This window comes from Sander vitreus, chromosome 10, assembly GCF_031162955.1.
Source record: "Sander vitreus isolate 19-12246 chromosome 10, sanVit1, whole genome shotgun sequence".
In the NCBI taxonomy this organism is placed as follows: domain Eukaryota; kingdom Metazoa; phylum Chordata; class Actinopteri; order Perciformes; family Percidae; genus Sander; species Sander vitreus.
The window spans coordinates 8,313,072-8,385,160 of NC_135864.1; the positions used below are offsets into that span (position 1 = coordinate 8,313,072).

A 72,089-nucleotide genomic window follows, 5' to 3' on the forward strand; every position below is an offset into this window, starting at 1 on the left:
ATTCTCTATTGTATACATTTCCATCTTCAGTCTGCTAGGTGGACACAGAACCCTCCTGGCTGGCGTGTCTCTGGTCTCTGTATGCTAGCCGTGACCCAAAAGGTCTGCCTTGTTTCTAATTTCCTCTGTTTATTACATTTCTTTGTATCAAAGCCTCCACGCTTCCCAAGACCACCAAGGAAGCCACAATCAAATGTGGACAACAAGACAAAATACCCAGCTTTTACAGACAAAACCTCAAGGGGTGAATGAGTGTGTATGAGTGTGTGTGTGTGTGTGTGTGTGTGTGTGTGTGTGTGTGTGTGTGTGTGTGTGTGTGTGTGTGTGTGTGTGTGTGTGTGTGTGTGTGTGTGTGTGTGTGTGTGTGTGTGTGTGTGTGTGTGTGTGTGTGTGTGTGTGTGCAAAAAAGAGAGGTATTCCACAATGTGAAGTGCTGACATCTGCTGCAGGCCCTTGCAGGGCTGGAATGTGATACTCTCTTTTACACAAAGGGCCTTGGCCCTTGCAGCAGGCACAAGAAGACCTCCATATGCCGCTCTCCACAGGGGCAAAACATGTATGAAATAACTGTATCAATGCCCAATGCCTTCTTTTCCCAATTTAACTTTGATTAAAACCATAAAACCTATCTTCATACCTTGATGCTGGGGAGATGGCTGCTCTGCTGCCTCTTTGAGGTGGTAGTTTCCGAGCTATGTGAGACTGGGGGTACATTGCTGCAGCATTGCATCATGTGTCTGGCTCAATGGGTTCAATATGTCTCTAGCTCTCCTTTGATTGTTGTGTCTGTGCTGCAGCAGACTTACCATAGAGTGGGGGGGATGCACTGGTGGATTTTGCCAACAATATAATGGGAGGAACCACATGAAATGCAGTTGAGGAGGTACAACAGTGTGCTGGGGAGAAAGGAAATTGGGAACAGGAGGGACTATTGTTCCAAGAGGCGTTTAAGCTTTAATATGACAAATTGAGAAGCTCTTAAAGATTTCCTTCCACAGAAACATTTAGGCAAAATGCACAACAGCGTGTTGAAGAGTCTTGTGTGGGTACACATTTATCTTTTATCTGTCTATGGGGAAAATGATTCAAGGCTTTAAAGAATCACTCCATGGTTAAACCAAGCTTATTTTTTCTTATGGAAAGTTTCCTTTTGAAAGATGAAGCTCCTGATATGAATATGCACTGTGGACTTCATTGTTTAACCAAAGTATATGATATCAATTTGATGGACCATGATGCCCTTGGCAAAGAAGTGGCCCACAAATATGTAGCCCAATAGAAATAGTAGGGAAAAGATATGTATGAGCACTAACACAGAGGGAGAAAATGACATACACATAGTAGCAAGTGCATTTTTGTCTTACCCAAAATAGACCAAATTGTTAACAACAGAGCTTTGACTGACATTAGACAACTATCCGGAAAACTATTTACATCACATAACATCGTATTTTGTATTGTGTGAGAGAAGAGTGAATTATTCTACAAGGAAAAAACATCTTCTCATATTTAGTCTGTGACAAATTCAGCCACGGATTCTTTCTATTTTCTCACTGTAATTTTTTTTCTTACTTTACTGATTTTAGCAGTTTGGAGAAGGATATTCTGAAAAATTTAGAATGCGACATATAACTCCAATAGTATTAGACTTAAAACATGTTTAATGTCCACTCAGTGTTAAAGTTATTTGTTAATGTGTTAGTTATTTTTCTATTGTGGAGGCAATAGTCAAAAGTTATTTTTAGAATTACCTTGTGTCAAGACTCTTTTCTTCATAACTGTTTCTTCATTTTTAAACTCATGCTGAGCTGCTTTACTCTATGTGAAACTCACTGCAACAAATGGAATTGCATTTAACAATTTCTGACTGAAAGTGGGTAAAACACCTCATTGGAACAGGCAGCAACGGAATAGTTAACATGCCGGGGAGTTTCCTCGGCTGGGAAGTTGTACTTTATGTATAGCACCTGTTGTGCCGTCAGTTGGCAGTCTCCAAAAACCCAACCCCGGCCGCGCCGCGATATTTTATCTCAGTCTCCACCAAGTTATGATTCAAGACCTCACCAGACAACAGAACCCGTCTCGGTGTTGCGAATGGTGTCTGGGTGCAGACTGTATCAGGTTGCTGCACTCTCTCGCTGTCTCTGTGTGTGAGCTGTTGCTCTAATGCGTAAAGATCTGCGAGGATTTATTCAGACGGAGTCAAGAACGCAACGTGGACGCGCGCCTTAGCCAAAATGCATCTGTGCTTTTCTAATGATATCGTACCATAGATGATATGCCTGCATATGGACGCTTTTACAACTAATTCCAGGATTATAATTACTTAAAGCCAAGCTTTAACTCAGTATCCAACTTTTCTCCGAACCAACAGGTGCGCACTTGCTTTACGCAGAAGCGGCACGGTCTGCAAGCTTTGGATGAGGATTTGTCTTGATTTAGGGAGATATACATTTCACTTTTTCCAGAAGGACTGATGATTAAGATTATGTGGATTCTACTCTGCCTGTATCCTCTCCAAATGTGTCCAAAACAGCACTGGTGTCCTGTAAACGACGCATGCATGTTGTGATACAAACCATCCCGTCAACAGCGCTTTGTGATCGCCAACCACCACTCATCCAAATGATCCTTCCATTAATATTCCTTCTTGCATCGCTTCTCCAACAATATGGCTCGGAAGCTGAATCAACTCATGTCAGCAAATTTCACCCTCCAAGTGTAAAGGAGCAAAACGGTGAGTTTCCCTTGTTGTTTCAGAAAAGAATTGAACATGAACATGAGAATTGTTCGCACACATAACGAAATGCTTATTCTTACTGGGCTTAAAGTCATTCTTTTAAAATGCACATCTTGCTTGAGTTTAAACTGCAATGAATGAGAGCGTTTCATTCAGTTCAAACAGCATTATCCAGGATAGGAAGTGCAAAATTACCTTTTACCTTTAAAGTGTACCCGTGTATGTTTAAGGGGGAAAACCCTCTGAAATTGCATGTCCCCCGGGGGAAGTTTTCCCTGTGATCATAAAAACGGCTCCATTCATGCAGCAGTAGCTCCGGGCGATGTAATTTGCTTACCCTCCGAACTGAGATGCACTATCAAATTCAGGAATCCAGTTCTGTCAGTGTTTAATGTTACGTCCACGTTAGGTTAAATGTGATGGTGTATGTCTACTTTGATTTGAATTAAGTAAATAATTAACCTCTGATGATTTCTTGCCATCATTTCGCAATTTGGCAATCACGTTCTTTGCTGTTGTTGTACTGTGTGTTGGCGTGCGTGTGTGGGCGCGAGCTTGTTTAGTAGAGCATAGGGCCATCATTCAAACTTTAATGAAACTATTGATTTTTATTTTCTGGGGATGCAATTGATGCACTGATTTATGCAGATTGTTTTCTCATCCTGTTGGGAGTTTCTTAATCCACTGATTATTTGCTTTCACCCACAAGACATTCACTTGGATACATTAGGATACTCTATTAATGATTAATAAAGCATATATATATATATATATATATATAATACTTATGCTTTTTAGATCAATTAAGAGCCACTTATGGCCTCCTCCAGACACTTGCTGTGTCTTTTACACTCCATCCATTGGACTGTTTGACCACTTTATGGTCGATGTTAATAAGTTGTTAATAAATGGATGTTGGCCAATATGTCTTACAACTCTTTCCTAGAACTTCAATCCATCAGATGGGCCTTCCTGAATAATTAAAGACCTAGCTAAAAAAGGCAAAGCAAGTGCTGTGCAGGAACTTTCTCCAAAAGCTGAAAACTAAAAAGCTGTTGTTATAAATGACTTATAACTGATATATAAAGCATTAATATAGAATTTCTTAACTATTGAAAAAGCAAGTGCAGTAAACAGTTAAACATTTGTATAGGACCGACATATTGACAGCGATGTATACAACAACATAACGAGACAACAGAACCTCACAGGGTACAGTTCAAAGTAACAGCATGCCTGTACTGCAGATGTTGCACTAGTCTAACTTCATTCATTACTCAGCCATTATAGCCAGTGGGTTTGACTGGCCTTGTGTGAGGACATGCAGCGCTGACTTCACTACAGTAACAGTCAGGGCTGGGAAATCAGAGCCTCCCGCTGGGATCTCCAGGTTTAATCAGGACGGCTGAGAAAGGAAAACAACAGTGAGGAGAGAGGGGAGGGAGAGGGCTGAAGGAGGCGGAGGAGGAGGGGGCAGTGTGGGGTGGAGAGATGTTAAACTGTTTCAAAGAGCTCTTTGAAACAGCGGTCACACATTGGCTGAGGGCGAAGCTGGCCAGGCCGTCTGTAACCTTTGACCGGAGTGTCTCAGTGCTCACTGTTCTGGTGTGCTTGATTGCTGATGCTCTGTGAGACAATCTGATATTGATCTGAGGGAGGGGAGGGAGCCAGACCTGTCTGGCATGTTTAGTAGTAGTTGCAGAGAGAGTTATAGTCCCCAGTCGTATTAAACTTGGCAAGCGGCTGCTGATGACTCCATAAGATACCAGAGGGGGCTGTCTCCCAGTGAGGACCAGTGCTGTGTGAAGTAACTATCTGTCACAATAAATGATTTGGACAAAAGTCTCAAAAAGGCTAACAGAATGGGCATGAACTTTGAAATGTAAATGTTGTGTGTTGTGGTTATAAATAATGTGAACATTTCCTTCCTCTACCACTGAGGGTTATGTTACAATAACAAGCATCGCACATTTCATTTCCATGTGTTTGCCACATGGCTATAATGTTTCATGGTTATTAAGAAAAAACATTGCTAGAAATGACATCTGCAGTTGCACTACAAAAATGCTTTGTATGGTTTCAGAAATGAAATAGGGTTGAAAGCAAATGCATGTACCTCTCCACCCTGAACACCACCGCAGGCTCTGGTTGTGTCTACAAGTTTCCCTTGTCTTTCTCTCATAATTATTTTATCCATGATGTTATTTGCATTTGAGGATATCAGGCTATTTTTTTGTCATGATGATTGATCAAAGGCTAATGCAGTCTGCAGTTACAGCACTGTAACTAAAGATTACAGTTAGTCTGGGTTAAATATTGAAAAGGTCAATGGTGACCCAAATGCATTGACCTTTTCAATACTTCAGTCAGGAACACTTGGCATAGATTTAGCCATGTATTGCAACAAAAGGAACTACAGTTATGCTTGTCACTGATGGTTCCGCTCTTGATAATGCTCCCTGGATCAGCTAAGCAGCATGCTAAGCTGAAACAGGGAGCGCTTTGCAGAAACCCCCCTGGGTATAAAAGAGTGAGCCAACAGAAAGACATAGAAAACCATTTTAAACTTTTGAGTCATGTTAGGACTCTGAACTAGAAAGGTGGAGGCTGGGGAGGTGGAGGCAAAGCATTGCCAGCAGCAGTAGTGAGTGAAGCAGCATCAGTGTAGCAGGGATCAGTGAGGAGGGAGTCATATTTAAAAGGACCGCCTTGAGAATGGCTGTGACTGGTGTGTGTCACATACGAATGATAATTCAATCAGCGGGCGTATGACTTCTGTGTCCTGCCTGAATTTACGCTAACCTTAATTTAACCAAAACTACAATCTTTGTCTAACATTAAGAAAATGTTTTAGTTGAATAACAACATGTGATGCAGGACATTAAACCACAGATGGCATTATGCTTCTTCCAAGAGGCATTTTAAAAGCAAATGATATATATAGTATATAAATGTTTTTTGTAGAAGGTAGTTGTGATCTGTTACAGCCTTTATAGTCTGTGTATTTAATAGAGTGGCATTTCTAGAGTAAGTTCAGTCAATGTTGCTCTCTGAGCAAATAGACTCAGGCATATCACAATAAAGCTGTAGCTGCACTTTGTCTTCAGACTTAAAGGCCTATATACTGTAAGTGTGTTTTATTACACTGAGATGCCCTCTGATCATGCTACAGTTTTTACAGTGCATCTTTCCATTAGGCTGTGATTTGCTGCCAGAGGCATAGTATAGCACTGCACATCCAGCAGAAGATGCATCTCAGCTTCCTAAACATAATGGTCATCTCAGGGGTCGCCTCTTCATATCATTATACTTATACTTAAGTTGTCTGGTTTCACTTTCCCGAAGAAGGTCAGGTTTTCACCCCCACCTAGCCCACCCATAAGCACAGGGTCTTATTAGAAAAATCCGGCTGCAAATATTAGTAGAAGATGCGGATTACCTGCAGATATTCCCACATATCCCCCCTGAGCTCCACTGGAGGAAGGTATGCAACACGCTTGACCTGCCAATGATTACAGAGCCTGCTGTTCCGCTAAAGATTACGAGATTAGGGGGAGAACTGGGGTTATAAGGGTCACAGGCCCATGGGGACCATGTGCAGTTTCCACATATACATACATGGAGTGTTGAAGTTACAGAGGTGCATTGTGCATTCATAGATTGTGATGCAGACAAACAAGCAGTTTAAAGTAGGGACTTAAAAACAGGAAAGAGAGTGGGTGGCCTTTTAGGTGTAATGTGAAGTGTACATCACCCATTCATTGTTTTTAGTTACTTAGGCCTCCACAACTAAGAGTCCCATTCATTTATTAAATGGATAATGTTAGGTACCTGACAGTTAAAGCACTTAAAGATTAGCAACTGCATTAGAAAATATCGGTTCATTCATCAAATATCAAAGGTATATCCCTGCATACATACATACATACATACATACATACATACATACATACATACATACATACATACAAACTTCAGGGAAGTCAGAAGAAGTCAAGTACAACTCCCAAGATGCATTATGGTACCATCTAATCACAGAGCTTAAAATTCTGTTGGATGTGCCACTAACGTTGCGCTGAAGCTACATTTTCTGCTTCATAGAAACCTGATAATGCATTCAGCTGTTTAAATTAATTCACTTGTTTTCAATGTTAGAGACAGTTGGTAATTATTGTAATGACAGAGCATTCTGAATGTCTTCCCCTTTGAAATGACAGCTGAAGCTCATGGGTATTGTTCTTTTTAGAGTCATCTTCCACACCTAACTGACAGAAAGGGGGATGGGAATGTACAGTGATCAAAATTAAGTAAGTCCTCCCACTTCTTCCCAAGTCAGGTACCATTATGTTGCCTTAAATCATACAGCATATGCATGTAAAGTTAAGAAAAATCAAAATGTCACTCACCTTCTCAGCCACTTGCTAACAAATCTGATTTATATACTCTAGGTACAAGCTTCTTCTACCAGCAACTACAAGTGTGGCCAGCAGGCATTCCAGTTTCCACTATGTTATTTTGAATGGTTTCCATAGTGCTTAACTCTATGTTTTAATTTGAAATTACAATACGCCTCTTAAACCTGTAAAACAGAAATAGCCGTTCTTGGAATCTGCATGCATTCTTTAATGCAGGTCAGATGTTTCCTGAGCCTGCTTCCCTGGAATAGCTTGTTTCCAGTTAGAAGAGTCTATACTGTGATGGATATGCTTGAATGAATAAATGAATGAATGCAGTACACTGCAGTTTATCATTGTAGTGGGCAGTGCAATAGCAACCGGTATGCTAACTGTTGAATTAAAACCATCAAACAAAGGACGAGTCGAATGTTCAATTAACTCAGCAGGAAGGAAAGAGGGCAGCAATTACACTTAGCAGGCCTTAGTGTTGGGGAAGTTACTTTTAAAAAGTAGTGTTTGCTCGTTACTCATTACTTCTTAAAAAAGTAATCCGTTACTTTACTTAGTTACCCCCTATGGAAAGTAACTTTTTACTTTACTTGTTACTTTTACGTTACTTTTAAAAGCAGGTGTCTCTGGTAGAGACTGAAGTTAATTATACAAAAACTATCTTTGACCATAAAGCCAATCTCTGGTTTATCAGTGAAGTGTCTGAACAACACTGCAGACTAGATTCTCTAGTCTGTATTCTCTAGTCGAGTCCAGCGCGGGTTGAATGCACATCAGCAGGTCATCGGCGTTACACGTGTTAGTGTATACTATGTAATGTCTGTATCGACTTGTATCAGTCGCGCAGCCACGATGGTCCGTGCATTGTCATAGACACATGCAGCCTCTTTTCTGGAAATCCTTGCGTGTCCGTGCAACCGACACAAGTCCACAGCGGTCCACTGTGTGTATGTATGAGGCCATCTCCATAGCATCCATCTGTGAGGTTGTCAGCTTTGTGTCTGCCTGGCTCAGAGCGTGGTCTAGCAAAAAGCCACAAAGCTTTAAACGCTCTCAAAAGTTAGCTTTGGCTGCTTCTCGCTTGTCATGATTACTCTGCTACTGCTAACTGAGCGCGCAGCTGAGAAGGCAGTGTCGCTGTCAAATATGTCCCTGGGAAAAGTAACGTTGCGCCGAATTGAAAAAGGAACTATGTTTCGTTACCAAATTTTCAGTAGTAGCGTTACTGTAACGCGTTAACGCACCCAACACTGGTAGGCCTATATCACTATTGTCAGCTGTAAACCACATAAAAAGAGATTTGTCAGGATAGTTAAAATGATTTCTTGTTTTCTCAAAGAAGCCAATGTATTTTTGTACTTTAACAATGGATTTTGTAACTGGTTTCACTGGCACTGTCACTAAACACATCAGTTCCCATGCAAACCTTTCAAATCTGCATTTATGTGATTTTTTTCATGATAGCGGCAGTAGAAACCCCCGACCTCTGAATACAGACAGGTCTATGTCTACTGCCGGGAGGAGTTTTCCCCCTCAACGTCTCACTCTAGAGTGGGGGATCCTGGATAACAGTGTCTATGTTTTCCCTGTCAGCACTATTTGAATGTCGAGTGCTGTATTTGGCAAGCAAAGCATGCCACCGCCTGCCTGCTGTTTGTCATTTCAGGCGGCAAGAGCACCGTCTCCCCCACCTCCTCAACCAGCCAAGTGACTTTTCAAGGGATCTGGGTCACAGGCTCTACTGGAGAAGAAATGTTCTCCACAGACATCAAGTATGTCTGTGTCTAGCTAACAACTAGTGAAGTTTTCTTCACTTACGCCAATGGTTTGGCCAGTGATCATCTACTGAAGTAAAAAAAACAGTCATACCTTGTTTTCTAAAAAGTAGATAAGCATGATGCTTTGACTCTGCAACAATGAATATATATTTTTAGCATGTGTGGGCAATGGAACAAGCTGTGAACAGAAAAGGCCTTGGTGGAGGTCTGCTTTCTTCAAGTGCCCTTCCAGTTAAGTTTATATGGTGAACATGTTAGCAAAAAGTTCATTGATGGTAGTACTGTGTGCCTGTTTGTGTATTGTAACTTGCAACATTGATAACATTTTCTTTTATACAGTCTTTTTAGTCTTTTTAGTCTAGTTTTATACAGCAGAGGTCAGACAGTCAGGAGAGCACAGATAATGTTAACAGCCGAGGCAACGAGCAATAGTTAATAAAGTTCAAAAGGGCAAATAGTCTATATATATATATATATATATTGGGCTCCACCAACCACCTGTGAACTATCAACATGAAGTCCCCATAGGAAGTACAACATGTATCTAGTAGAGTGTGTAGTCAATCTAGTGTACAATATATTCAGCTAACATCAACAGTTACAGTAGACAACAGTTATATAGAATGTTATATTACTGGAGCAATATGACAGCTATATGAATAAGTATAATGGATAGGCTAAGTTGGTTGGCAGTAAACTGATCACCTAAAATGTAGATTAACAAATCACATAACAGTTGCAACAAAAGAGTACCTACTGATAATGCTCCAAAAAGGACCTTTGGATAGATAAATATTCAAAATAGTCAATATTTGCTTGGTCACAGATCTGACAAAATGGTGGATGTAACAATGTCAGGTCAACTCTTGTAGAACTGTGACAGCAGGGGTTGCTACTGGCAAAATAATACCCCACTGAAGCAACTGCTGGTGACAGAATATTATTTTAATATATAATCATTATTTTATTTGTAAAATAAATCGTAAAATATTTGGCCATTATGCTATGAGGCACACCCTTGTCTCATTATTAGCTATTACTGAAGTGTCCTTAAGCAAGGCATTAACTCTAAGCTATGAGTGGCCAGCATCAGAAGGTCATTGGGTTTACTTGCAGCTCCCAGGTGTGTCTGAAACGGTCTGAATAAAAATCAGGGTGTTGATGAGGAAATGGATTCATGCTCAGCAAACACTGACAGGATAAATAATGTCTTTAAATAATATCTTTGATGTGGTTTTCCGAGTTTCTCCTCTTTCAGTTTCTTATCGGTTCAGTTCTGTAGTAGCCTCATTGTCCTGCCTCCATCGACTGCCCTCCAACAATAAACCCACTTTCTGAAATATTACCAGTTTGCAGATAAGGATTGTCAGCGGGTTACACCATCAGCTTGGCAATATCATTTCAAATGTTTGGCTTTGTAACATGGCAAGTTTGATTGGCAGTTGTAAAGATTTGATATGACCACTTTCTCTCATAAGCAAAATAAATACAGATAACACTTCTATCATGTTTTGTTCCTTATCTATGAGATGAAATGACTTTCAGCGGAAGGACTTGGTGAATGTTATCAGCTGTTTCTTCCCAATGACTCAAGTAGCTACAGTCTGACCAACTGGCACCAAGCAAAGCAGCTCCACATGAAGCAGACTGAATAAAACAAATGAAAAAGAAAATGAGCAATTGCGAGTCAAGTGCTGGCCTCTGAGAGCTCCCAGAGCATTGTTTCCTCAGCTCCCTTGTTTTTTTAGGTTTTTTTTCTGCTGTTTTACTGCCCTCAGTGGCATATAGTTGTACTGTTGTATACTGTTGTGGGTCAACCAAACTGCAACCCCTCCCCACCACGACTACGCCTCGATATCCTGTCTATGAATATCACAAACAGGATTGGTGACAAAGCAGCCCTGAGGCCTGTACTACGACGTGAGATTTGGCGTTAACGAGCTAACTTCAGGTTCAACCCAGGGTTTTCTGTACTACGAAGGTGGATCACTTGTGATCGGGTTCAATCGCCGTGGTAACTTATGCTGAACGCCTAACCTGGTCGGGAGCAGGTTAAGTTGGAGATTAGAGATCAACTGGTGTAAAAGCACTGCCTACTGACCAATCAATACTCGATTGATAACGGCGTCACCGTTCTTAGAAGATCAGGCGGAGCTCGGTGCGCAGAGAGAGAGAGAGAGGGAGAGAGAGGGAGGGAGAGAGGGAGAAAGGGGTGCGCACATAAAAGTTAAAACATTTAGAGACCGACAACCCTGTTAGCATTCCCTGATGTGTATATTTATGAAATATATAGATTGTAATGGGAGGGAATTACATATCGGCTCGGCTTCTTGAGCCGTGTGTTGCCAATGCCAATCAGTTTGAATTTTATATATAATAATATATTTCATTTGCTCTCACGATGGCTTCTCATTGCCAGGGTTGCAACTGAAATACTAAAGCAACGACAGTTTATGGAAAGTGCATAAGTGTAATTATGGTCAGATCTTGGTGCTGACTGATGGGGAAGTGATATTGATAAGCGTTGTGATTTACGCATCTACAGCGTCGGCTATTTTTTTTGCCAGCTTTCCTTCCTGTTTTAGGAAGCAGCGACTGTATTGCGTTTTGCCTGCAAAACCGTGTCTGTGTTATTCATATACATTTTATGTGAACGCACGCGCCGCTGGATTGGGAAACCCTGGGTTGATTGAACTAGTTGATAACCAGCGTCGTGATACAGCTTATGCGGGACTGCTAGGTTAGGTGAAGCCGGGTAACTGAAAGAAATCCAGGACATGTTGATCTGATTCGTAGTACAGGCCTCTGGTGGAGGCCAACCCTCACCTGAAATGAGCCCAACTTATTGCCGAGAACCCGGACACAGCTCTCGCTTTGAGTGTACAGTGATTGGATGGCCCTAAGAAGGGACCCCCTCACCCCATACTCCCGCAGCACCTCCTGGGGGACCCCATCATACGCCTTCTCCAGATCCACAAAACACATGTAGACAGGATGGGCATACTCCCAGGCCCCCTCCAGGATCCTTGCGAGAAGGAAGAGCTGGTCCGTTGTGGTCTCATCGTTGCTATTTGCAGATTATGTGGTCCTGATGGCAATATCGGTCCGTGATCTTCAGCACTCACTGGATCGGTTCACAGCCAAGTGTGAAGCAGCTGGGATGAGGACCAGCACCTCTAAATCTGAGGCCATGGTTCTCAGCAGGAAACCGCTGGAGTGCCTACTCTGGGTAGGGAATGAGTCCTTACCCCAAGTGAAGGAGTTTAAGTACTTTGGGGTCTTGTCCAAACTTTCTCATTTTACAGCTAAACAGTAAACGGAAATATGTATCTGAAAAGAAATAGATACAAATATGAAATAAGAAATAGGCAATGCAGTAACAGCATCTTAATTTATATTTGATCAGCGTTGCCTAGTTTTACAGTTTGACCGCAGTTTACGAACTGTAATTGACACAAGGTTAGAGACTCTTCAGTTTGTGATTGGTTGTTTTTCTTATGCCATTAGCACTGGGAGAAGGCAAAGGAACTTGATTTTTTTTTTTCTTCATATTTGACAAAAACATATTTGTTATGAAAGTTACCAACTGTAGCTTTTAAAAAACGGAAATGTTATACAGTAGAGTCACCCTAACCTGACTAACAAATCCCTCAAAAACATATTCAGAATAATTTATCACATTTCCATGGTTTTATAAGGATGCATTATAACTTGAGTTACACAATGGTAATTTTTGTGCATTTTGCATAAAAAACTGAGCATGTCAAGGCAAGCAAAGCTATTTATCTTTAAGGTAAGTAGTATACAAACTATATTAAAAAAAGAGGATCTCTGAAAGATTGTTTAATCTCCTGTAAATGCTGGCAAGAATGATCATCATTCTTGTTGTTGCAAAACTGATTCCCCTTTAAAACAAAGACTTCCATTGATAACGCATTTGGATCAACTTAAGGCTGTAAGGGTTTGAAAAGCTGCCAGTATGGCACTGTTTTTATACGGACCTCAGTCGTCCTGCGAGGATTGGTTGTCTTATGGCAACTGGAATTCCCCTGGACCCAAAATCTTGGCAGCGAGATGAGTTGACCTTGGTTATCATCTCCGTAGCGCATATCTGCACAGCTTGTCATCACCTCCTATCAGAGAGGTATTTGAAAGTGTCCTGTAATGACTCTACTCAATGGGCTTCATGGGCATCACCTTGCAGCTGACTGACAGGGAGTTTGACCCAGATCAAGTGCTGAAGAATCTCACAGCTGTCTTGTATGCTTTTATGGTAGAATAAGAGTTTCTTGGTAACACTTTACAATGAGGTAAAGTTCCTTAATCAAGTACTATATAAGTTAATTGAGAACAAACTGCTAGATACTGTGTTAATGAACCAGTGTCTAATGATCTATATACTGTCCACTTTCTTAATGAATCATTCCTGATAAGGTGGTAAATGAAACGTAACCAACAACCAATCATTAAGTCCTTATTGTGTGCATATTAGTCACTATTTGTCACTATATATTCTGTTCCTGTTAGTGAAAAATAGCTACCCTGTAACTTGTTTTACACCATTTGTTCATGAATGACAGCACCAATAATTGATCTACTTAATAATTATACTAATAAAGTCTCTTAAAATGCTCCAGACATTCAGTCATTCATTCTGAAACTGCATTATGGCAATACATTGTGCAAAGAAAACATTTATTTTACATTATTATGACCATGAAATTACCCAAATGTATTTGTCTGTCCCCTTCAGGACAGACATTTTCTAATAAAATGAGGTGTTAATGTTGCATTTCTCCGAGAATTCCACAAAAACATTGTAGACAATGTAGCCACATTGCTTGATAGAAAAAACCGCACTGCCTCAGAGGACATAGTATGCAAACTCATCAATGTGGCAGAAACAAACTCAACTGCTCTCACTTTTCCATGCCTCCCTTCCTCTTCATTATGATACAGAAGGCTCCTCGTGTGAAACTAAGCTACCAGATTCCTCCGATGCAGACATTTCACGGTTATCAAGCACCATCATTTATGATGCTAATTTTAGAAAGCAGCAATGAGAGTCACTGATGCTTGAGGAGCCTCGTACAGTTTAGAATACACATTGGACACATCAGTGCTGCTATAGTATGCATGTCTAGTTTGAGCAGTTGAAAGGAGGAATAAAATGAAGATGTGACTGTAGTTACAGAGTTTTACTGTGCTGTATTTAAAGAATGCATTAGGGTCCATTTAATGTTCCTTGGAATGGGCTCATAAGCCAAGGTAGTAGTTAGTATTAACAGTATAATCAATAACACAATTAATGCCAAAACATATATTTTTTTTTAAAACAACTTGTATTATAAACAGTTACTGAATGACTTACAGTGTACTGCTGCTCAGTTTGTGCTGGATCAGATTTAAACACAGTAAGGATTTACAAGGTAGTACAGATGGTGACTTGCTTGTCAGGTCATATTTTGCGTTATTTCTCACTACATATATTAACATATAATGTTTTAAACTAGTGCAATTCCTTGAACACCTTATGTGTGATTTGATACTTGTTACATGACAGGTTGCTGTAGAATACATTTCTAGTAAATGTCAATAATAGTAACTTGTAAGCTCACCAGTACGCTCATCTTTCCAGTTGATGACATTTCAGGTTTAGATTCATAGCACCCTTCAACCAATAAGGTCTTATTATACACAGCTGGCAGTATTTTATATTGTTTAAGTCAGAACTGGTTTGTTATTTACTTTTGTTGTTGTTGCTCATTTAGAGCCGAATAGGCTACTTTGACAAACAATAACCTTCCGATAAACAGTCAGATTCCTTTTTTTATTACCTTATCTGTAAGTCTCGTACACTCAACACTAAAGTAAATTACTTCTTACATGTGTTTATTTTCTGCAGTGCACTTTCCATTACCTAAAATACTTATAATACTAACTCATAAGTCATGCATGTCTGTGTTTTCTTTATAACATCGGAGGAAAGTAAGAAAAGAACCAGAAGCTATTAAATGGAGATATCTCAGCTCTAATGCATTTAAGGGGGGGAAATAAAAAACACACCTGTCCCAGTAATCATCGGCATAACACCGTCCCTAGCTGGCTAGATTATGTCACCTAGCACATGGTGAGATGTGATATACGACACTATGCCAGTGGCATACAGAGACGGTAACCCAATCACACATACTATTTTGAGAATGTATGGCTTTTCCCAAAGCACAAATAGGTTTTCGGTGCAGACTGGATACGCTCTACCCAGGCATGCTTACACTCGGATCCCCATGGGAAGGTATCCATTTCTACGGCCCAAATGAAATGAAAATGCACATTAGCTATTAGGTCTTATGACTGACTGGAATGATTTTGCCAACTGTGTGTGTGTGCATGTTTGTGTAGCTGTCTGCACATTGAACAGCAACCTCTATTTAATAAAATAAGATTGAAATTACCGCTTACTCCAGCCAGCTTCTCTTTAAACCAGGATTGTCTGTGGTAATGGAAAATGTTTAGTCTTGGAGCTACAGCTTCAGACATAGTTACTCTGGTAGCTTCTACTGCTGGTGATCTGGAATTTTACTCTACTCTAACACTCACTAAAAATGGCAGTTGATACCAATGCTATTAGAGGACATACTTTAATACCATTCAATGATTTTTCAAAATAATATTTTTAAGGGCAGCGGTCTACATAGTATCCTGAAGCTCTTAGCTTTGTCTTTTCTATTCAACTTCCAATTGTTCTTTGAGTAAACTATGTGCTACAATATGCAATCTGTAACATTGTCGCAATGTAAGGATCCTGACTGATTTATCTGGAAGAATCCACTTTATTCATTGAACAGCACAGTTATTTATGACTGCTAAAGTACAGTAGCGGCACTCTTTCTACTAGTCCTTGCACTGTGTGCCAGTGCATACAATGAGATGCCATGCTAAATGCTTGTAAATGTATCCTACTTGATGATTAAAAGGGAATTTGAATCCGGTTGTGGTTAGGTACTTGGTGCAGAGGTGTGGAGAGCAAACGGCTCTATGCCCAGATGTTGCATGGCTCAGTACTAGTTGAGGAATACAACGTATGACAAATTCAGTCAAGTGGTGAAAACACAAGCAAGTTTAAAAAGGATCTGAAGTCACGCACAGGAACTAGATGATGTAATCAGAGGATGTCAAATAAGCTGAGAACTGGAAGTAATGTGATACGCCAATTGGTTAATAGTTTTTTGCCATGGAAGACACCCGCAAAGCAGCGCATTAGCCAGTAAAGTAGTCTAGTAGGAAGTACTGGTCATGCTGCTATTACTCGATGGTAGGATGCATTTTGACTACACTGTTCAGAAACATAGATTATTATATGGAGAATCATAATCCTAGAGGTGTTTGGCTAGCTAAAAGGCATTTCTCACAGCTGACATTTTGACTTGTCGTAGCAGGAAAAGCACAGGTGAAACTTTTTTTGGCTCTACTCCATTTAGGTGTGCCAGTAAGCTGTGCCAATGGGCCAGAATGCACAACACCAGGGTTTTGGAACTGGCATAACTAAATTCAGTGCAGCTTTTACTAATGTTATTAGTGTTAAGTGAAGATTTTCACTGTAAGAAAGGTCTATTCAGTGTTGTTAGTTACACAACATATTGTTACAACTGGAGACAAGTAAGTAACAAGAGAGTGTCTGGAAATCCTAAACAAAAGTTGTAAAATGTCAAAAAATATTCTTGGTCTGGAGTGAGTGTGGAGTAAGTTGTGTTGTGTATCCGGGTAGGTGATAATTAATGTGATATCAACTGGGCATGTTGCCACTCAAGTCTGTAATGGGCATCAGAAAAACATTATTTATTAATGTTTTCATTGTTTCCAACCTAGGCACGTTTGCTGTATGGTTATGTGTATGTTACACACACACGGTTGCTGTCTTCTGTTCTTTTCATCAGATGGTTTTTTTAGATTTATCTGCCTTAGTCGGGCCTAAATCACACGCTAAACATTTGGGGCTGTACCTAATACATCTGTTTACACAGTAAACAGCTGCTACTGATTTGTTCAGTTGTGTACACAAACCTTTTTTGAGCGCCATGTACAGATACTCAAACTAAAAACTAAAAACAAATCAAGGAAAAAAATGTTTGCTTAACAGCTGGTCCGTGAGACATGCAGTGCAAACATGCAATCACATACAATGAGTGCTCAGATTCAATAAATGATATATAGAGAGCATGCAGGTTCTTTTAGAGAATATCCCTTTTTTTTACTGACTCTCTTCACATCTTTCCAATACTTTTTTCACTCCATTTTCTTCTTCACAGTGAAGGTTGTGGGATAACAGCTTGAAAGTAGCTACACCTTCTCAATAACAAATGCTGAGATACAGACAGACTCAGAAGAGTATGACAGATTACCAACCAGTTAGTAGAAAAGGTGTTAAGACCCCTCTCCCCCTCCTCCTTTTTATTTCCACTCCAAGTTCTGTGTTCAGCTGCCTCTAATTAGGGCTTTTACAGACAGCAGCATTAAAATGGCCCCAGAAGCACGCCAAATAATGAGACACGATTGACGAGGCAGATTTGTCAAAATCCATTTTTTCACTTTTTGCCTTGACAGCCAAGGTTTGTTCAGCACTTTGTCTGTCTTCACACCTGTTGACAGGCCTTAGCTGAGATTTGAAGCAGGTCACTGAGTTGGCTTGTTTTTGGCATAGTTTGCGGCATCGGATGCTCGTGGTGATGGATTTTCTTGGGCAGATCATTGACATGTTTGCATGCTGTGGACATGAAGCATTTTTCACCACTTTGTTGCTGCCAGTATGTCTATGATGCTGAACAAAGTCAATTCATTGCTCTGCTCTTAGAAATCTTTTTTTTACAGATACAAATGAGAACAGAAAGCCACATTAATTCAGTAGCTACATGTCATGATTTTTTTTAAATGCAATACACTTCGAAGAGGCATGTTAGGAATTGCCAAAACACAAGCACTTTGTGACCAAATATGATAATAACCATACTACAACTTGAATTCACAATAATGTGGCCTTACATCATCAAAACATGGTCATTAAAAATGTAACTCTGCTTTTTAAAATGCTCTCAAAAATGATTGATAGTGTGAATCAAACAAAAGATGATACTTACTGTTATTAACAGCAATAACCCTTTGCTCCATCCAGCATTGCAGGAAGAGTAATATGAATATCTCCACAACACAAGTAAGTCATCTTAACTTAAACAAGTGCTCATAATTGACACAAATATATTTTTGTAGCTATTAGATGATGATTGATCAGTTCTCATCAGGTCACTTTTTAAATTAACAAATGGGTATTGTAAACAAAGAAGCATTAATAATGGGCAAAAATCTATCAGCTAACTGCCATAGGATATACACCTATACACCTTTTTCACAGCAGACATATGGCTCGTCATATCAGAAACATTAACATTAACATTAACAGCGACTGTGGAGCCATCGTTAAAGGGGTGATAGAATGCAAAACCGTTTTTACCTTGTCATAGTTGAATAACGACAGTTTGGTGGGTAAATAGGACATACATAGAACCTCAAAATCCCATTGACACCTCTTTCCTCTGCAAATCTCACAATTTGAAACGGCCTCTGAAAACGGGCGAATCTCAACGAGGCTCCTCCTCATTTGGCTCTAGTCTCTACCTTTGTCACGCCCAAACATTTACATAGGCTACACCTGCGATCAGGTAGTCTTCTGAATAGGTCGTACAGATCTCAGAAATTGTTCTTCTGCTGTTTTACCACTAAATTCACTTCTGAGACTTTTTTATGCGAGAAATCAACTGTGTAGAGGTCAAATATGGGCCGTTTTACGAAAATTGATAGCTAAACCGGCCTGCTGTGAGGTAGATGGAGCTCCGTCACGGCTGGCAGCCCGCGGTGCTCGATACTGGCGCAAAGTCACCATTTCTGGGTTAGTGGACTACCAAACGCCGCTGCCCTGACAGAGCTCCAGGGCCTGCAGCTCCCCTCTTCCTGCTAAATGGCCGGTCTGTGTGAGTGAGGGCGCGGTCATCAAGCTTGTTACGCCCACAATCTCTTACCACAGGTTCCAGTTAATCTTATAATGGATATGTGTGTTGAGTTATTTAAACAAACGATCGGGGAAATAAATGCCTCTTGTCCGCGAGTGAGCTGGATTGAGCTCTATCAATGAGAGCTAGCTAGCTTGCCTCCTTCCAACAAGACCTCTAAAATTCACAAAAATGCATTAAATTGAAATCGGACAAAAGTGTTAGCTTTGTTGAGACGTTAGGGAGCTATGATATTCATGTCGTGGTGAAATTCAAACTGTAAATATACGATAGTTATGCCGAAAGTGTAGCTAACTAGCTGCGATCTGTACACATAGGATTGAATGGACACTAGCAGCTAACGAAACCCCTTGTGTTCACAAAAATGCATTTAATTGAAATCAGACACAATTGTTAGCTTTATAAGACCTTGGGGTAGCTGATATATAAGTGGCGTGACGAAATTCAAACTGTAAATATACTCTAGTTATGCCGAAAGTGTAGCTAACTAGCCACGATCTGTACACATAGGATTAAAGGGACACTAGCAGCTAACGAAACCCCTCATGTTAACAAAAATGCATTAAATTGAAATCGGACACAATTGTTAGCTTTATAAGACCTTGGGGTAGCTGATATATAAGTGGCGTGACGAAATTCTAACTGTAAATATACTTGTCAGACTCTATGGAGCTCCTAAAGTCCGACACGTCTTACCAAATTTGCAATTAGCCATACATTTTCTTAAAACGGCCCGATTTGAGCTTTATATAGTTGATTTCTCGCATAAAAAAGTCTCAGAAGTGAATTTAATAATGAAATAGTAGACAAACAATGTATAACTTTGCAGTGTCTGAAATATGAGACCTGCTGTCTCGTCTCCAATGTGTTTCTATGTGGTTCGCTCATACCAATCAGCGGTCTCCCCTTACCTAAAGCTTCTGTGCCAACTAACGCTAACACTTCCCGGATCGGGGACCACTTCCTGGTAAGACAGCAACCCTCTAAAATGTGTAACATTAGGCTGCTTTAACACATTTCTCAGTATACTCAAATATTCATGTTCCTGTAATCTGTTCCAAAATGTTCCAAGAGAAATATTTGACTTTTAACTGCTAAATGTTCCACTATGTTCACCAGCTATTTGCTAACTCTGTCTGTCTGCTGTTTGGTGCTAAGCAGAGTGTGAGCAGAGTGAGTTTGTCACTACAAGCGACACCTTTCACATTATGCATTGTAATTTGTTACATTGTTAATATCAAAGTATTGATTGGAGCAAGTTTTGGGTAATAATACCTATTCATTTGTGTGATAGGTAACATATTCAGTCCTGGTGGTCTAATATAAAGCAGATTTTTTTGATCATCCACCCAAAAATTTACAAGTCAGTAATGCATTTGTGATTTATAAGAAACTAACTCTGCAGTTCCTCATATAGCCTACATGCTAATTACTGGTTGCTGCTTAGGCCACAGCTCGTGATTACAAAATTCAGAAATGTAACTGTGAAGTTTTAGTAAGAAGTATTAATGTGCATGTCCACTTTCTACAAGCACTGAAGAGAAAGGCATGCGTTTTGTAACTATTTATCTCAGGAGGTAATTACACTGCTATTGTTCCTTAAGTGCAGGTTCATGAATATGTATTGTTTCCAAAGATAAAATAAGGCTTTTAGTGGCTGGCTGTGTTCTTCCATTTCTTGTTTATGTTTTTCTGATGACAATTGCATCAAAGACCAGGGTTAAGTTTAGAGGCAAATGGACACAGATGATTGAAAGGGTTTTTATGAGCAGCCATAGGAGTGCTGAAAGACCTTTTGTCAAACAGTGGACAGTCAGAGGCTTAATGACCTGAGGAGGCTATTAAAAACGCAAACTGGGAGCTAAGTGCTTAGCATCTCCATTTATTTGTCATTTTTCAAAACAATTCCCCAAACAGGCACATACAAATGAACAAAAAAAATGTGTCCATATGTAAACTATAGCTGCAACAATCTTAACCAAGATGGCAGCCTTTTTTTCTTTTTTTTTCAGAGTTTTGCTGTTCGTAACTTTGCTTTCTAAAACCTGTATACACTCCAGGGTATTTCTTTAAACAGTGCTGCTATAGTGTTAGAAATATAAATCCTTTGGAAACCCTTGGATGAATAGATCCATAGAGAGCTGCTCTGTGAGCAGCATTGCAATTATACAATAATTGTATTCCCCTCTTATGGGAATTAACCTGCAGACACTAAGTCACTGCCCTCGCCTTCAGACGTTTCCCCACAGAAACATCAATTTTCCCATTTTCTAATCCTCAAATTGCTACTCATGTCAACTCTGAAAATCCAGGTACAAACTTGTCAGCCCTTTGGCAAGTTGTTATGCTGGGATGTATGCACAGACATTGTTCCCTGGAGTTTGGAGGGCATGCATTTGGCTTTGGCATAGATAATGCAAAGCAGTGGACTGGGTGCATGGTGGTGACTGAATTATTAGCAAAGAAAGCTTTTGACCAGGGGGTCATCAGTTTGAATCCTGTGAGAATTTCCAGGCAGTGAGTTAGACACACTCTTTACCTCTTTCAACAACTGCTGTCAATTGCCGTCAAAGTGCTTTTGACCAAAGCAAGAAACCGTGGCTGTAGTGGGTTGCAACAGGCCTGTATCTGTCTGAGCGAGAGCAGGAAGTTACAGGAAAAGATCAGTTGTGCTATGCAAACCCTCCCTTGGTAAATAGAAGTTGAAAGGAATATACTTTGATTACCCTGAGTTCTGCACTGCAACTCTTCTCTAGACAGGTGGGCCAAAAGGTTACGAAGGCTTGGTGGGGCGGCAGTAATTGGAGATCCAGGGTAACCCGATTAAAGAAATCGATCTGTATCTGGAAGCAGAGCCAGAGACCAGAGAATTTTATTCTTATATTGCCACAATTAAAATGTTATTCTCCTTATTTATTGTTATTGTCTGCTGCTTTGGTTTAATCATTCAATTTGCCACAGCTAAAAATCTCATCAAGGCTTTACCCAGATTTGCTTGCATAGCTCCAAGCTTCTTACAAGGTTGTTCAGAGGTTATGTTCGCAATGTAAATTGTTAGATTTTTTGGAATTCCAGACAGCTGTTTTGATTAGAAGGATATTGCTTTGTGGCTACAATGCTCTAAATGTTTAAGAACCAGCAAATGTAGTACAGCGAGCTTTGGGAGGTCTGTTTCTTGGATTTTCATTTAGGATAAGATTTAAGTAATGGGATAAGGTAAGGAAGATGTGCGAGGACAGATTCACTCAGTGTGTGAAGTTGGATGTTATCCAAGTTGCAACCTGGGTTTACTGAGATTCCAGGGTGAAATTATTGAAATCTTCCAAACTGTTCATTGCAGATTTGAGTGTTTCTGTTTTGGAGCCAAGAAGCTACAACGTGGCTTGTGGTCAGCTATCAATCCTCTCAGCTACGTTCATTGCAAAAACTGCATCTTTGATCAGTCTTAATCGCAGTGCCTGGATCTGGTACGGCAAAGCTGTCTTCCAATCTGGCTTGCCGCAGGTCAAACTGTAATTTTCTCCAAACATCCAGCTGTCCAGCTCACAGATGTGACTACAAAGCAGCCTGGAGCTACCGTCCACAGCTGTGGAGAGAAGTTTAAAAAAGATGTAGACCGTTCATCTGTCAGCACCTGGTTACCAGCCAGAAGGGGAGGTTAGACCCATCTCCCAGTGTGTGTGAGAAATTTTTTTACAGCATTTGTTGTGCTAAACTATCATTCCACAATTAACTTTGATATTGTTTCTAAGTTTGACAATTGACAAGGAAAGTGAGGTTGACATTGGGCTACCTGCAGTAATGTAGGTACAGGCCTTGGTTGTAATTTGAAGAAAGAAAGAGAGAGAGACGTGCCAGCCTATACACGGTTGTACAAGTGTTGACGTACAGTCAAACAAACATGAAATATATTTGTACTGATATACTTTATTTTATAAATGAAAAGGAAAAGTCGAATGATTGGAGAGGTTGGATGGGTTCATTTTTCATTTTATGGCTGATTTTGGTGCTGATATTATGTCTAAATCCAGGCTCAGGGGCTCAGATGCGGAATACCATAGGTTCAACACACATAGATGGCTGTAGTGAAAAGACGGACACTCAATCTCCCTTTCTCTGGATGCCAAACACATGTGTGGGCACTAATTAGAGGCTCCAAGGAATCATTCAGGGGTGGGGAGCCATTGTAACCAGAGGAGAAGCTGTTGTGTGGTGACGAGTTTCAGTCGCTTTGCCGGAGGGCCCATAGCCTGAGGGGTTGAAAGACTTTAGTTCAGCCTTGGTGTGTCTGCTTTTCACAAACATAACTACACACTACTGTGCATTTGCTATTATTAACAGCCTGCAGCTGTGGCTTGACAAAACCTTATCACATTTTGTAATCATTTCTCAGATAACACGTTGTGCTTTGCATTAAAGGTAGCTTTCATAGCAGTTATGGAAGTTAAATCCTTCTTGGGCTCCAGGGCTTCTATATATTATATTATTCAACTCTGGCTACTTTTAATGGAAGAATTTACTGGATGTTGGTTTGTGTTTTAATTGTTTTCTAACAACTGTGAGCTAAGTGTGAGGCTTGTTATATTATCAAATAATGAATAAATAAAAAATAAAAAAAAAATAAAAATATATATATATATATATATTGCTATTCTTTTTAAATGAGGTGGGATTAGTTTAAAGTTCCTACACATCCAACAGTTGATGTGGTTCCTGCTGCAGGAAAACAGAACTGTGTCCCAAGTTGTATCCTATTATGATACAGCTTTAATAGTTATATACAAGTATACAATGTACAATTAATTAATTAATTAATTTGACCATTTTGTAATAATTGAAACGTGTTCCTGGAGCTTTGTAATATACTATGAAATAATATAACCTCCATTTTTATAATTTCTTATCACTAATCTGTTTTATACTATAAGCATATACCCATTATGGACCTCCTGTGGGAAAGCTGTAGATAGAATATGACAGTGTATACATACAAATGTACACACACACACACACACACACACACACACACACACACACACACACACACACACACACACACACACACACACACACACACACACACACACACACAAACTAGTGGTATCGGGTTAGGCCATCTGATATGATCTGCAGATGTTTTGCTTTGACTCTGCAGCAGGTGTCAACAGATGTCCCTGCTGCCCACTTGGCCAGGTTGACCTCATGCTTTTAGAGAGATCCCCCCACAGTCAGGCGACCACTGAGTGCAGCACCCCTGCTGGAAGTTATCTGCTCTGCTAAAGTGTTCTTGAGCAGTTCATTACTACCATTTTTATAGCAGGGATCAATATAGTAGCACATTATTATATTACGACACAGTCAAACCAAGACGCTCAGTCCTATCAGAGCATGGACTGATTAGATTTCTTGTGACCTTTGACCACCTCACTTAAATGGCTTTCATGGGTCCTATCTGTCAACCTGTTGATGTTTAAGTGGTTTAAAAAGTGAAGTCGACAGAAAATGGAGCTGTACTCTGGTCACCAAATGCAAGATTATTAGTGTGATGTTTTGCATTTTTTTATCCACTTCGTGTCTGTGTAAAAAAGGGAGGAAACAGTTTATCTGAGAGCCCTGCTACTGTCTGCCGTAATGGATCTTCACAGGTGTCAGTAAGTTTTCTGACATAGTCTTATCTCCTCCATGAGCAGTGATGTAACATATTTGTCATGGGTCTCATCACACAAAGACACAGATTCTTCTATGTTCTCTCTTTTGAGGTGAAGCAGGTTACAAAATAAAATGTTGTTTTGTATTGCCCAACCCTTGGATGCTTTAAATCTTAGCAAAATGTGAATTCATTTAAAAACCATAAGTAAAATGTATTGAAAGAATAGTATGCATGCTGTGACTACATATTGCATTGTGAAGCAGTTATAGGTGATAGGACAGTTAGTATTGGTGAGCCCCCTAGAGGTGTTGGGCCCAACTGCATTTGCACACTTTTCATTAATAGCTGTGTTACTGAAACTTCCATGACACATTTGGCATAGTATCAAACACCAGAGTATAATTTAAATCATGGCTATTTACTTGCCAACAATGGCTGCTCTTTGACTTAGCTGATGACAGTGATGGGGCTTCTCTCCAATCCTGACTGTTGATTATATATTATAATCTATCATTTATTTTATTAGTGAAAAAAAGGTTATTTGCCAGTGTGAGCGAGGCAGAGGTCTGTTGTTTTTGCTCAAGGGCACTTCAGCAGGTCAGAGAGTATTTGCAGTTGCTGGTGGATAGTGATTGATATTGGCTCTGATATTCTGCCATGAGTTGTTTTTTAATCGCTGGACCAGTCATGTGTGGAGATAAGCAAGATTATGTAAGCTTTGATCTTGCTGTCAAACAAACTGTATTGATTTAAAAAAAATTCAAATATAGAAATCATTTTATTCACACTCTATGAAAAATAATGTGCAGCCACATTCTATACATAATACAGACAGTACATTCATATGATATAAAGATATTGGTGTTCATATTGGATCACATAAATACCTACATTTATTTTCACCGGGCAAGTGGATTGTAATATACTTTATGCACTTCAACAGACGTGCAATTATTGAGACTGTCTGTCTGAGACTGTGTCTTTTTTGGTGAGCTCCTGCTATCTTTCTGCCCTTATTTTAGCAACCTCTGCAGGGAATTTAGGTGTCAAACCTGTCACACCTGCTTCCTCTTCAGCACAACACACAAGCATGTCCCAGGCATTAAATTGCTACAAAAGGGTCCCACACAAGCCAAATTATTTTTTAATGGTATAAAAGATTCCCATGCCGTGTTCAGTCCCTTTTTTGCCCGACTGACTGTAAACCCAAAAGCAATAAATATCCTAAGCAGGATGGGGAATTTACTGCACCTGTAGTAACTGCTGCACCGTCTTAATAAGCAACAGATGTTGGAGTGATTGCATCGAGCCTGAGACGCATGCATCGGAAAAAGGGAATTCTTTGTTAGGTACAGTTTCATCACCTGACCAAATCTGTTTCAACTCTGTTCCTCAGGGCCTCACATTCATTTTGTACAGCAGGTACCAGGGCTGAAATTAAAAACAATCGAGATTTAGTGTCAAAGTGACTCGGCTGTCGATTACGGGACAGGAAATAGCTGTCACAAATGGTTATCCATGATGCATGAGGCTGCTGCGAGCATGAGGCTGCTGGGAGAACACCATTTAGTAGTGGACCAATATTTAGCCCATAATGTGTGAAAATAACAATTTGGCCAATTTACTGAGCAAATACAACTCCCGATGGCATACATCAATACACCAATTATACCTAATAACACTTTTTTTAATTTTGGTCAGGACCAATTGAAGCTGTAAATAATGGCTGTTCCTCTTTAAAAGTATCTTGTCTGACCTCATATTTAAGGACGCCAGAGATATTTATTGCTTTCTTAAGGGTGAGTAGAGGGGTAGTATAACAGTTCCTATAGTTTTCCAGAGGAATGGCATAGTTATGTCTACTATATCATGCTATTGACCACCAGATAAACTCCAAAGCTAAGGGCCAATGCAGTGAGACACTGTAATTATATCCTGTGAGGAAAGATGAATTTAGTGAGCCTAACAGAAGCCAGAATGAATGGTTCTCATTCCTCCCGCTCCTTTTTTTTACGAGAAACATGCAGCAGTCTGGACAAAGGGGCTGCTCTCATTAGTTAATCTTTGCTTCAAGGCATCTAACATTTATTCATGCATCTGGGTATGCATGCACTGGTGTCTGTGTTTGGGTGTATATGTGTGTGCAAGGGCTATGTAAGTGTGTGTGAGGGTGTATGGGATTGATTATTTGTTCATCTACGGTACTGTCGCCACTTTACTGTATAATCATTGCGCAGATTTCTGTTATCCTATTATATGTATTGTTATTATCATCACTACTAGTAGTAGTAGTTGTTCAATGCTTGTGTGCACTAATGTAACATTGTGCACATGTGCATGGTTCACTGCATGTGCGCTCAAGTTTTGTTTTGGCAGGGGAAAGGTTAATGTTAAACAGCATGAATGGTTCACCCACTAACGTGTGAACAAAGCACAAAGGCTGCACTGTATGGGCTCCTATTTATTCAGAGTCACTTCCTCCCTTAATAGTCAGCTCTACTTTCCTCACAGAGGAAAAAAGTAGGTCAAGGAAATGTCATGTTTAAGGTAATTCACTCTAGGGAACCGCTACTCTGATCATTAGATGACATTGGTTAACCCCGAGAGTGAGGTCATTTTTATGTCAAAGTTACACCCAGAATACTGCATTTTACAGTACACATAGGGTTAATCAGAGAGGGAGGATGTCAATGGGAAGGTTTAAAAGAGAGAAGCATAAAAGATTTTAAAAAAATAAAGAAAAGCTTCAGGAGAAAAGGAAGGAAGCTGGTTTATGACCTTGTGCATCGTGATCAAATATTGGTTTGCAGCTGATGTACTCTGAAGGAGCACTCTATTAAGGAGTTTCTGCTTTGATGCAAGTAAACAAAAGATCCACAGCAAATGATCACTTGGATAGTTCATTCTTGAGCTTCATGCACAAAGAACTGAACCGAACAGGAATGCAAAGGCATTGTTCCCTTACCTACTGCAATTACTTGTGATGAGTGCATAAGAATTAAGCAGGATATTTGCAGACTTTTTGGATTAAGTATGATTTCATCCACGCAGGTCTCTGGAATACCTTTTCATCAGGACCTTATGCTTTCATGTCCAGGCATTTTTTTCTGCTTTATCCCTCTTTTCTCTGAAACATCAAGCTCAGATTTACCTTTCACATTCTCCTCATAATTGCATCTTAATAAAGAGGCATTCCAGTCACGTCACCAACAGATTTAAGGAACTATTGACAGACCCTTAAAAGCAGACATTGATGAGAATTGTGGAAGTAAATTGTTTTTGGCCACTTCTATTAATATCATATGTACACCTACTATCACACATGCAATGCAGTACATATTCATTATGCACATTATGATCCTGTATGTTGGAGCCTGCAGTGATGGGGATGTAATTAAAGACATGTCATTGTGATGGAGGGCCAAGCTTTAATAGCATGAAAGCTATTGACTTGTTTCCTCCTGAGCCAGCAAATGGATACAAGAACAGGCCATCAAACCTAGTGCATTGCCGCTACTTGCACCAAAGATTAAACCAGTCTGCCATTGCTTTCTGTAGTTTTAAAAGAAATATTGACTGCAGGGGCAAAGAATGTGTTACATTTATTTGAATATGATCAAATAATGTTGTTATAAACCCCATGAAGAAGGTGTTTTTCTGAACCACAAAATATGGCTTTGAGGCATCCAATGCTAGTAAAATGTCTATTTTTCTGTCTTCAAGCAATGCATGTATTCTTTTTTTGATTTGCCTGAAGAAGGTGGCCCTTATTTGGTGAGACAGTTTGTACTTGAGGCCAAACTCTTCTCACAGTTATGAAAGAGCCTGTTCATTGAGAAGTCATGCCTGGGCTTTGTTTTTCTTTGCATCTGGCACACTGTCATTCAATCTGTTCCCACCTGGCTCACCACCAAACCCAAATTAAAACATCAAAGTAGTATCTGCAATCTGAAGTAATTGTTTTTTTTTTAAGTGCCATTGTTGATTTATCTACTTACTCTGTTAGACAGCAGAAGTGGGGATGCCAGGAGAGAAAGTCCAGCGAAATTTTGCTGGATTAGAGAGGGGTTGGATGCCTCAAGGAAATCCCAAAAGAAAGTTCACTGATGACATGCAAAGTGTTGGTATACAGAGTAAGGGCCGAGCATAACGCGTTAATTTGTTTTAATCGCATTAATCGCATGCCGGCATTTATTAATTTATTTTACACTTCACTCGGCTTTGCGTCGTGCATAACAGGGTACTATTTGACCCTTTGCAGCATCGTTAGGTATCATCAAGCTGCCACTTCCTCGTAACACATCCTGCTGCTGCAGGCTGCAGGCATGATGGAGAAACACAGCAGCAATAACTCTGAATGGAGCTTTTTATTTTCCAAAACTCCCGGACGGCTCGTAGACAAGTCGAAAGCCATATGCACATTGTGTAAAGCCGAATTAAAATATCACCGAAGCACGTCAAGCTTGAGCTACCACCTACGGAGCTAAGCATATAGTTCAGTTAACGTGATGCTACCCACTCAGGCAAAGCAGTATTTTGGAAAGTGCTACTTGCCGACCTGTGGATGAAACCAAATCCCAAAAAAATTACTACAGCTCTTGTGAAAGCGGGTGGCAACTAACTGCAGACCTGTCAACATCGTAGAGGACTCGGGTCTTAAAGATGTGCAATGGTTGGTGTGTTCTGACCTGTCTCATTGCCGTCGAGGGGACAGCAGTCCCACACACAGCCTGTATGACACGGAGAAAGCTGCCACACTGGAACTGCTGCGAGGTGCTGCAAGCGCTGTCTCATTAACCGGTGATCACTGGACATCAGTGAGTAATCAACATTATTTAGCAGTTACTAAACACTATATTGACTCTAGTAAGGATAGGGATTTTTTTGTTTTTTTAGTTAGGTACTTGGAGGAATTGTGCAATAATTACAGATTCACACATTTGTCTTTTGTTTACACAGTAAATAAATAATTACAAATCTTAAAATCATGTTCATAAAGTAACTTTATTTGCATTAATTTGATTCCCAATCAAGATACACTGGTAAGAATTGCTTTTGATTGTTAATATGTACTTAAAAAACTGTTGAAATGCAAAATAATATAATTGATAAAATGTGATAAAATATACAATTAATCACTATTACCTATAGAAATTCAGCGATTAATCGCGATTAAAAAAAAATTAAACGTTTGACAGCCCTAATAAAAATACAGCTGACATTTCAGTCTGCTTTTATCTACACTTGTCTGAAATCAAGGTTACATTGTTTTAAAACTTGATGGGCATTGCAACAGGGGGTGAACTTTAAATTCTCTTAGAATTTTTACTGACTTTAAATGACTGTAAAAGACAGACAGTCCTCTGCCGAAGTTGGTTTTGCTCACTTATTTTCAGTGACCCCTCCCTCAGACAGAGTTGTTGTCCTTGGAACCATACTGAGAAACTCAGAGTCACTGTGGAACTGTTATTAGGCATTATACAGGGTGAGAACATGGCACAATCTTAACCTGCATGTGTTTTTGTTTCTATTACAAGCAAATAACCTCAGAATGATTCAGCCGCCGGGTGTGAATCACTTACATTTATGGCAAAATAAAGAGTAATCAAGCTTAAAATGTGTTCCACCATAAATTGCATTAAACCCCTGCTGGTTCCTCTGATGGCTGGACGTATGGGATCGGTTTATGAATACTGAATGATCATCAGTGGTACAAAAATAAATACTGCTTAAACAAATTGAGGATAGGTTGGGGATGGGATAAAATTATCAGCGTGATTTCTGAGACAGAAACACAGAACAGTATGTTGGTTGATGGGCTACTAATAATAGTATATTGAGCCAGTGTTAAAGTATAGCCTATTGTTGTGACAATTATGCGTAAAAAGAACTCTGTGGGAGTGTTGACATGTGCTACATGTACACGCTACAATTTTTTTAATCTACTGTAATCATACAAATCAGTGCAGGGTTTTGTCGCCTTAACTGTTGGCCTGTTGGCATATTTGGTGCATTTTAATTAATTTCCTTTTGCATTGATTTAGAGCACAGTATTCTTTATAGGACAAATTAAAAACATATGCTGCTCTCTCAAATGTAGCTACAGCAATACATCATTTTGGTGAGTTTTAGCTGTGCATTTAATAAATAGCTCTATGGCCGGTTTAGCCTAGCTTAGCACAACGTTTGGAGGCAGGGTAAAACAGTTAGCCTAGCTTAATAGAGTGCATTCCACCAACTTGAAATGCCATCTTGAACACTCTGTATGTGCATTTCACATGAAGAAATAGAAAATGAGACATTGTAGTTTAACTACCTAGCTTACATATTGAAGCTTTTTCACCAACAGAAGTCGGAAGTCCTGCCCTTACTGTACTATGAATTTGATTGTTTTTGGATACTTTCATAACTCTGGACAAACCCCATCTGACACTTGGTTATGCTAGTCTGGGTCAATGGATGTACATTGCCTGGATAAAGCCTGAAGGAATGGAAGGGACATCCAGCACTTGAGAGACATGCCAGATGTCCCTTCCTTTCCTCTATCTATTTTGCAAGGGCACCGTTGCTGCATCCGGGGCTTAACACTGTGATTGGTTTAAAGAACTACAAACAAACCAGAGCGTTTTTTCCCCTATCTCAGAATTGATAAGCGCTGTAGCCAGACCATACTCCAGCACTGACACAGAACTGTGGAGATAGGTCTGGCAATGTGAGACTACTAACGTGCTAGCTATTGTAACAAGATACAAAATGTAAATAAGATACCGAAAGACATAGTTTCTCAGTTTTTACAAAGACTGACTGTTTCCTCCTACATCCAGTGCTTGTGTCTAGCATTTCAGACTGTTGCAATGCTGATGAAGGTGATTGTACAAGAGATTATACATTATTTTGAAAATGATATATTGATGCTACATTGTATTGATTTTGATTGCCTAAAAGATAAACAATATCTTTCTTCTCATGTACTCACATTTGAGCTCTTATTTTGATCCTTTGAATAAATAGCAGTCCTGTAATCAGCATGGGTTCAGGGTGTTGACATTGCAATGGTTGTGAGGCTCAGGTGGAAGTATCCCAGCAGTTTTTCTCCTGAAGGTGACAGGGCCTGATGGGGCCCAGGGGAACTGAGTGACAAGCTTTGTTACTGATTAAATCCTGCAGCCACTGGTCCCAGTGGGCCTTAATGGCTTTACGAGAGGAGCTTGAGATAACCCATCTGGCAACAGTCCCTTTAAAGTAATTTGCACTAATGTTTTAGATTTGTGGAGTGATGCTAACAACCACAGTTAAACACAGGGAATATACATACACATAATACAGCAATATTGCTGTATTATGTGTATGTATATTCCCTATATTTATGATTGTAGAGTTGCAGTGTTTCCCATACATAGGTTCTACTTGGGTGCACCGCCCAGCAGGTAAATTAAGACCCACCCAGGTAGATACAATCCGAATAAATTTTCTTTCCAAACAATGGTGTATTTTTTACAGCGCACACAGACCAGCTGCCTCAGGCCCCTCCCCCTCGTGAAGTTGCGTGCCGCGTTCATGACAGCGTCAACATTACACTTGCTCAGAGAAGCTATTGTTACGTTAGTAGTAGCATGCTGCTGGTGAAATACTGCTCAGATGAGATCTAAATGAGTGAAACAGGACATGTAACGTTAGCTATAGTACAGAACAGCGTGTTTAGGATCCCCAAGTCACGGATTAATACACTTCAAAAAGCGAACAATGATTTAACAGGAGTTAGGAGGGAACAGTTTTGAGATTAATAACAACATGTAACTGAACCGTTAACATTTGGCAAAACATTACATGACATTTAATTGACAAAGCACATCATGGCTACACGTTTTTGTCATTTGTTTAAAATTTAACAAGCAATTTGTTGTATTTTAGCAAAATACTGAAAGCAGCAGAAATGCAGAACTGAGAAGGCTAAATTGTAAAATCTGTTTATTTATCACAAGTTATATCATTATTGTGATATTCAACAACGTTAGGGCATATGGCATATTTTCCTCATGTCGTACAGCCTTAATAACTACCCTGAAATTGTGTCAGATGCCGCATAGTGTTGCAATATTTTCATCTGTATCTGTATCATCTCTTAGTCTAATTTGTTTCATATGTAAATATTTTTTTTCTTTTTAAATTATCTGATAATGTTACATAGTTATTGTTTTCATATTTGACTAGTTTATAACTGAACCCATTATTACTAAACCCAGCCATTACGCACTGCACTGTCACATCCTGCTCCACACACAACCGCAAGTAAATTCTCAACCTTTGGGAAACACTGAGTTGTATGTTCAGTTTAGTTAAGTTTCTTCTGGAAGATGAATCTCTGTTTTCATATTTGTTATTCAACATACTTATGTGTCCTGTTGTCCATTTCCACCCTTCTTCAAGCTTACACACCCCATATCTACACTTCAACCTCTTGTTTATCAGAGCATAGCTCTGAGTGGGACTCAGCTGCAGATCCAGGCTTCTTTTCGTAGGTCAGCCTTGGATTTGTGAGGTCTAAGACTGTGTTTGCTTCCTCAGCGATTTCTATCATGCAATCAATACAAATTCTATCAATAATGACAAATATCCTCAATTTTTTTCATGTATAGAGCCGTTGAAAGTTTTTTGTTATATGTGTTTATATTTTCTTGCATGTGTTTGTGTATGTTAAAGTTAAAGACAAGCCCCAAAGGAACAATAAAGGTGGTGAATTATTTAATAATTTGCCTTATAATAATGTGTTTAATTTAACAGGTATGTATGGGTAACCTGTTAACCTGAGTAGGAGCCAGCTATGTCAGGCTTGTCCAGACAAGACTGTCAAAGGATGAATAAAGCATTAGTGTCAATCTGGTATTTTTTCTTTAAAGTCTCCCCTTTTATACTGGACAGTTGCTCAATATGTCGTCATACTGCACGGTACTTGTTTGCAAAGTGCTTGACATGTTAATTTTTCAGATCATATGCATAACATCTTCTCCAAACCAAACTGACGAACCAATCAAACTGCTACAGTATATGCAAAGCACAAAACACAATCTGATTTCTGTTTTAGGAGTGCAAGTTTCCCATCAGGAGAAGATCATAACAGTGTCTGGAGAAGGAATGGTCCACAGTCCAGACTTCCCACACACTTATCCCAGGAATACCGCGTTGGTCTGGAGACTAGTGGCGACCAATAATATGAGGATCCAGCTCACCTTTGATGACAGGTTTGGTCTAGAGGACCCCGAAGATGGCATATGCAAGTAAGAACATACAGTAGTAGATTTATTATGTAAGTATAAATACAAGAATATGCAAGTAAAAGAAATACATTTTAAAGGAACAATGCATTTAATTTGGGGGACAATGGCCTGCTGGTCATCTTATCAGTGGTGTTCTATTCTATGTTCTATATATATATATATATATATATATATATATATATATCTGAATATTTATAATATCATGACACAGTATTTCTGATTATTATAATGCATCACTTTCTTTTGTAAGATGTCCCTCTGTTTGGCCAGGGTAAAGATGTGTCCTGCCTGTGTTGTCGTCCATCTTTAAAGATTTAGCGTGTGGCTGGTTAGCTCAGTTGGTAGAGCAGATGCACATATAGAGGTTTATTCCTCGATGCAGAAGGTCCACGGCTCAAGTATGACCTGTGACAGTGTTCTTGCGTGTCTTCCCCCTCTCTCTCGCCTGTTTCATGTCTGAACTGTCCAATCATTAAAGGTGGAAATGCCCATAAAAAATCTTGAAAAAAAAAATGATTTAGAGTCAGAGTGTGGCCATTTGTGAAATTGCCTTTGGTCTGCTGTGGCAGCTTGTGAATATTGAAAACCCAGCAGCAGAGTGATTTGTTTTACGTGATGTACTATAGTCGATATTTTTAGCTGTTCACGTGATTGTTCGAAAGACATGTGCCACACCCTCTGACTGGCAACTTATGAACACAAACCTGCACATATACATACAGTACACCCTCTGTTTTATTGAGGAACCCACTTTTAATTACTGCCTGGGTTTCCCTCTGTTGCCATTCAATTTAAACACGGATCCCGAGCCCCAACGATCGATTTACCCTCAGTGCATTATGCTCAGTGCCCTGCTGTCAATATATCACAACTGACTCGTTAGCATCGAGAAGCCCAATCACTGGAAGGTGGAGAAGAGCTAGGGGAGGGTGACAACGCTAGTCATTCCTGGAGAGCCCCCTAAAGGATAACAAGGTGAATGACAGTTCAAAGGTTTATGTTGTACATGGCAGCACTATATTAACATGTATCTTTTGAGAAATCAACTGTACATATCAGGACATTTAAAGAAGATGTGAATCAGTATGCTTCTGTTCCAGTGACAGTGCCTAGGCTTTCATTTTCATTGATCAATAAAGTGTTTGTGATTCTGACTCAGATGGGTTTGCAGCTGATTCAATTGTCTGATGTGCTGCCATCCAGAATGAATGCCTCTGTTTGACATTATACTTCCTGTATCCTGTCTTTATTGGGAAACAAAAACATGAGTTCAGGTAATTCGAGCCCGCCAGCACACCTCTGTGCACATTGACGAATGAGGTTAGTGTTGAAATCCTGTGAGGGAAAGTTCCACAGTGGGGCAGGGTGCAGATTGACAACTGTTGTGCTGCCCTGCCTGTACAAGACTGCACTAGTCAGTGTCCTCAGGGAGAGGGGCGAGAGACAATAACAACATCCCCTTCCAGGGTCATGCAAGTCATCGCCACGTCTACCACTCCAGCTCTCACATTTTTTGCTCCTTCCCCAGACTGAGGCCCAAAAGGTTTTGATCGGATCCCAAGATACACACTCTTGGCAGGGCTGGCAGGGAGATGAATGCAGCATGCAATCACAAGCAGAAACAGACACACATATTCACACGTCTATGTGCTTGTCTTTTCTCTCACTCTCTCTCCTTTCTATCTCAAACACACACACAGTCTCTCTGTTCCACATACACACACACACATACATAAGCCTCCGGCCTAATCTGCATATCTACTTTATCTTTCATGTGTGTTTAAAAATGTATTCACAAAATTTCCCTTTAGAACTTCATTCCACTCTTACCGTATGGCAAAAAAACCCATTCATACACATTGTTATTGATACGCTACTCTTACCCTTGTGTCACTGCACAATGTGATGCAAATAAACACGGCTGTAATCTCCTGTCCAGTTATTCACAGCTATGGCAGGGGATAAAACAAACACACAGTGGGAGATGTGTTCGGCTTTGGTAGCAAGCCTGGAGCGAGAAGCCTTTGCTAGGATGAGAGGGATGCTGTGTAGTCGAGATGCTCATCTGCTATTCTGTTTGTCTGTGGCACGATGAAAAACATTCTTACCAAATCCAGTGGAGGAGAGGCATATTGGAGAGGGATTGGTCTTGCTACTGGTTGGCATGGCAGCGGAGTCGTGCTTGACGGCTCACAGACATGACTTTAGTCTGAAAGTAAATGACTGAAAAACTGTTTGTGTTGCTTATCTGCATCTAGCGGTGCAGTGGTATTGCATTTATAATATAATAAAACTATGTAGGAGAAAGCTTTGTGAATATTAAACACAGTTTCCTTGCAGTGTGCAGGAAGGTAATCCTATGTGCTAGAACTGTATATGAGATTCCTTTGTTGTTCTGATTCTGTTCACTGTGACTGCACGTACAGTTTGGCATGCATGTCAGTGCATTTGTAAATCTGATAAACCGCTGTTCGACATGGGGATTCTGAACACATGGCAATGTGTAATGATGAGGGCGTCTTGCATTATTGATGAGCCATCTGTCAAAGCTCTGGAGCTGTCTGAGGGCTGATTTTTAGAGAGGAAAGCTTCTCCCTTCACTGACCCCCATCAAGAAGGCAGAGAGAAGCTAAACTGACATTTTATCCCTTTCCAGGAAACATTTCATGCCAGTCTGGTTTGCATTTATATAAATGAATGTTTCACAGTTCATGCAGTTGTCTAGCAGGTGTGCATTTAAACAGAATATATGATTTTGCAAAATAACGCTTTCGTTTTACATTTCCCAATATGTTTGTTTGTGCAGATTACAAACTTCCTGTATAACTTTTCAAATCAAAGGCAACAGAGTCATTAAATGTATCGACCCCCCCCCCTCCCATTCAGTTTATTTGACATCACAGAAAAGCCATTTTTAGTCGTGCTCATATCCCTCCATGTTGTTTTATTGAAACCAGCTTGAACTGAATCTGTCAAGCTTGTGCAATGTAAACAATGTCCTTGAAATCCAAATATTCAAATTGGCAGCAATGAATGAGAGGTTAGCATGCCTGTTGATGCAAATGGCGAAGTGATTAATCCCAGACTTTGAAGAGTCAGTGAAACAAGGCTGTATTGAATGCAGTGCAGCCACTGGTTAACACACAGGTATAAATAATAAAGGCTGAACTCCTGAACTGCGTGTCTTAAGTGCTGAGGTTGGCCGATGTTAGCCTTGGCACACCAAAGGAGTCTGGAGACATATGCTTCTGTACTTCATACATTCTACATCATGTTTACTGGTATTATGGTTTGGCAGGGTGGCCAGTAAAGAGAGACTGTCATGTAATTACAGGGATGCAAAGTTTGATCCCCACAACAAGCAACATAATGCATTTGTATATAGTTTTCTCAATTTAATTTTTTATCATTTTGTTAAGTGAAATTGAAAATTACACTAAATCCTTGAAACCTGTTTAACCCATCATGTTAAAACTAAACATTATTCCAAAAATGCCTGGGATTTTCTCACATACAATGTTTGATTTTCAACCACCAATAGCTTCTGCATCTTTTAGTAATTGTTATGTTTGTAGCCAGAAAAATACTGTGTAATATAAACTCTGTTGCAGTCCAATTACCTGAGTTATTTACGTGGGCATTGAAGAGGTTGCACAGGAGCCAGACGAATCTGCGGCTATTAAAGAGGAGTGGCTGACATTGAAAATAGAAATATGAACACTCAATATGATAAAGGTTAAGAGTTAAAAGTACATTATTGCAGAATGATTTTGCAAAATACCTTCATATAGCTATTCGTACTGTATTTTTTTGTCCATATTGATATCCAAACCTCATAGTCTGGTCAATGCCGCCCACCTAGAGACAGCTATGAGGTGTCTGCCATGTGAAAAGTGAGACAACTGAGAATTTGTTTTGGAGTCCAGGCAAAGAGGCCTGCAGTCTCCCACAGTCAACATACAATATATTACAGTATAATGAGCCCAAAGTCTAATTAAAAACTATATTTCAATGACAGCAGTGTAATAGGCTTGTCAAAAGGTTGCATCAGCAGCCATAACTGCAAAATAGCAAGAATAGATGCTTATGCTGCACTGTCAACCTGAGATTTGTCCTACATTGGCAATATCCAGTTCATTTTTTATAGATTTAATTCAAGCAGTAAATAAGAGACAAAACTCATCTCTCACAGCTGAGATATTGTAACTTTTTTTTTATAAGGTTAAACCTTTATTTCCCTGGGCAGCTTTATTGATATTAACAATCTCATCTTCAAAAGGGCAACACAGAGCTGAGGAGACAGCACCATGGCAAACATTTAAAGTGCTGACGAGTTTACAACAATCAAGAATACATTCAAAGGTCTAAATCTACCATATGAAAGCTCAAACAAAGCCATTATAGCTGGAAGTTGTGGCATAACTTGGACAAAGACAATTTCATGATAATAGAGCGGAGTGGGCCGAATAACTGGTGATGTCTCTGAGACTAAAATAATCTTTAGTTTCTGCACTTTGCCTGTCTCACTCTACCAGATACGACTTTGTGGAGATAGAGGATCCAACTGAGAAGACCATCCTGGGTCGCTGGTGTGGGTCACAGTCGGCACCAGCTAGTCACACTTCCAAAGGCAGTCAGATCAGGATCCGCTTCATCTCTGATGAGTACTTCCCCACTGAGCCGGGATTCTGCATCCGCTACTCCCTTCTGCCTGTGGTATGTACAGTGTCAATACTCAGGACTTTACGAATGTGCATTGTACGTTGTTGTGCGCTTACGTAAGCTGACATAGCATTTCTCAGCATCTATCTCCAACTTCAGGGAGTTCACATGGCAGTAAGCAATGCCTGTCCACGCATGCACAATTAAAATAATGTGCTTGTTACATTACATGGTGTCTTAATTTGCAATCATCCATTTCTGCTTATGTGGACCCAAGGTTTAAAGCATCGTTGGGGAGAGATTATGTTTAAGCACTACAGAACATCTGTCACCTGTACTATCATTTATTTTAGTTATGATGATGATACACACAAGCCAGGGCTGCTTATACACTCATACACAGACAAAACAAAGTGTCCACAATCTCTGCAATGACAGTAGTGAGTACAGCTAAGTTATCAAATCTAAAACAACCTAAGTTTTTTCCCTCAAGAATTTGAATGGACCCTGGAATCTTTCTACAGCGTCAGACGGCACTAAACAAATACAAATATATTGACTTTGAATGGTTTCAAACTGTACTTTTCTCATTTCCTGGCTCTAGTATTGTTTCCATTTTTAAATGAACTGTTATGTTCTATATTACTCTTCTCTATAAAACCATATACCCCGTTAACCTACACTGTATTTTTAGACTCAGTCTGACAGATGAGGTGTCTCAATTTCACTACTTCTTGAGACTGAGATGGAGAAAATAAGTGGCTTCACATTCACAAAGAGGTCCTATGACCCTCGGGGGGATTCATTCAAGCCCCTGAAATGAAAGTAGGAATTAAGAGATAGAAGTGCTTTTTGTGTGGAAAATTGCCACACTGATGTCTGTCTGTTACATTTTCTCTTTGCGTTTTATCATCAGTAGTTCACAAGTAATATCTCTTTTTATGTGTTTTTACAGTACCCCACTTAACAAAGATACCTATGTTATTTTACTCTATACTTAGGACTGAAATATATTTCTGGCACTAAACCAACCTTTCCTCCTTTCTGCTCTTTCCTGTTACTTTACTTGTTCTTGCCTGTAACATAGACTATAATCACTATTTGCTAATCTTTGTTTCCATTCACCTTTTAGACTTTTCCAATTGTATCTAATTAAAGTTAAAGTGTGTGCATAGCATACGATTAAACTCATTCAGTACATCACCAGCTTTGCTTGAAGAGCTCAAGACTCAAGAAACAGCCAAAGTACCAATATACAAAAAAGTGAATGACAAAAAGTGACACCCTTTTCAGCTTCTTCCTTTTGTGCCTCATGGCCTCTCACTTGACTTTAGTTTCGACATTAGCCAGATAATCAAACTGAATTGCCATTTTGTTTTACTTCATTAATTCAGCTAAATACACACTAAAATGTGATTCAGGAGGGCTAGCTGGATTTTGCCATACCAGAAACACTACAGTTCTTTGGCTCCATTCTTTGAATTTTTACTTAATAGAGCAGCTCTGCCTCAAAGACATGCTTGCATAACTACTGTAAAAAAATTTGAAAAGACTTCTGTGACTGCTTTACTTCTTGTCATCTTTGTCTGATCCTTCCTCTCCCTATTCCTCATTCTTTTTTACTCTCTTGCCTTTTTCTGTCCTGGTCTTTAGACCACACACACACAGAGAATCCCTTCATCCCTGGTGCCTTCACTGACAAAAGCCCGGAGATAAACTGAAGAGACGACTGCCATGTTTTAAGCTGTCATGTCTTAGCACTGTTCACTTGCTTTAAGTAAACTCTACTCCTCATTAATCCCTAATGGCCTGCAGTGCTGTGAAATCTGACAAGCACAAATAGGCAACTGAAGTCACTGATGGCACTTTGTGTTTTGTCTGTAACTTTTTTTTCTGCTTCAAATGCTGTTTTGTTCTCTTATTCCTCATTTACGTTTTAATGGCATTCTTAAAACCCTTAAAACCCAAAACAACTGACATGATGAGAACATGCCGAGTGTCAAGCTGAGTATCAAAGATGTATTTCTCAAAAGATATAAGTGGAAAGTCAGTCATTACGTGTGCTAGCTGCTACCTGTGGTATGACAGTGGTTAAGTTATTGCTGACCGCTAAATTACTGAAAACAAAATTGCTCAGTCAATCTCCAGTAATGATAATCTTCATGTTAGGAATGAATTGTATCAAACTGTACCATATATTTACCACCAAAAGACTGCAGTAGATTGTGATGTTTGAGCCACAAGCAATGCCTTGCTTTATCTAATGGAGATTAATTAATCCAATAAGACACTATTACAAGGAGTTACACGACTCCAAAATCCCTTAAGTGGAGTAAAGGGTTATCTAATTACCAATTTTCACTGGTGTTCTTTTTATTTGAGCAGCAGTCTATGCTATAGTAAAATCTGCAGAGGGTATGTACATTCATTTGAATTGTTTTGTAGATATTTTTCACATTAATCATTTCAATCATTAGGTTGGGTATCATTTGAAATTCCTCGTAAGCATTGATGCGATACCTGAGTGTCAGTACCATCAGGTCAAGTGAAATCGTAGCCCCTAATCACAGATTTGCCTCAAAGGGCTTAATAATTTACACAAGCCCTGGAAGCTCACCTGGTTGAGTGCGCCCCATATACTGTTCTAAGGCTCCGTCCTTACAGCAGCGTCTCTGGTTTGACTCCAAACCGCAGCCCCTTGCTGTTATTCCCCCCCCCTCTCCCCTTTCCTGTCTTCAGCTATTCTATCAAAAAAAGCCATAACAGAAAAATAAAAATGAATAAATATGGAATTAAAACACCACACACAACTGTGGATGTTTTGGCATTTACAATTAAAATGTGATTATGCTGTATTAGAATGAAAGTCTTCTGTGGTGTTCAAATGTCTGCCACTAAGTATATAATGGAATAAGAGACCGGGTTTGTCTTTCATATTCCAACTCAAGAAGGTGCGGAAACCATGAGAGGGGGGAAAGGAAGCTTTGGCCTCTGCACGTTCAGTCTGGCTTCCCTTTGAACTTTCCTCTGACAGAGGAGCAGCACGCTAGAACAGCAGCACTCTGTTTCCTCTGTGGTCAACCAGCAGCTACTGGAACCTCGTGCCACGCAGGGGCCAGCACTTTAGTTTATATTTAAACAAGCAATAATTCCTCCCCACCACTTCCATGGAATGGATGGGGGTGGGAAAATAAAAACCCGGTCTGTAATTCACAGGAAGAGATTTTAGGAAAAGCGAAAGGGCCGAGGCAGAGGTTGTTAAAACATAGAAGAGAAGGAGTCTGTTGAAGGGAGCATGAGGGGTGTTGAGTGGTGGGTCGATGGAGCAAATAAATCATGCATCATTGTCTCTGTGAGGTCCCAATCCAGAATGAAACCCCACTGCTACCTAGGCATGAAGATCGCTATGCCAGTTTTGTTTAATTTAATGGATTGAAGAGTGTTTTACACACTCTGACTGAGTATCTGACTCAGGAGCTAGGACAGAAGAAGTAAGGGACTGTTCGTTATTTATTTAAGGGGCCACTGGAGGAGTTTTGGGACCTTTAGGCTAAAAAGACTTGACCCTCCCCTCGCCAGTAATCATTTTTCTATGATCCTCCAAAATGATTTGAAAAAAAGAAGCATGACCCTCCCCTTATGTGCTAGTTTGCATTTAGCAAAAATGTACAAACACCATTTTTTTTTTTTATAGCCACAACATACATGAGTTAACCTCTGCATTTTCATCTTACACATCCCACTCCTCTGTTATGGTGTGGTGGCCATTTCAGTAGATTTACTCACTAACATTGTTGTGGAAACACAATAAGCATGGAAACTAAATTCATACTACCTGCATTACTGCATTACTTCAAATACTAAGTTACTCCTCTAGTAAACTAGTATTCACATGAAATAAAACAATAAAACATTGAGACCATTCAGCAAAGGACACTGGGAAATAACAAATTCAACACTGGTTGCTATGGACTCATCACTAGGCTTCCTCAGTCATTGGATATTTTAGCACATAGGTAAAGCTGCCGAAGCTGAACATTATATTCCAAAACGTATACAGTTGTGTTCAAAATAATAGCAGTCCAACATCACTAACCTCATGAATCTAATTTTTTGGTAGAAGTGATATTTCTACATGGCAAATAATTTACTAGTAAGTGTTGTAGAGTCATAGAAAACCAACAGACCCAACGGTCATGACATGCATGCTGCTCATTCTGTGTAATTGAATCTGTAATTGAAAGGGGCATGTTCAAAATAATAGCAGTGTTGTGTTCAATTAGTGAGGTGATTGATTCTGTGAAGAAACAGGTGTCAATTATGGCCCATATTTAAGGAAGGAAAGAAGCAAATGGTGTGCATGCTGGTTATAATGCATTTCACACTGAAATACTCAGCAAAATGGGTCGTTCCAGACATTGCTCTGAGGAACAGTGAACTTTGATTAAAAAGTTGATTGGAGAGGGGAAAACATATAAAGAAGTGCAGAAAATTATAGGCTGCTCAGCCAAAATGATTTCAAATGCCTTGAAATGGCATCCAAAGCCTGAACGACGTGGGAAAAAAACCGTCAACTACCATTCGAATGGATCGAAGAATGGCAAAGGCTCAACCAATGAGCAGCTGCAGGAAAATCAAAGAAGACCTCAAAGTTACCTGTGAGTACTGTTAGGATCAGAAGAAGGCTATGTGAAGCAAAGCTATCAGCTAGAAGCCCCCGCAAAGTCCCATTGCTGAAAAAAAGACATTGAGTACTGAATAGGTTGAAATTTGCCAAAGGGCACATTGACTGGCCAAAGGAGAAATGGGGCAACATTCTGTGGACTGATGAGAGCAAAATTGTTCTTTTTGGGTCTAGGGGCCACAGACAGTTTGTCCGATGACTCCCATGCACTGAATTCAAGCCACAGTACACTGTGAAGAGAGTTAAGCATGGTGGTGCAAAACTCATGTTATGGGGATGGTTCTCATACTGTGGTGTTGGGCCTATTTATCGCATACCAGGGATCATGGATCAGTTTCAATACATCAAAATACTTGAAGAAGTCATGTTGCCTTATGCTGAAGATGAAATGGTTCTTTCAACAAGACAATGACCCAAAACACACCAGAAAACAAGTCTTGGTTCCAGATGAACAAGATTGATATTATGGAGTGGCCAGCCCAATCCCCAGACCTCAATCCCATAGAAAACTTGTGGGGTGACATCAAAAATGCTGTTTCTGAGGCAAAACCCAGTAATGCAGAGGAATTGTGGAATGTAGTTCAATCGTCCGGGGCTGGAATACCTGTTCACAGGTGCCAGAAGTCGGTCGACTCCATGCAACACAGATGTGAAGCAGTTCTCAGAAATAATGGTTATGCAACTAAATATTAGTGCAGTGATTCAAAGTAAAGCACACCCTTGAGACATTTTTCAGTTGATACAGTAAATGTTTGAGTTTGTAAAGACAAATGAAAACACTGCTATTTTTTTAACGGCCTGATATTCCTTTTTCTTCACTTTCTGTAAAGGTGTAACACAAACTTGATCAATGCTGGCCATGTTTTGATTTGGAATTGAATGTGCAGTGTTCCCAATGCATTGATATTATGGAATTAACAGCTATTCTAAGGATTTTGAGCATTATTCACTTTTTTTTAAACACACTGCTATTATTCTGAACACAACTGTATGTATATTTTTAAAGCAGATTTTAAATTACATTGTAACAATTAAACAATTTGCCCGATTGAAATCCACAGCTGTCTTGGAACGCAATAGACAGACGGTGGCGGAATGCTCCGACACTTAAATTCAACTAAAATGTAACAGTGAACAATCAGTGTTCGACCTACAGTCTGTTGAGATGCCTCTCCAAACGCAGAAACCAAGCTCAGTCACACCATAAAACATTAATACACGTTGGGAAAAAAGATCCGTATTTTGCCGTAATCCAATGACACGGAGAAAAAAAAAAGTAATCCACAGCGATCAGCAGATCCACAAAAAGGGTGTATCCAGCAAGGCCTATACGAGTGTCACATTCACCAGCCAGCTCCAAACAGGTGAACGAGGCCTCTCCACTTCGCCGTATAAACAAAGTGGAATAAACGTATAAAAGTTCAAATCTACTAAAAACCCGCAATCAATTAGTAAGCTGACATCACATTTATATACATGGCATTTAGGAAACCTTTATTGCAAGGTTGGCACGGCAAGATGGCCAGACTAGTGCTACAGTAATTGCACTACTACATTACACCACATTACACCACTGCTGCTCCAGTCGTCACCCAGGTAATATCTTTTTTACTAAAGCAGTATATGAAATCTGATGTATTACCTACCTTTAGTTATTTTGTGTTATTTAAGATATTTATAAAATATCTGGTCATGCCAGATGTAATTATTCCACTCATTTTTTAAACAATGCAATTACCCGTTTCAGCCACCAGGGGGGCAGCCCCCCAGCAAACTCATGGGTCAGACCCATCTGGTAGCAAAGGAGGGCCAAGACTACGAGCTACATGAAAAAATATGCACCAAACAAGCCACTTGGAAATTTTGCTGTTCATGAATACAAAAGTTGGGTGACCCCCCCCCCACACACACACACACACTACAAAATGTTGGGTGACCCTCCCCTCAACAAAGAATACAAAGACATGACCCTCCCCTATTTTCCTCCGGTGGTCCATTCCATAAATACCGAACGGTCCCTAAGGAATGAAATTCTATAAGCAGATTGCAATGACTGGTAAAAGCCATGCAGGAGGCTTACCATTGGCATGATGACATTGAGGTCTGTTTTTACACCAACCTCAATTGCAGTGTGTAGCGTATAGTAAGAGAAAAAAACACTTTGTTCACGCACAACAGACCTTGTTGCTTACTCAAAGCTCTCTTGTGCAAGGAAGTGGTTTGCAACTCCATGTGAAAGAGAAGATATTGTTTTCCAGAGCTCTCCCAAGATGCTATTTCAGAAGTCTCATCTCAACGTAGTTAGCTGAACCTGTCATTTTAGTTACCAGAAATAAGAGCATGTGGTTGTGCTCTGTAAGAACAAGGAGAGCTGGAAATGAGGTAATCACAGCTTGAAAACAAGGTTATTTCTTGAGGGGTAGGGGGTTCAGAGAGTTTGATAAAAATGATAAGAGGTACATTACAAGCTTTCACACTTTGATTCTGTCTTAGGGTCATCAAGAAGAATACAAACACATTCAGCCTTTTTCCATTTATAAAGCAAGTGCTCTTTTCACAACATAATTATTTCAATAGAGTTACATTGCAATCTTGTTAAATAAGCTGCTGCTGCCCATACATCATATGTATGTGCTTATATTGTAAGGTTCACAATTGCAAACATTTTGGAACATTGGTTGAGCATATTACCTCCACCGAGTCTGTAATTTCTACTTTGAGCGTGGCCAGGCCTGCTGGCTCAGCTATTTTTTCATAAAAGATTGACATAAACTGCAACTTACTGGCAGCTAAGAACATCAAATGCCAGTATAGATTTGAGTTTACAACCTTAAGTAAACAGCAAGTTGTTAAGTCCGAAGGAGAATAATTAGCATTGTATTAGATAACTTAAGAAAAATGCAATTTATGTGCATAATTATGCCAGAAAATGTTTTAATTTAGTCATAGACATTTCAAACTCTTTACCAGAATCATGTATTTTCCTGATCATGTAGAAATAAGGATTTTTAATGTAAATTATGTAAAAATGTAAATAAATTCATCTTCTGTTATATACTGCAAGCCATACATAAAAGGGCCTCATTCTTAACTAAACAGTGCCGCCCACTTTAACACTGCTACACTATCATGGCCTTTATTTATGTAGGAGACTAACTATTTGATTCAAGACATTCTTGTGTCCCTGTGTACCTATCTTGTCAGTGTCAGCTTTTAGGAAGCGAGACATTTTGCACAGGCTTATGCCTTTTATTTCCTAATGTCAGACACAAAGAAAATACCTGCAACTGGTCCTCTCTGTTCAGGTAACTCAGTGGCCAAAGTACATCTGTCATCTCAACATTTTATGTCAAATCAGCATCCTGTCTCTTCCACAGCTTTGTTAAATGTAATTTCATGCACTCTGTTCTTTCTTATTAACACAAAATGGCAACAAATGATCTAGATTAATTGTTGTTCAACTTATTCCATTGCTCCTCCAATATTGTATGTGTTCATGCATCAAGTCTTAAAGTGTGACACGTGACACATGGGCGCTGCTCTGAGTTCATGCCAGCAAGTTGGTGGTCCATTTAAGTACTTTGTTTGTGAATTTCTTAAACAGGAGCTCTCAGCTTTATTCACACCATCTTGATGTGTCTATGAAGGATTGCCTGGCTTCTCTATCTGAAGCCGAGCTTGCAGAGCGCAGCTAATTGGGGGAGTGTTGCACCATCGACATTCACAAGCTGTTAATGGCTTCCAGTCCACGCCGTAAGCCACTGCCAAGGCTCAACTAATAAGAATCAGAGCTCTGCTCAGAAAAAGAGCTGTTAGATTTACTCTTACTATTTATGACTAGTCCTTTCTCCATAAGCATTCCTTTTGTGTTTGTGTCTGTTTATCTCAGTAGGTGACACATGAACCAAAGATATGTTCAGTGGTTATGAAGGCAGCCTCATTAGAATGAGTCAAATCTGTGGCATGAATACAGCTGCGCATCAGCAGTATTTTTCTAGCCTGTGGTGCAGTCATGTCAAACCACTGGCATCTTATTTTAACATCTATGCCAAAGGGACTTGGGGTTTAAGTGAATTGCATGGACTAACATTGCCAATAAATCTAATAGGTGGTTACAGTACAGATGCCAATACACTTGCCGATCTGTTTTACTAACTAATAACCTGTCCATTGTGCCTAGACAAGCTGAAAAAAGGATTATATGTCAATCTTAAATATCTCTGCTGGCTCTTCTGGTGGATATAAAAAGCACTTTTGTCCCGGTGGTTTTACAATGCCATGAATACTAGTGTTTAGCATAGGTAGTTAGTTAGTGTCATGGCCTCTGACGAAAGGAAAACTTTTCCTCTTATAACCCCCATTTCTTTCTGGATTCCTTTCTAATTCAGCCATATAAGTCATCAAAGGGAAGACACAGATTCCTGGAATCATTTTTTTTCTTTTCTAACATTTCTGCCTTTCCAAAAGCTTAAAGATGCAGCTGCCAGAAGGCGATGTTTTCAATGTTGTTCTTTTTTTTGTGTAAGTGTCACAATGTTTCCTTCTACCTGTCAGTCACATAAGATTAGGGAGACCAGCGAGCTGACATGTTGGACAAACACAGCGTCACAGGACTGAAAGGTTTAACAGATTAGCCCTTCTCTTGTGGGAGCACCACCATCCCAGGTATCAGTATTCTCTGTTACCGCACGCTGTAGCCTGGAGGGCTGGGAGCTAGAAACAAATAATACTGCTGCCTATGGGAGCTAAAGGGACAAATGCAAAGTTGTTATGTAAAGTGGGCAGAGGAGGTGACAGTGATGTGATGAAATTTGACAACGTAAAAACTAATACCATTAATTGACATTTTCTTCTCAACTTAAATGCATTGAACAATTTCAGATAGGGTCAATAGACAGTCATATGTGCCTTCTTGGAGTCCAGATGCATGATGACCTCGCTATTTATTTCTCAACCAGAGAATATAAGCAGAGCCCCAGCCTTATATGCAAGATAACAGACTTTAGCTGAGGCAGGTACACCCACAGTGACAGTTTGTCTTATATCAGGGATTGAACAAGAACTGAAGTTAAAAATATATTTAAATCCATATTTTTTCACTTAGGTTTCCTACTTCCCACAGTGTTTATTCAATGCATTGGTCAGTGTGGGAATGCTTTGCAAAATATCAGGCTGTCTGTAATCTTTAGGCGCTTTAGTCACAACTCTTCTAAACATTACCAGGTCTAAAACATAGAGCTTAAATTGGGTCCCAGATGGCCTGAACCATCATGGTTTTTGTTTAAACTCAACTCAAGTCCAAACCACTGTATCATTTAATGAGCCTGAACCCAATTTAAACCCATTTTTACCATGAATGTAAAAAAAGAATGTAGCATACCGTTGCAGAGTCAAACTCCCCTTCTTTTTATGCCTTTACAGTTTTTCACATTGTAGAAATAAAGCACAATGTGTCACTCCTGACAAAGTTGTTCCTTCTGTGTAATTTTCCTGTTTTAGTATTTGTAACCGAGAGCAAGCTTACAAGCTCTTAAATGTCACAGAAAGTGTATGCTCTGTTAGTATTCTAAGACATTTGGTGCGATGAGGCGGTTTGGGGCATGGAAGCTACATTATGTGTCTATGTTACAAGCTTTATATTGCTCTGGCAGAGAAAAAGAATACTCTCTTAGTGTACAGGTCCATATCATAGGGCATTTTCCTGTTGTAACTTTACAGATAAGCACTGCAATTACTGAATACATGACCTTTCCACTCTGTCTCATTCCATTTCATCTACTGGTTTTCCCACAGAGTGTATCAGAACCCGTGGTTCTCCCTGCATCCCAGCAGGGTATTGAAGAGTTGTCAGAGGCTGTGGCAGGGCTGGGCACCATGGAGGAGGTCATGCAGTACCTGGAGCCGGAGCGATGGCAGCTGGATATGGAGGAGTTATACAAACCTACATGGCATGTGCTGGGGAAATCCTTCATCCATAATAAGAAGGCCAGAGGTAGGACACTTTCCAACTTGTACATGTTTATTAAATGAAATACAAAGGTTAAGAATACAATATGATAGTTTACAATTGCAGTAGATATAAGAGTCAAGCATAGTCAAAAAAAGTACAATTTTAAAACATGGCATATTAGAGGAGTCATTGGATATAAACTGAAACTACTCAATTATTAATTATTTGTCATTAAAACATTACAAACTTTGTTTCGACAGGAAGTGATTCTGATCATGTCTTTGTGTCTTTGAGGAGGAGCTGATCTCAATCTGTTGAGGGAGGACGTTCGACTGTACAGCTGCACTCCACGCAACTTCTCTGTATCCTTGCGTGAGGAGCTGAAGAGGACAGATGCCATTTTCTGGCCAAGCTGCCTCCTGGTGAAGCGCTGTGGTGGAAACTGTGCCTGCTGCTCCCACCGTTGCTATGACTGCCAGTGTGTTCCCACCAGGGTCACCAAGAAATACCACGAGGTAAATATCAATCCCATCATGAAATGCTACGAGGAACATGAAACATGTTAATACTTTTTACAATTTTACATTTACGTCTTTGGATTTTTAAGTGAATGCCAGTTCAGAATTTCAGAGGTTAAATTATGAAGCAGCAAAGACTGGAATTGGATATGTTGGCTGAACCCTCTGTATGGTTTAATATTTACGCTTGCACTTGTCTTACATTGCCAGACCTATCTCCACAGCGCTGTGGAGTAAGGTCTGGCTACACCACACGTACATTCCAGGATAGGAGAAAGAAATGCTCTGGGTTGTTTGCATTTCTTTAAACCAATCACAATCGTCTTGGGCAGCGCTAAGCTCCGGACACAGAGACAGGGGATCTGCATAATGGTCTTGGGAAGGAACTTGTTTTGGTGGAACATTTGCACCCCGCAAAAGAAAACTCCACATACAATATTAAATAAAGTTATTTGTTCACTCAATACAATGACATGAGCTATTTAAATTAGCTGGATACATGGTTAAACATAATTTGATCTTACCAGTGTATCGTCTTGTGTACTTACGTCCATAGCAATCTCCACCAATCGGTACCAAAACGTCCCAATTAGTAAATGCCGTGAACGTGTTATTTGTAAATTTTTACAATTATTCCCCAAAAGAACTAAGCAGGCCTTCCTTGTTGCGTGATCCAAATTTTCAAGACCTTCAAAAGTAGCAATTTTCAGCGTGTAGCTTACTAGCTCAAAGTTAGTTGTTGTTTCCTGAAGCAAACAGAGTTTGAGAATGGCAACACACAGACAGCGGAAGGTGAGGGACTTGCACCGGATGTCAGCCATTTATACTGGAAATGTACTTCCATTGATCCAGACTACCCTTGCACAAACCTTAGATCTTAGACCAAATTATCAACTTGATATAGATAAATAGTCATGAAAAAGCATTGAATTTTCTAGTTCCACCCTTTAACCAATATATTTTCCAATTTAACACAAGTTACAGCATAATGTAATAGACTGATTGACATGATCTTTGTTGAGCACATTCATACTTACAATTTTCATAGTATTTCCATGAACCTTTTTTTATGTAGTGCAACAATCAGGCCAACATTTTTACCCCACACCTACTGTAGCAGTAAGGGTCTAAGAAAAGCAATCTTGACATTACAGTGCAAAATACTAGTGATTTAATTTTCTTGTCAGTTGCATACTTGGCTTCAGATAATATGTAATGCCAGGCATTTGTCATGGTATGGTTTGGAAATCAAGATTTGAAAGAAATGCGATGCAATTAAGTCACTGGCATTATAAAACCTCTTTGGACAAATTATCTTTTTGTGCAATGGGTTTAGGCCTTCACTGGAAAAGAAAAAATGGTTACATTTCTGAATAATGTACCCACTGAGCATGCTTCCAGCTGTTAACTAAAGCATCCTCCTTTTTCACAGGTTCTACTGTTGAAACACCAAAGCGGTGTCAGAGGCCTGCAGAAGTCTATGACTGATGTGCCCTTGGAGCACCATGAGGAGTGTGCCTGTGTGTGTAAAGATGACTGGGACTGACCTCAGACATGTGTAATAGCTGCCACTGGAGTCACACAGGACATTAGAGATGAACCTCTGCCGCTGTTGCAACATTCTGTATCTCATCCACTTCCACTGAGCGCTAACAAGATTGTCCCTTTATTCCATTTTCTTTTCGCTAATTGGATGAATCAGAAAAGACTGGAATCTAATAACTCTTCTGAATGGATTCGAACTGCTGTGGAATACCAATAGTGTGCTCTGAGTGCATTTTAGAGAGACAAAAATTCACTGGAGCAGATCTGGACTATTATTGCTCTGAAGACTCTTTTCTTCAGCTCAGAGATAAGAACATTGAGGCATTTTTGCCTCTTCTTGAGCTCTCTTTTAAAGTTCAGCCAGCGTGGGCTGATAGTGTCATGGAAAATGGGAGCTTCTTTGTTCAAGTACTTTTTTATGTCAATAAGTAAGCTGGCTCCAGCTGCATTACTCCCTCTGCTCCTCTATTATTACCTTCAAGGCAAAGAAAGGTGCTTTTTCATGAGCAGTTTTCCTTTGCTCCCCTTTTGTTTCACTACATATTTAATCTGCAGCCACAGTATCGCTGAAATGCCTTGCTAATAAGACTGTATTATGTGTAAATATTTCATTTACATTTACTTTCTGTACTACCGTACCTTTTCTACCAAATATTCTCAAGGAGAAGATAAAAGTTGCACATGTAGAATCAATTGGGTGTTGTTCATTACAACTCTTCATTCAACCCATCTCAGCAATCTCAAATCTACTTCTTTCAGGAAGGCCTAGCGTCAAGCCATTCTTGCTGCATTTGAGAATATTCATATTTGATATTTATTTGTTTAAAGAAAGGGACATTTACATCAAAACTGTCTTGTTTGCTATATGTGTCACTGTACAGTAGTATTGGCCTCCAGTTTTCATTCTAAGTCATTTTACATTGCCATTGTGTCATGAATGTTTTTCATTTTCTGTATGCCAAAGTTATTTATCTCTTTTGCAATAACTGTTTGTGTATTTCATTGTACTGAACATCAAAAATAAATTCTTCAATTTCTAATTGTAGGTACAGTACTTGTGGCTGGTGAACAGTGAACAAACTCAACAGAGAAGATATACCGACAATCTAAAACAATAACAAACAATGTTCAAATAGTGGTATTTAGCTAAAGCTAGACATGTGTTTAAAGACGTCACTGGCAGAAATGATTGTAATATTTGGAGAAGAAAATACTAGGCTATATGTAGTTTCCGGTATGTTATTAGTGTCTGTATTAGTACAAGTAGGAGAAACTCTGAAGATTGGTAAATAAAGTAGGTTGAGAGGTTCTCTGTGAAGGATAAAAGCCTAATGTATATCATTCCACAAATGTGAAATGTGAGTCAAGAACCATATTCATCTGTGCAACATATTTGGCAAACTCACATAGTTAGTCTTCAATTCATTAGGTTTGAATGGATGAGCGGTGGGGGAGGATAAGAAGGGCATATGCATGTTGCACTGAATTATTAATCAGATTTTCTTTCAACACAAAACAGGGGGTTTCATAACAGTAAGCCATTTTTTTCTTCATAGCATTCCTCTAAATGTACTTTACAAGTACTTCACAGAATATCCACAACAAGACCAAGAGAACTTGGGTTAAATTACCACATACAAAAAAGAGTAGGAGAAATTGAAGTAGATTTATTTGTGCAAGGCTTACCTAATGGTTACTCACAGTAGAGTTTGAGGCACCAGGTTTTATTGTGAACGTTTAACATATCAATCGCATCCAAAACATTAACTATGTTCCCAAGTTGGTGCATGCCACGTAATTCATTAACCAGGATTGCTGTGATGGGACTCTACAATGCTTCAATTTTGTACTAAAATGTCAAAGGGGGCAAGTGAGTTGCCCAAGTGCCCCTCTTGTGTGACCTTATAGGGCAAAAATGAAACGTTACCTCTATCCTAAATGCCAATCTTGAAACACTTGACTGTGATTTTGTGTAATTATATACTGTAGGTAGTACAGAGATGAACGTAAACCTTCAGCTCATTTATCACAATAAGCTGAGCAAGAAAAAACGAAACCATCAGGAAAAGTAAATTAAAGAATCAAGAAAACCTTTAGGTTGCCAATGTGTTTTTTTATCTTCAGTGTGTTGGTGAGTAAGTTGGGATTCGGCACACAAAATGATCTATTGGCTTTGTGCATGAGTGAGTAAGCATGTGAGAGAGTGTGAGAGATGAAAATACAGTATGATAGAGAATCAGTTAGAGGACATCACTTGCCATTATGGTAACCGTCTATTTGTGAGTTACTCATGAGTTTTTCTCATATCCTTACTAATATTATAAGGATTACCTTAAAACATAACGAGTAAGCACTTCTCCCTTAAGCCTTATCTATTGTTTCTTTAATTCACAAGCTCCTTATCAGACACTGAGCAGCGTTGTTCATTTCCCCCCTCAGCCATCAGGTCACCAAGGAGGAGGTTCTCATTTGTCCATCTCACGCTGCTGTCCAGGCCAATTATTCTGATCTAATGTGCGCCCTGGCAGGCATCTGCGGTGACGCCAGATGCTTCTGCATAAACCCGCCGGCTCCCAGTTCCCAGTGTGGTTTTTGTAATATTAAACAGACTGCCTTCCTTAGCCGGTGCAGTGTTTCTTTTCAAAGGGAACCTCACTGCACTGGCACAATATGTGACACAGCATGGGCAGTTGGCTGGTTCTTTGTGTGTGTGTGTGTGTGTGTGTGTGTGTGTGTGTGTGTGTGTGTGTGTGTGTGTGTGTGTGTGTGTGTGTGTGTGTGTGTGTGTGTGTGTGTGTGTGTGTGTGTGTGTGTGTGTTTGTGTGTGTGTTTGTGCAACTGCAGCTGGACCGCAGCATCACGGTGCAATTTAAGTGTCCCTACTTTACGCAAAAAACAACATTTTTAATTAATTTAGTTTCTGAGGAAAAACAATCTCTTAACCTGAACCCAACTTGTGGGCTGAACAGACAAAGAAAAGTGCAGTGTGAATAGAAACTCAAACTTTTCTAACAGGAAATCCAACCTGTACTGTCACTGTGCAGTACATTTCAAAGGGTAGTGCAGACATTACACCGGTGGTTCCAAAGCACCACATACGTTACCCAAAAAAACAGAAAAGCACAGAATCTCAAAGTCTTTTAATGCTTTTGGAGTTTGACGCTAGCTCTGCCCTATGGCTGAGGCACAATGACAGTCTCTTTCAGCCTCCTCTACTCATGAATCATCTTTACAACAGGCCCAGCACTCTCAGCTCCACAACCCCTCCCACTAAGACTCATTTAATGAAATCACTGGACTAACCTCTAATGAATTACAGGTTTGACCTTTCCTCTGCATATCCAATAGCTGAAAAGATGGTGCCTCCTACACCTCTACACACATAATTTGGGAAAATAATAGATCAAAACTCACAGTACAACACCTAACAGTGTTTCACAGATGTGAGAGTTGTCCCTGACATTCTTCTGTCAGTGGAAAGTGTGGAGGTTGCATCGTTTTTGTATTCATCAGTCAGTATTTTGTTACAAAAATATGACATTTCTGTGTACTGGGAAGGGATTATAGGTTTTTGAAAGGACCCTATTTTAATTGCGCAAGCATATTGACAAGTGCAAGGCGGTAAGTTCTGGGCACACAGACTGTGTGGGTGTCTCTAAGAACAACTGTTCATGTGCAGCAGCGCAAAGTACTAAAGGGCTATGTGAATAGGTACACTGTCAGCCAGTCACATTTCTGGTATAGTTGCTCTGAATCTTTGTCAATCACAGTGAAGCATGACAACAACAGCTCAGCAAATGGAAAGACTTTCTTCAGGAAATCGTGTTTTTGTCTGTATGGTGCAGAGAGGCCTAATGTGGACACAGAGCACCACAAATGATGCAGCCAGAGGTGTGTGGTTTTTATCTCATTTGTACAACAATGATAGAAATAAATAATAAAACATGTTGATGGAGCTGTTTACATGACCGCATGATTCCAATGATATTTCAGTGCTCATTCTACTGTATCTCACGTTATGAATGGTCACATCATAAAGTAAAATGAGACACAACAGTCTTTGCGCTGTTAAAACATGAAGTGCTAAAAAGAAAGTTGGGAAGCAGGCTGTGACGGAATTACATCACATAATGTTTTCATGAGAATCTTTAGTAATTTCATTACGATTAAAGTTTGCTTGCTTTCTTTCTGCTTGTTTTGCAGAATATAGAGAATATACTCCATCTGTCACACGTCTGTTCCCGAAAGTTTAAAAACCCTGTGGCCCTGTCTCAACATCTCAACCGCCAGCACTTTAGCCAGCAACAACTGTGGTCTTGCAGTTTCCCCTTATCTCGGTAATTTCCCATCACTGCAAAGTATTCCCTTTACTACTCTGGTACTCAGTGCATATGCACTGCCTTCAAATATATGCATCTAAATTTTCCCTTCACATAAAACTGACATTTTGATTTCCACTTACGTAGCCATCGAGGGATATTGTGACATTTGTATGTCTATGTATCTATTCTCCAAGTGTTTTCCTTGAAGTGGCTTGCAAGTGCTTTTAGTATGCCCCCAATAAAACCATGGGTCACACCTTGCTGCAAGTGCATAGTTAGCTGTGCCTGTATGTAGAATGCTAATAATGCCAACAGGACATTTTAGAAACAATAAAGCAAAGATATAAAAGCTTCTCTTTCCCCAAGTGTTACAGATGTCTGGTGAAAAAAAGGAACAACTACATTTAAAAATGTAATCCCAACAAACAAACTCAACAAAACATATTCAGTGTGAAACATCATCACCTATGCTGCAGAAAACAAACAGATGTGTCCTGTCCTATTTTCCTTCAAGTCACATTGTTGTATCTACAAGAGGATACCTTGGAAGATACACTACAGCCTTTGCAGACCCCTCACATTTGCAACCATCCATCTCCTGTAACTGGCAACTGTCTATAAATCTTGACATGCAGTCTGGGAATCAATCGCAACTTGAGGTTGTTTATAACAGTGCTGGGTCTTTGCGCACTGACTGATGGGGAAAATATGGCAGCCCTATCCGGATAACATCTCCAGCATCCCTAAATGGTTCACAGTATGGAGAGAAAGGCCAAATTGACGGGTGCATGTTATGTTTTGATAATTATAGGGTGCTGCAGCAGTGGTCTTTCGGAGAACCGGCTGTTGTTCCTGGGAATGTAAGGTCCTCGACTTTAGTGTAGTATTAATCATAGGTCAGGAAATCATTTACAAAGCAGCCCGGCAGAGGAGAGCTCTATGTTAAATATACTGTAGGTTGAATCATTTGACAGATGTCTCCCATTTCAGCCTTCATCTCCTCATTACGTTGAACGTTTAACCACTCTACGTTACCACACCAAGATGAAAGGTTTTTACTCTGAACTCTATAATACACCATGCATTAAACATCCTGCCATAAATCAAATATGTAAGTGTACAGTGTACAACAATTTTACCAAACAGAAACCACAGGCAAAGTAGAATACTATACCTGAATGTACTAAAACTACTTGAAAGTTCAACATTTAGATTCTGTAGCATCAGGTGTAAATTGTATTGAGTCTGGAAAGTTGTCACCTCCCCTGCCTCAATTGTACTTTGTATGATGTCAATCTCAAATCGCTTAGCAAATGCCATCAGACTGAGACTTTATTCACGAGCTGGCACATCTGGGCCAGTGATGGTGTGTGAGCTACTTTCCTGTCATATCATATTTCCTACAATACACACACACACACACATACACACACATACAATATGGTGGCAGTGTTGAAGATATACCCAGGGTCCAGGACTGATGAGGTCTGACAAGCCTCTCACAGCTGACACTATTACTCACAGAGGTCCAACCCCGCCGACGGCCATAAGGGAAATGCATCCTTAATAGAAAGCAAGGCCAAAAGTCACAGAAGTCACGGATTCGTGTGTCATCCAGTTAATTGGCAGTGTGTTTTGCTAACCCTGGAGGAACCTTTTGTGGGTCTCTAATGATGAATTCAAACTAAGGGGAATGAAGCTCACTCTTTTTTTTTAGTCTTTGGCATGCTATTTCAATATTCTTGAGGGCAAAAATAAAAGTATTAAATAAAGTTCCATGGAATGAAATAAATGTTGTTGTTTTTATTTCTCTGAGTAAAACAAAAGATGCGTGAGCTCCAAGCCTGAACAGTCAAACGGAATGTATTAGGATGAAACCAAATTCTCCAATTCAGTAGTCGTGTCCTCAGTATGTAATCTAATGGAAAGGGGTTCGGTCATGTAAGTGAATCACTGAAATTAAAGTGGAAAGCTTCACATAATGGTAATTAAGGTGGAATTGTCAAAACTAAATGTGTACAAGCCACAGCAGCCATTTAGTCATAGCAGGAAAAGTGCAGGTGTAATTTTTCATTAAGATGTGCCAGTTCCAGGGCCCATGTTCTGTGCATGCTGGCTCTTTGACATGGCTTACTGGGAATAGAGGCATTAATGTTACTGATTACATCTGTGTTTTTCCTGATCATTAAAACTGTGTTCTGTGGGGGGGGGCTAAACAGCTATCCACATATTGTCGCGGTTGGGCAGAAAACTTGTATCTCCATATTCATCATTTTCATTTTTTTCATAAATCAATGCTATTGGTCACCCTTGACATCTGTCTGTGGGTTTACAAATATTTAAACAGTGACAAGGCGATTTCCTCTGACTTCTGAGGTAAATAAATACAAATCTTTTCAAGTTAGCCTTTTTTTCATTTCCTGAAAAACAATGGTTTTGGACATACACGGTTTTTGCCTAACAGAGTTTTAAAATTTTGAGCAATAAAGTTGTACTAATGTTGTTAAATGAAATACATTGTTTATATCGGCCTAAATTTAATGGCCTGCAAAAAAAGGACTGATTACTCTTTTGGAATTGGATACTGTCATGGCAGGTGACTGATGTTGTAACATGCATGCTCCATATGATCCTATGTGGTAAAGGTCACTCTCCCAGGGGGCTGTGGGTAATCATCCACTAGGAGTATTAGCTAAACACAAGGGCTCTCTGTCAGATGCCAGACCGAGATTGATGGTTTCTAATGCCACTTTATGTTTCTTTCTGAGGGTGACAAGGTACCACGTGTAAACAAGACTTTTCCATAGTGTTATTTTAGAGATGTGTGTAAGGGTATTTTAAGCTTCACTGCATGGATGACCTCTTGATTTCTATCCTGTAAACAGATCCAGTGTGAGGGAAAAGGACGTACTCAAGAAAAAAATAATATGCACAATATCATGGTATTTGTTTTACTTTTTTCAAGTGAATTTCTTAAACATATATTACACTGCATAAAAGAGATTAGCAGAACTAATCTTCGCTGTTATCTAAATTCTCTGAAGTGACAAAATGGCCTAAAGTTAAAATATTGGCATAAAAATTACAAGATAAAAAGATGGTACACTAAGTTAAATTAAGGAGGAACTGTTTCTAATTGCAGTATCTCCTTGTAAAAATTGTGATGTTGAAGCTAAAATGCTAAAATGTCTAGATGAATATTTAATATTCTCTGAAGACATTCTTTCTCTGACAGAAGGTTGGTTTCACAGGAAGGGTAAAATATACGCACAGGATTGTGTGAAAGGTTTTGGAGGTTGCTTTGCATTTCAAGAGTTGAGCATAACACCATGGATCAAGCGCCGGAGGCACAGGAGACTCTGACCATCAAATTATTTTCTTTGCTACATGCCTGGACTTGCCCCATTGCCTCATTTTTAGTCACACGCACAAATGGGCCGAGTCAAATGGTTTACGCATCCTGTTTTCTTTTTTCGACACTGTTTGAAATGAGGGTCACAGACCACATGTGAGGCACAACACTGGTCCCAGTCAGCAGTCCTCTAAATGTCCCATTCATGTCGAGGCACTGCTGGCCAGTTCTTAAAAATCTAGTCGACTGATGTGGTCACTGGGAAAGAAAAAAACACAACGGACGGGGTCATTTTACACTCCGGTAGCGAAGGTGTACACATTTAGGAAACCAGCCTTGGCTGATGACATGGGGCGTCTTCTTTCCTGCAGACTTTCCAGTCATCCAGCTTCTGGAAAATCTCTACACAACATCGCTTATAATTATACGAGGTACCAGTGAACACCCAACATCAGTGCTGATAGCATCAGCACAGCACTAATCTGAAGCAAATGTTTGTCTTCCTTGAAATCATTCGAGCACACTGCACAACTAGAAATTAGTGGCAGCCCTAAATATCCTGTTTTATTTAGTGAGACACACACCAAAGGCAAGCTCTGAATAAGTCAGCCTCTCTGTGTTTCCTCTCTCTCTGTTAACAATGTGGACAAGTATTTCAAATTAAGTCCTGAGTGAAGCTAAAATAAACTCTCCCATTGCATAACCTTGTAAACATAGACTGGCCGGTCTCCTTTTAAGGAAGAAAAAACAATAGTTGAACATACCACCATTTCTGAAACATAACGGTGGGCAACATGTACTTTGAAGGGAGAGCAATGACACCATTAGATGCCAAGTGTTTGTCTCTCCTGCCAATCTCTTAAACTAACTAAGCCTCTTTACATTTATAAACTCATAGTGCCACTCTTTTCAAGCTTGCTTACATTTTTCCCTGTTAAATGTATGTTTTGTGGTAGCATTTTCTTCCACAAATACCCAGTCTGGTCCAAAGGGGGTGCGCTTGACTTTGATCACCAGCTGTGTTTCTCTAAGCAGAACGTCAGGGGAGCTTGGTACATATCTTCAGCTGTGATTCCTTGAAGGCTGAGGAGTGTATGAGGTAAACCAATTTACCTCACACTCTTCATTATTCATATAATAGGCAAAATGGCGCACTTAATATCTTAATATCTAAATGTGTGTAGAAGTTTTGTTGTATTTACTACTGGTTTATCCTTTGCTTCTGTTACCCTACAAAAGGTAAGTCAAAGTTGTACTTATCTTTGGTAAATAAATAATGATACTGACCATATTTGACAGACTTGGTATTGATTTTGATGTAGTCTCGCTTTGCCAGACCTTCTTCCACAGGAGGGTCTTGCTAGTCCACACAGCATTCCGGGATGGGAGAAAAACCTGCTCTGGTTTATTCGCATTTCTTTACACCAATCACAATCGTCATGGGCGGCGCTAAGCTCCGCACGGAGCCTCTGCAAAATAGCCTCAGGAAGGAACTTGTTTTGGTGGAATGTGTATGTTCAAAAGTTGTTTTAGTCATGCGAGAGCAAACTCAGAATGGACAGATAGTCTAGGTAGCTGTCTCAAATTACCCTGCAGAGATCTGAGGAGCAGTTAACCATAGTCCTCATAAATGCACCGAAGTTTAAAATTCCAACACAAAGAAAGCGGAAGGAAACATACATCTGCGAAAAGACATGCATCCGGCGGAATTTCCTGCGGCACCGGAGCAATCCCAGAAGTGGAACGTCGAGGATATAGACTAATTGTGATGTAACCTATCCACATTAAACACAGATCATTATAAAATGCAGTGTTTCTGCAATCAGTTGCATCCATTTAGTCACAGCAGGGCGGCAGGCAAATGTAGCAGGTTAAACACGAATATATACTGTAATATTGACTTACACCTTCCAGTGGATTTTTCAGCGGTGTAGATAAAGGCAAAGATTGACTGGTGACGGTCAACTATTGCATGTGTAAATATGAGTCAATGTGGTTACCACTGTGCTTCAAATTGAGGCAAAACAAGGCTGCCTTGAAATGGGACAGGCCTTATCGAGCTGTTATGATGTCTTCGGTCTGGAAATGCAGACTTTGGAAGATCCAGTCCCTGAACTGGGACACAGCTATTGTTTAAGTGAACGCTCTTTCCATCAAATGCAACTGAGACTTCTGAGTATTCATGTCTGCAAACACCCCCTGATACTAGGTGCTGAAAATCCATCTTGTTCCAAATTGCTATATATATATATATATATATATATAATACAACATTAAGGCTGCACAATAAATACATTTAATTAAATGAATAGCTATATTGATTACTGCAATCTGAAAATCAAAAGATGCTATAACCTAGTTTTAACAGGGAAATATATGACAGTCAAATGGTATATGTCAAGCTGCTTGAATTAAATTGTTTAAATGCTGAAATAAAAATGAAATGGAAAACTGTGTCCACAGTTCACTGCAATTCATGTTGCAATTACTGAAACAGTTGCATCATGTTTTTGTCGGTAATGTGTTGCAGCTGTTATCCAGTAGAGAGGATACCCTCGGTCAATTACTGCTATCCTTTGTTGTAGGCGATCTTCTACTTTCCAATTAAGACTTTGTCACAACCTTTAGAGAGATTTGCTATCAGGATTTCAATATATGTTGTAGAAGAATAACCTTTGATGTCCGAATGACAAAATTCACTCCTCAATACAAAAGGTTTGCTTTGGTTTTCCAGTTCTCTTTTTCTCTTTGGACTATCTGGCATTTAGTGAACTGCATGGATTTCATACTGTAACTGCTGCAGTTTTCCCAATAAAATGTCTTTGAAGTCTGACTCAGATAAGATCAAACATTCTAATATAAAACTGTTACAGAATTATTAAATGCCCAACGTATCAACAAAAAAAAGAATTCCTATCCCTCTTTGTCGGTAAAGGCATCAAAGGCTTCTGACTCCCCCAGGTATTTGCTTGAATAGGTTAAAGTAGCATGATAGGACTTGTGCATTAGTGATGTTCCACTGCTCTCTGACAAAAGTCACCAACAAGTAAACTTTTTACACACAGAAAGAGTTTCTTGGTAATGACAGTGTAATATTGAAATTAGTCAACAAGTTTGAAGAGCTTGAGGTTAATGAATGCCACAAAAATAAACTGGCAATCTGTTCAGTAACGCTTTAGTGCTTTTATTTCTGTAGCAACACAACATTTTCTGTGTACTGAGCCACCCAGCAATCCATAGAAACATTCAAAAGGGTTTAACATTGTTATCAAGCTCTGGATAATGGCAGGGCAAATAAAAAAATGATTTTCCAGCAATAGAAATCTGTAATTCCTTTTTTTTTCCAGTGGCATAGTTGTTAAAAAGATTCTTAATAGTGATAAAAAAAGTTGTACTTTGGCATTGGCAGATCTTTTTAACAGAGTCTTAGCCTTCTGTTATTTATATTGACCGTTCAAAGAACAAGTACTGACTTCACTTTACATCTAACTATGATTTTTGCTCAGCTTGCACACTGTACATGCAAAGCAGTACATGAAGTTGACGGGGCGTAGAGGCTGTTTTCATCTGAAAGCAGTGTGCCAAGTAACTGCAGCTTAAATGAGGCTGTTTTTATTGGCTCCTTAGTGCTTGGCTCAGGGAGAGTTTAGCTTGAGCAGGCATAGCCCGCAGTGTCTTAAATAGCTTGTGAGGTCCTGACTTTGCTTTCAACTTCACTAGTGAGTGAGTCGCTTTGTAATTATTTTAACCACGAAACAATTATTTACATTCCATTTAATTGATAAAAGCTTCACCTCCACATGTGTTAGGGTTTTTTACAACATTGCATGATGCACAAGGTGTTACTAGCTCATACCACTGAACCCTCGTAAAAGCTCTACTGAATATTACTGTGGCAAATGTGATGAGACTTTTCATTTAAGACCCAGGCTCAGCTACCATTTACAACGCAATGTGTCCGTGGTAGGAGCCTGTATTAAACGAGAAAATAACTTCACAGTAGTGTACTGTAAGTCAGATGCTGTTGCTTTATGTTTAAAATATGTGAGCGGAGCATTTACCATGCAGCGCTTTGAACCCACAACACTTACGGTACATAAAGAACCTATATAAAACCCCCTTAGGCAATTCTAATGTGATATTGCCCAAAGGCAAAGAACATCAAACCTTTTGACCTTGTCAATGCATGACACTTTGGTCTGAATGATTATCTAAGATTAATGATGTCTCTGTAGTTTGTGGATATCTCAGTCCTAGTCCACGCGTACAGGGGTCTCTTTTTAAACAGTGTTTTTCCCTCATTTATTTTCAAAAAATATTACATTACATTATTGGGGGTGGCAGTAGCTCAGTCAGTAGGGAGTTGGGTTGGGAAGTCCCCATACGGACCAGCGTATGTATGTAAGTACAAGCAAGTGTAAGTATGGTGGTGGACTAGTAGCTGGAGAGGTGCCAGCACTGCCAAGGTGCTCTTGAACAAGGCACCAAACCCCCAACAGCTCGGGGCGCCTTTCCATGGGCAGCTCCCTCACTCTGACTCTCTCCATTAGTGCATGTAGGAGTACTGAGCATGTGTGTAATTCAGGCCTGTATGTAATGTGTGTTGCAGGATCAATAAAGTATACGTTATTATTATTATTATTATTATTATTATTATTATTATTATTATTATTATTATCATTACATCCACACATGCACTGTTTAAAAAATTGAAGAGCTGTCAAAAGCATGCCAAACCAACAGGCTGTGATATAACCCTAACCCTTTAGTCATGTTGGCGAATCAGAAGCATGGAAAAAAGCTATTATACTGGAAGGCTACTGCAATAGTGCATTGATCACTCCGTAGCACATTCTGACGCCTCTGTTCCCTTAATATCGTCAAAGAGTAACTGTACATATATCACCCATTGGTTTGTGGACTGTCGTTTTGAAGTCAGGAGTTTGCATTTTGGCCGTCACCATCTTGGTATTTTGGAGCCAGAAGTGATCATATTTGGACAAAAGGGCAAGGCTGGGGAGGATGATGCGTCTAATAGTACACGTCCACTGTCAAGTATATTATAGTGTGTTACAAACCATTTGTTAAATAGTTCTATACTAGCCTGGTCCTACCAGACTCTCGTACATTTCATTTGTACAGAGAGTGAGGCCACTCTCCATTGACAAGTGTTAACTTCCTTGAAGGCGGGTACTCTGTTGAAGTTTAAAACTATTGGATCTGCCCAGAGCCACTCTGGATCTGCCATAACCAATCACTAATGTTTGCTCGTGACGTATGTCATGTGCATGTGCAACAAGAGGAGAGACCGACAAACTACCGGCTTAGCATCGCTAGCATTCGCCTTAGCCATCTCCTTCACCACTAACGGAGCGAGCTGGAAGATCAAACTTTTCCCGAACCCCGTGGGGAGGAGGGCCACAACATCATGACCACCAACAAAACTCAGCAAAGCTTGTTCTTGCTCGGGCTTTAACTTCTGGATATTCGGCAGCGTTGCCACAACGGACCGAATGGCTTTGCTCGCATCTTTCTCCGCCACCATTACGGAACTACAACTCAAACTAGCACACAGCCTCAATGTCATCGTTCTCAGCCACTCTCTCTGTTCGCTGATTGGACCGCCAAATATTTGGCCGGAGAAAACCCAAGAAAATACCGCAAACCCAGACGGTGTACTGAAGGAAAATGAAAATTGAGCGCAAGTATGTAGGAGGGCGGAGCCAGGCTAGTTCTATACTGCTTATAAATGCTAAATAGGGGGAGTTAACAAAGAAAACTGTACCTAAAACCACATATGCACATGCTTACTCTCTCTGTTTTGTATTTGGCAACACTACAGTGTTAGCAATCAGCCAATCCTGGATTAATCTTAATTGAGAGTTGTAAGTTATATGCATGTGTAAATCCAATTAAAAACATTGCAATTATTAATAAAGTCTAATTCTATGGCGACCTACTAGATTATTAGATTTTTTTATTTCCAACTACATCAGGGTGATGTTACACGTTGTTTGTGTGATTGTTTAACTATTTTGCATTGAAAAGGAAATCCTGTGTGTGGTAAGACTGATGATAGAGCAGAGTTGATATAAAAATGAACTCTGTGGTAGGAAGCATGCAGGCATTGGTGGTCTGCCACTGCTGGCACCGACTCAAAGTGTTTCCACTGGAGATGCCAAATGCAGGCTGTGCCAAGAGAGAGATGGATCAAGGCGACGGGCCTTGGTATTCCCATGTCTCTGATCACAGAAGGTAGACTCTGCAGGGGAACTTGGGAAAATCCGGAGGTGGGAACGGTTTCTGATTTGCTCTCTGAGCAGAGCTTCAACTCAAACCTCTGCGGTGCATTTCCATTTAGATCAAAGGGCCCAACCCCAATTCCAAGCATGCAAACACAGTGAAACATCTGCAGGAGAATCCATGATATTTCCCCTGAGGATTTTCCGAGTGCACATATTAAAACAAACTTCTCCATGTTGCCGGCCACACCCCTGACCACTGGGGCTCTGACCACTCCGTGTCCACATCTGTGCTGGTTTGAGAGGAAAAAAAACAAGAATGGTCTTCCTAATCGTGAGAAAATGAGCACAAACATTTTAAGTCTTTTGGATCTTTTTAGTTCACTCCATCTAAAATACAGTAGATAAATACTGCCACTCATTGACATATTTATAGCAATGATAGGATGGGAAAAGTATTTTCTTCCATTGAGCATTGCAAACACTTGTTTCTAATGCATATCAACTGCCATTTTTTTACGTACTTGAGGGATGATCTACGTTATGCTGCGATGTGTCAAACCAACTAATCTGCACACATAACATCTGCAATTATCTGATCCTTCAGACAGATTTCATTTCACATATATTCAGAAAAGGTTATATCACTAAATATGAGACTGAATCCTTTTTTTTCTTTTTCTTTTAAGATATTTTTTTTGGGGCATTTTAGGCCTTTATTCCCTCAGGACAGATGAAGACAGGTGCCGGTGAAATATGTGCGCCTGCGCTACCAACTGACTTAACCCGGCCACAGACTGAATCCTTTTTAATGGGCCTTTTTGCTCTGTATAACCCCCTTGAATACACTATTCATACTTACCTCACCCACTTGACAAGACAGAGGAGTCTATCTCATACATGTACTTTCAGAGGGTCTACACTCAACAACAAAAACACTTAATATGCTATTGTCAGACAATATATGTCTTGCCCTTGTGACAGTTGATTTCTAACTAACACAAGAATATTCTTTGTCTTTGATCAGATATGCATAGTTACAAACAAAATGGTAAAAAGCCCCTCTCTGGCTTTCTTGGAGATAGCGTTGCTATGGAAATAGGCATCCTGGCTGGCACACAGGAGAGCATAAGCAGTGTTACTGTATGCAAACATCTCCCTCAGGCAACACAGAAATGGGACTGAAAAGCTGCCTGTGGGCATGGTCGCTGAAAAATGGCATCATGAATGGCAGGATTTACGTGTGAATGCTTCATATGCTGACAGAAGTGAATAGGAAATGATTTCATCTCTCTCTCTCTCACTTACACGGAAATGGGTGCAAAAACATACATAGTGCCACTTACCTAAATCGCTTATTCAGAGCAACAAACATCTCTCCATCATTTAAAAAGAAATCTAGAGAATGCATATTCTGAAGGAAATGCAGAATGATTGCAGGAAGCTAAAGTGCATTGTTTGAAAAACTTCAGACAATATCAGAGTCAAACATTTGGATGCCTCTTTAGTCGATTTGAAACTTATAGCCTAAGATGTTTGTCCCATCACTCAGTTACATTGTGTTCGAGAGCAGAAATGAACATAAATTTTTAAGCAGAAATTGTGTGTGAAGGTAGTTTTTCAAAGTTGAAAAGTCAGAGAGGTAACGATAAGGAATGACATCACAAAGTACCTGTGATTACGGAAAACTGGCTGGAGTAATGTGAGAAAGTACAACATGTTGTCGTTAGACACGTTAATGTTGTTATGTGTGGTATGAATGAGTGAATAGATTGAAAGAGGGTTAAGTCATTAAAAAAAAGCCATAATGAACAAAAAAGCGTAGGTGTTACTGTTGCCAACAATCCCACCACTGAACTGATTTCACATTTTGTGTGTTTTACAGATTCCTTTTATGGATTTCACATTCTGGTCAAATCTGCATGGAAGCAAGTCAAATGAAATACAGCAACAGGGACACTTGAATGCCAGTTTGGCAGAGAGAAAATGTGCTTGGTGATTTTAAAAGACCGGGTTTACATCTTTGAGACTGCAGCTCTGGTCTGAGACACAACTGGTTGCCGAGCAACCACACTGCCAGCTCCTGGAACTGAAAGTCTCTTGAGCTAACCCTTCCTGCACAGCGGGTTTCACCAGGAAGCCTTCCAAACACAAGTCAGACATTTAATTTAAACAACTTGGTGTCAGTCTGGATTTTAAAACAATTAAGCAAGGGGAGAAGACACAAACAGAAACACACATTTAGCCAGTCATATGATTGCAGCGTATGGGTTCAACAGCAAATAAGCTTTATATTGTAGATCATCCATATTACCAGTCAGAGGAATGTATCTTTGACAGCAGATATTTATAGATTGTTTTAGGTGTGCCAGAGGGGAGTAGTTTGATGATGTTGGAGGCCCTGCCCGACATCAGCCTGGAAGATGTCCTTGACTGCCGGCAGTTGTGGCCCAATGATGCTTCTTAGACTAATGAAGCTCAATTCTTTCAGGAAGACTTCTAAACTTCATCCACCTCTCTCTCTTCCTAAAACTGATCAGCTGTTTAGAGGCGTTCACTTTTCAATTAAACCAACCAGAATTGGCCATGAATTTCACAAGCCAATCACAGCATGGCACCCCTGCTTTAATTCTGTTCTTGTCTCTGCTGCTGTCAGTTGTCATTTCAGGCAAAGCGTGCAACCCTCCTCCTCCACAGTCCTCCTCCGGCAGACCGCTCCCGTCGGCTCCTTCGGTCCAGTCTTTGGGCTCCTTCACCACCACCACTAGTGTCTAGACTCCATCAGGAGGATGTGCCTTGGCTTCTCTACCCCTTTAAAGTTATTTTATAACAATGGAGTCTAATCTCCAAAGAATCTGTACATTTCATATTATGCATATATACAAATAAACCTTTGCATATTTGCAACAAAGTCTCTCCTGATTGAATATGACTCGACTTCATAAAGTGGGTCCATGTTGTTGTTTGTTTCCCATTTACAGAGCCAGGACTGGCTCTGTAAATGGGAAACAAACAACAACACTATTCCATTCATGCTCGTGCACAGGACAGGGGAAAGGCCATGGATGTATGAAGAGAAAAGCAGTGGGAGCGAGAGGGTCGGTAAATCTGGCACATGCTAACTTTCTGAAGGAGCACTGACTGGAGGGGTGTATATGTTTGGGGGTTGAGTTCAAATATCAACAAACTTAATCCATGATTGCAGACTCCATCTTTCTTTTCTTTTCTCCATCTCCAAATGTCTGCTGCCTCATGGTCCTGTCCCACTACTGCATCATGTATATGTATTTTGACTTTTGAAATAACAGCACAGTGGAATGTATGTCTTTATAGCTTCCACGTTGTACCTTTGAGAAATGTCCTTTCTCAAGAGAAATGTTCTTACTAGAGCATCTAACAAACATTGTGTAGTTTCAATTAGCAATCCCTAAGAGGATGAATTATATGAGTGTCTGCAAAAACATGAAGAGCTCTGACAGAGTATCCACATCTATTTAATTAGTGGATGTTGTATTATCAATAGTATAATACATATTACATGTGCTATATACGATATTAATACACATCATTTGGGTCTAAAAAAGATTTTCACATAAACAGACATTCATAGTGCAAATGTATGTTTCCACTCAGGTGCGGACTTCAGTATTTGGATAGTTTCTGCTTCTGATATGATGTTTTACAATGAACTTTAAATGACTGTATACATTTTTGATTCCAGTTCCATGTCCTCTGAACAGCAATACATCTGCTGTATATATTTGTTTCAAACGACATTTTGTCAGCGATTGGTCACACAAAACAGTCTATTTTAAAGTTCTTACTATGACAGACAACTCCAAATTAAATTGGTCCCTGTCTCTGACTTGCAATTTTCCTTTAATTCATTAGTGCTTTTTTGTTTCATATGAGGCCATTGCTCAGAGATAATGACATCATGCTGCAAATTTAGTTTACAATATGAGGTTTTCTTTCTTCGGCACTTGGCTCTGACATTATACACTGTGCCTGTGGGTGAGTGTTGAGACCTGGAATATCTGTCCATTAAAATGCCTAGAGATATTTCAGGCCTCGTTAAAGATCTGCTGTCTGGAGTGGAGATGAATTCCACCCTCCTCTTCTTTGTGTTTTCCTCTTTCTCTCTTTGTAATCATGCTCTCTAAAAGGTTTGAGTATGAAAGTGGATTGATGGTTCGAAGGGTTTCAGGATGCTAAATAAATTCTCTCTGACTCCACAGAGTTAAGTAACAGAGTTTCCCCAGCTTGTTTACGAATCTGTAGCCTCGTCTCCCTGCTTCTACTCTGTAAAAAGGAATCATATAGTCTAAGAAACGTCAAAAGTGTCATTAATGCTATGCTAATGCTATGCTAATGACACAGTTTGGCCTGAATGTGATCAGTGTCCACACAGGTTCACATAGTAAAGGTATGTGGTTAACGTATAGCCTTCAAAGTACAAATTCTTTTCCAACTAGTAGGAAAAGATGTATCTAAACTTTAACTGCCCTACATGAATATATTAAACTGGAAGAACAAGTGTCAATATATAAAGGTCTTATATAGAAAAATAAAAACTTTACTTTAAATATGTTATTTAAATAAGAGGAAAGGAAATAAAGGTGTGAGATAACTGAATAATAGCATGTTATAAATTATAGTGATACAAATAACAAATGGTAAATGACAGTGGGAGAAAGACTAAGATGAAGTTCCTCCATCTGTGTTGGTGGCTGGAGTCGCACTGGGAAAGCACCTGTGTGAGACAGAGCCCATTATAGAGCCGTTACAAGGCCATTTCCACAGAGGGAGGACCACGAGTGGCCAATTAGATAATTAGAGCATCCCTTTTCTCCATGTCTTCCCCTCTGCTTCTCCTTTTTTATCTCTAGCTCAGAAAAGAAATTGTACAGATGGAAAATGAAATCTGTAACCGTAGGCCCAGCTGGATGCACAGGGAAAAAAACAGGGTTAAGGGTAGGAGGAGTATGTCATTTGTCTTTGTCAGCATGCCACAGGACATGTTTACTTTCTTAACCTAAGTCATTACTACTGCAGACTGTGAAGAATAATTATGTCTGGATGCATCTGGATTGTAGCATGCACTTAAAACTGGCCATTTGTGGAACTAAATAACACTTTTGACTTCATTTCAAGCACAGACTTATTCTTATCTATTTTAGTTTTTGTTGTGATTTAGAAATACTACATATTTAACTTATGTTGTGTCACAGTATGTTTACAGTTTGTTTAGATTCAATGCCAAAGGAGGAAATAGTACAACCTGGGTGTGGTGGTCAGAGTGGTGGTTGGACAGCATTTTATTTCAACTCTGGGACTTATTGTCCTATCTCTCCATAAACGTCAATGTTGGTTTCTTTCAAAAATGAAGGTAGTAGTTTGCAATTTGCCATAAATCCATTACCTATATTCAACATGTGCAGAGCCATAGGGAGCTGAAGCCTATCCCAGCCCTATCCCAGGGCAAAAGGCAAGGTTCATCCAGGACAGGTCACCGTAACTGTATCTTGGACTGTGGCCCAGAAATAGTCCCACCATAAAACGACAATATGTCATTTTTACCCAGTTACACGGATTAAACGAACAAGATATGTCTTAATTAGTGAGGAATATACTATGTCTCCGTTGAAATTAAATTGCATCCACATAAAACTTTTTATGAGATCTGGACAATTTAAATTGATGGGTGTGTAAAGCTCTCTTTAGCTCTGTGTTTTGTCTCTACCAACTCCTTAGGAAAACATCTGGCTCTTTAGCTGCTAAATGCTTCACTATCTTCACCAGCTAAATTAGCTGAAACTCACTTTAAAGCTCTTTATACCATGGTCTGGGTGTTATAGGACACCTACTGAAGGAGTTCCAGTGAAACTGTTTACTGTTCTAAATTAATGCGCTACATTAAAACAAAAAGGAAATGTGAATCTGTCATTTCCAACACTGTTGTGCTTCAGTGCCTCGTCCTCTGAACACCACAGGATGGCGCTACACACAAGCTGCAAGAACTAAGTTACACTGCCCCTCTGAACTGACTTTGTTCCACAGCGAATAACGCTATCTCACATCCCGTTCGCTGTTCAGGTCGCTACTTCAGGCTGCGGCCGACAGTAACGTTACACATCGCGGATAAAATTGTTCATAAAAGTCATTGTATTGTTTTGGGGACAATGACATGGCTGGAAGCTTGTCTTGATGTTAAACATACTGTCACATAATTTTTTACTGATTTCCAACTAGACACAATGTTATTGACTTTGAATCTTGCTAGCATAGCGTTAGCTTTCTGGGTCGTAGCTGAGCTGAAGGGTTCTACGAGCTGAGCGGACTATAAATATCTCCGGTTGCTAAGGGTGGCAAGTCGTATCTAAGGTCCGTTCTATTCCCTGGAGCAGTGACCAACGTTTGCATTGCATAAGAACCTTATGGCATCGAAATGATTGTTCCAGGTATTAGTCAAACCCTCAGGCGCAACCAGGGAAACAGAGTTATTGTTTGGAAAAACTTATGATTTCGATTGTAAAACATATTAAAATATGAATTCATGTTTAAAAAGAAAAAAATTTGCCAAGTGACCATGGTATAAGCGGGTTAATGCCCTTCCAGGTGTCCATTGCTTCGGACGGTTCACGTCTCGCCGTCGTCCATTAATACCTGACAATGGACATCTCATCGGGCATTAACCCTTACTTAAAGCTGAGGGGAGCAGCATATTCAGGTGATAATTCCCTGTAGGTTTATCCCTATGAGCGATCCCTTTGACATTGTCAAATTGTTCTCACTTTTTCATTTGATACATTTTAAGAATAAAAATATTGATTATAGCCACTTTGAGGTAATACAATGCAGCATTAATTACATTCTAAAGAATGGTTGTAGATATAGTGCATGT

General features: G+C 39.7%; 1 protein-coding gene across 2 annotated transcripts; it reads left to right on the forward strand.

Moving 5' to 3' along the window:
* The first annotated feature begins 1,999 nt into the window (after positions 1-1,999).
* Positions 2,000-52,309, forward strand: pdgfc (platelet derived growth factor c). Of its 2 annotated transcripts, none has more exons than XM_078260133.1 (6): positions 2,000-2,737; positions 33,718-33,910; positions 38,446-38,626; positions 49,050-49,248; positions 49,501-49,721; positions 51,157-52,309. In XM_078260133.1, the coding sequence occupies exons 1-6, from the start codon at positions 2,560-2,562 to the stop codon at positions 51,268-51,270; spliced, it is 1,086 nt and encodes a 361-aa protein (XP_078116259.1). In that variant the 5' UTR covers positions 2,000-2,559; the 3' UTR covers positions 51,271-52,309. The 2 variants fall into 2 exon arrangements, with proteins under 2 accessions (XP_078116259.1, XP_078116260.1); XM_078260134.1 differs by having other exon boundaries at positions 49,504-49,721.
* Positions 52,310-72,089: the final 19,780 nt, after the last annotated feature.

Excerpts from the sequence above, each read along its gene's own strand:
- pdgfc (XM_078260133.1), top strand. The coding sequence starts at position 2,560 with ATGCATGTTGTGATACAAACCATCCCGTCAACAGCGCTTTGTGATCGC. Across the intron at positions 38,627-49,049 it reads GCTACTCCCTTCTGCCTGTG|AGTGTATCAGAACCCGTGGT; the intron begins GTATGTACAGTG and ends GTTTTCCCACAG. Across the intron at positions 49,722-51,156 it reads TCACCAAGAAATACCACGAG|GTTCTACTGTTGAAACACCA; the intron begins GTAAATATCAAT and ends CCTTTTTCACAG.